The following is a 72089-nucleotide window of genomic DNA, read 5'->3' as shown; positions in this document are numbered from 1 at the left end:
ATACCAGCATGGAGCAGAAACACACTGAATGTCCTTTGGTATATTAGTGAGTATTTGACCTCTTTCCCTTAGGCCCCAATTTCTGAAATAGCATGGAAATGAATATCATTATGTCTTTCTACTTAACAAAGTCCTCTCTAATTCCCCTCACCATTGCTAAAATTACTTACCAACACTTCCAAATCACTCAACAGCCCCTAAATTATCTGGAGATAAAAGAAAAGGCACAGCCCATCAAGCTCCTGGTAACTACAGATGCTGAGTGCCATCATGAGCTTACTTTGAAACTGCCTGTCCTCTGCACCCAGGAGCTGGGGATCAGCAGACAGCTGATGCCAAAATAAAACCTCAAACATTTCCTCTTCCTTGAATTGACACATCTGCTTTGCTCTTGATTCTGATTACTTGGAATGGACTGCTGAAAGCTCCACACAGTCAGGTGGTTTCAATTCCTTTTCTAAGCAGTGTGTGTGGATGTTGAGTGCAACAGGGGGAAGCACTTTTTAGTCATAGTCTGCATTGCTGAGGGCTTTAGAGGTGTATCCAGAGCCATATTTGGACACAAATCTCTAGACTTAAACTGTGTGTAAGCTGCATGGTAAATGCATCCCAGGAAGTGATTTAGCATAGAAAATTGTATATTGAATAATTTTGCCTTTTCCAAAGACAGTGAGCTATCTACCACTATGGAAAGTTAGGGACAGTACTAAGAATCCTTGATGTGAGGATCTTCTGTCTCTGTGTGCACTGTTGTGGAGGTTGGCATTTCTCCAGGATTTCCCAGATGCAGCAATTGAAAATAAAAATTGTGCAAGATGTTGACAATAAAAAAGTGCATATATTTTGTTCAAGAGAGCTTCCTGTCAATTGCAACAAATCTTCAGACACTGTTTGAAGTTTGTGGTTCCCCAAATTTCAGTTTGGAAAGGCTAAAGTCCCCAGTCTGCCTGTAAATTACTCATTTCCTGAATGCCACACAAACTCAGCCCAGTAAAAGGTGATTTCTGTGTGCATGGCAAATGAAAGACGCAGGACACATTAAAGGTTAGAATCTGGAGCTCTTGTTACAGCTTGGCAGACATAATCATAAGATAATAGCATTGCATCTATACTAATCACAGATTATGATAGAGTTTTAGCTGGACCTCCTCATAGTGATAGGAGTGACAGTATAATCAAATGGCACACATGGAAATCCTTCAAGGGAATGATACTGACCTGGTCTTTTGACAGATGGAGAAAAGGAGGCACAGAACAGGTAAATTAATTGCCCCCAAAGCCTGAGGGGAGAATCAATTTCAGACAAACTCTTGAAAGTAAATTTGATCTCTTGTAACACATGTGAAGGCATTTCTAATGCTCCTGAGGAAAAGAGGAATGAACTTGTCTTTAACCTCTGTGCACAACACCTCACCTTTAAAAATGTGGGTGTCTTCATTATGACCAACAAAATGAAGGTAGCCCCTTGTGCTAGTCTGCAGTGGAGAGTGAGACACATGGACATGTTACAGACACTCATTTCTTGGCTTAGGCAACTATACTCTTTCACTTAGAAGAGTCAAGAGAAAAACACAGATTTGCTCTGCAGTGAGGAGAGTACAATTGCTGGAGACCTTGGGGTACGAAGGTTTTAAGGAAACAAAGGTACCTATAGTAAATCTATGTATGGATAGTCCTCTTTACTCACAAATATACAATATGAAATATCCTAAGAATATAAACCGAGAGTTTTTTGAAAATGCTGACTTGTTTTGTTTACCTGCTTTGTTTTTGCTAAATACCTTTACCATATGTGATATATATGTAAGACAAAGCCAGCTATTCCTGTTAAGAACACTGTGAAGAAGTATAAAGTTTTTTTTTTTCTTCCAACAGCACATCCTTGCAAGAAAGCAGCTTTAAGAGCATTACTGCTATTGGCAGGACAGATATCTTGCTTCCAAATTCCTACAGGGGTGTGACACTCAGCTGTGGCTGTTGTGAAAGGCAGTTGCAGTGCTGTTATCCAGCTGTGCAGACAGAAGCCCCCATTACCCACCCAGGCTTACCAATACAGTGCAGTGGCTTGATCAGAAAATGCTGATGGTGCTGCTTTACAACATGGAGACTGAGAGGCTCTCCAGAGAGCAGTTCTGCTTGCTCTGCAGTGTTGGCTTGTTGTAGGGCAGCTGCATCCAGCAGAGGCCAGGACTGCAGTGTCACTGGCATTCTACTGTGTCTCTGCGTCATTGCCCATTGCACTGTTTTAGAGGTACACATGGAAGAAGTGCAGCACCTGAGCAGAGGGCTCTGACAACTCTTCACGTTAGCCTCAGATTAGCATCAACTTGTGCCCCTGCTACACACTCAGATTCAGAATCCAGAGGGGCCTGAGACTGCCCTGCAGAGATGTTTGCTGTTCAGGCTGATCTCCATCTACTCTGACACAGTTTGCAAAGCTCTTAAACTTCAGAGGAAGTGGAGTGTGGTTTTTTTTTTATCAAGGGCTGGCTAAAGTGATGTTCTCATGCCTCAGCAGTTAGGGATACAGGCAAAATCTCTTCATTCTTTTTACTTTTGCATGTTCATTGTGGGGGTGCAAATGGACTCTAAGTGCTGCTGACAGCTATGTCAGCCTTTGGGCACACAGTCAACTTCACTGTGAACACCTCTTAGCCCAGTATAGGAGAAAGGCACAGTAGCCATTACCAAAAATGTCACTGATCTAGAATCTGCTCCAGTCAGTCAGTATTTTTCTATTAACTTCAGTGTACTTTGAAACAGGCTTAATGGAGGTGAATTCTTTTGTTTTGGGCAGCACTATGAGATTGTTCCTTTAGAAACTGCTTTATGAAAACCTCTACAGCTCATGTAGATATAGAGAGAATGTGGATACTTTCTCAAGTCCTGAAAGGAAGAAGCAGGTTTACAGGTTAACTGTAAATACTGTGTTTTCATAAATGACCAGAAGGAGCAAGTGTTGCACAAAAGTTCAGATCTGTTACCCACACATAGTGACTCTATAAAGACAGATCGGGAGATTCTGTAAGTTATTAATGCAAGTATTTTGCATATGTATAGAACTTACCCTATATATCTTTATTATAAAACAAATTTTATAATAAAAGATTTCATGGTCTCTGCTCAGGACCTCTGCCATCCCCCATATACTTCACATCAATGTTATTTCTAAAACTGTTGTACTTCGGGTTAGATTTAGCCATGTCCACTGTGATTTCTGGAACTCATGAATGATTACCATGCAGGCTAGAGTCAGTGTTTGAATTACACACAGGACTTTAAGAAAAGACTGGATGGTCTCACTTAGGGTCATGGACTAGTTTACAAGGTGGTGTTAGGTCATAGGCTGGACTTGATGATCTAAAAAGCTCTTTTCCAGTCTAGTTGATTCTGTGATCCTGTGATTCCTAATTCTAATCTAAGATCTGTCAATACTTCTGTAACTTTGATTACATTCTTTGCCATGAATTTTTGCCCTAGTTTAACTAAAACTTTTCTACATCCTTCCTCCATGTAAAAACCCATACATTTGAAAATGTTATCACACACACCCAGAGTATTCAAGTGGTCATCAAATTTTAAGTATTGTTGAAAGTGTTTGTTGTTGAAAGTGAATATCTTTGTCACAATGACCCTTTGAAATACCAAATGTTAGGCCTTTCCTGTGGAACAAAATCATAAAAAAGACACAAAATAATCAACAGTATACAAAAAAATCTAACATTTAAAGTTTTATTTATTAAAATCTTTATGAGACCTGATTTACAAAAGATGGTAAAGATAGAGGGTTGGTTTGCAATTAAAAAAAAAATCTTGTATTGATGGCAATTAAAATTAATATACTGGAAAAAATGGAAAAAATAATTTTCTGCTGGATACTTCTCTGCTCCATTGAATATTGCTATATTGCTTTGAGCACTGCATTATACCTTAACATGTTGTGCTGATAGCAATGGGGTAATTTTATTACCTTAATAATACAACAGCAGTTAGCTAACACTGCACTATTTAGTTCATATAAGGAAGAAAAATATTAATTTGTTTTAAATAAGGGACTGTCTTTAATAAGTCACTAACTGCATCCCAAAAGACAGATAGAGACCTGTGCAATGCTAAGTAAAGGAGTGAAGCAAAATTAAAAATACTGTGGGAATCCACCTTTCACTTAGGTGAGAATAATACCCATTTTTCCTTTAACACCAACTGCTATAACAGCTCAGGAAGTGCTGGCACTGTTCTGGCTGAATTTTGTACACACCGTGGTGAAGAACAGGCAGAGATGAGACTGGGAGAAGAAGAGGGAACTGTGGAATGGTGAGGAGAGGGCTTTGGAAGAGGCAGTGGGATGTGGAAAGCTGGAAAGGCAGCTGTGGCTGCCTGTACATGGTTCTTTTCATAAAGAGTCAGTTTAATTTTAGTACCCTGGGATTTCCTCAAGTTGCAAACCAACAGACGGCGTGTGAAACACAGAAACACCATTCTGTAACTGTTTTAAAACATCAAGCTTTATAACATAGAAGTGCTACTTTTGCTCCACAGAGGCCTTTTCTTAGCTGGAAAAAGTGAATCAAGGAAGTGTCTGTCATGCAGTTTATACCAAAATTATGCTTTGGAAAATAAATATATCTGTAATAATGTGTTCTTCAACTGACTCTTTGCCTATCATTTTTTACTTCATAAAGAGAAACAGGTTATTTTCACTTGCTTATTTGAAGAAAATGGTAGTCAAGGATGGTTATTTCTTGAATGTTCATCTCAAGAGATGGATAGGAAAACAGCAATCGCCTGACAGCCAGTGGAATGTCAAAACACAGAGCCATAAAAAGCTATATTTCTGTGTTTTTTCCTGTGAGTGTTAATTGTTCTTGTTGATGGTTATGTGCTTTTGAAAGAAAATAACAAATTGTTACTAGTGAAAATAACTAAAAAAAGAGAAAGTCAAAGGATAGCAAAGGGATTTTTCTGTTCCCAACAGAGGAAATTTTCTGACCTTGTGGAAAAGGCAAGGAAGGAAAGGGGATGTAATGGTCTGTACTGGAACAAATGTTACAATGTGCACCCACCCTTCTGATTATGTCTTTAAAAACTGGCTGGCACAGCCTTTGTAAAACGTGAATCCGACCATGCAGGAGCTGCGTAAGTGCGTCATGTTGGCTACCTTGGATTGAGCAAGGAAAATACTTCTCTCAAATTCAGGAAGGACAAAGCCTTAAGTGCCTTCTATATCTGCAATTTCAAGCACACTGTCCATGCACATAGTTTCCTGTTGTGTTGTCACTGCACAAAAAAGAGCCTAAAATTTATAAATTTATTTATTGACTTTATCGTGATGGTGTTTGGGGTGGGTTTGTTTGCTTATTTTGTTTGCTTTGGTTTCTTATTTTCCTAGCATCACACAGTATATCACAGTTTCACAACATTGTATGTCTTGTAAGACTGGGCATAACCCATTCTTCTTTTGTGGTACTACTTAGGATTTTATTCTTAGAAATAGAAATTTGAGAAATTTGAGAAATGACATTTATGTTTGGCTTCTAGCAGGTCTAGTCAAGTAGGCTTGGAAACGTGGAACAGGAAAATGTCAGAGACCCCAGAGCATTGCACAGAGGGGCTGGGATGGGATTTAAGTTAGCAGGATAAACTGAAGACCCAGGGAAAATACCTAAATTATTGATCTGAAAGAAAATCTAAAGGCTGCTTGGTATCTGTTCAACAGTTCTATTCTGGAAGTAGTGAATGCTGTAGATCTGTTTGGGAGCATATGCATATACAGTATTTTTTACAACCTGCCCCAGAAGGGGTGAGCAGGCCAGATACTTGATAATAAATCCCTTGGGGAGTGTTAGGCTGAAATGAATGACCAATGTTTATAAATATATATATCTGTAGGGTTTATTTTAGAACAATTTGGTTGCAATGGAAAGCACTATGTAGGCATTTTGGTTATTATATATAATAATAATAACCCCCCATAGAAATAACACTTAAGAAAATATATAAGGGAAAAGAAAGAAAGGGTAAGAGTAAAAAGGTATATTGTTACCATCTGTGCATCCAGCAGCAAGACTTGGTTGCAGTTTTGATGAGTGATGGTGGCAATCCTGATCCATTGGGGACGGGGAAAGCCCACGACACAAAGTTGAATGGGTTAGCATATTCTCAGGTTTGTGTGAATGCCCAGGTACCTCCTCTTGGGGTGAGGAGTTTTACACTGTATGATGTAACACTGTGGATCATGGAGCACTTGGGGGTCTTTGATGGTTTATGACCCCTTCTAAGACAATACAGCTTCCTCTCATCATTGTAGCTGAGTGAATAATGGCCATTGTGTAAATGCCCCTGTACTTCCCCAGAGAGGAGTTTTCATGTCTGAGCCAATTATCCAAGAGAGAACATTGGCATGATAAAAAGCACTATCTCACCTTGCAGGATCTGCTTGTTATTGGCCTCTTCCTTTAATTGGCTCAAACTCCAGCTTGTAGCCTCTGTGGTGGATGTGCACCCCCTCTGCACATGGGTGGTTTCTTTGCCCAAGGCCAGCAGAGCACTCTGTGGCTTTTGCAAATGGCCAATAGTTTTGAGTCATTACTGTTAACATTCCAGTCTCTCACCTCACATATTACTAACATGAAGGAAATAAGAGGGCAACAAATATCAGAGACATTAAGTTTTAAGTCTTTTTTTAGTGAGAAAAATAATTTATTCTGGGAGTTATGTCTAATGCTAGCTAGGATTCAGAGTGTGTCAATAAACTGCATTTCACTGTTTCAAATCAGTTACGCATTTTACCTTATGTTTTATTTTCTTTGGTATCTGTCCTTTGCCAGCAGACAATCAAATAGGAAGAGGAATCAAAACAGAGTCTGCTAAGATAATGTGCTGTGTCCCTGAGGGCATGCCTTCTCTAAGATAATAGTCTCCTTAAAACAAGGCACTGAGTGTGTTGATTCCTCCTATAAGATTAACTTTTGCATCTAAGGCTGAGGGACATGTATGATTTACTAATCAGATTTCAGTTGATAGGAAATGTGTGTTCTTTGGACTTTATTGTACCTGATGAGTGGCAAAAAAGCCTAACATTATATTCATGCCTTTCCTTGTCACTTAGATTTATGAAAGCATCTTCAAAATACATGTTGTCTTGGCAGGTCAACATTTAATGTCAAGGCACCTCCATGCTTTTTTGGCATAGTGCTAATCAGAAAACAAAGAAGTTGGGTCCTTTTCCAGTAAGTATGTCTCAGACTCTTGAAACAGGAATTTGATTTAAAATAGATCTTTCTGTAGACCTCTTGAGCAATATCAAGATCCCATCTTGAACATGGGCTACCAAGAGATAATTATTTTAGAAGCTGCCTTCAGCAGGATTGCAAATGTCAGCAGCTTTTTGACAAATTAGTATACTTTCAATACCTCAGAGAAAAGGAAGAAGTTAATTTTATAAATCTGGTGTCCCTGATGTAGAAATGGATGTATGGATGCCTTTGTTCTTCAGAGAACTTTGCTTTCAGATCTGTAAAATTCAATGGGCTGATCCTCAATAAATATCAGTGATCTTAAAAACTACTTATTTAATTGGGGAAGGCTGATCAAGGAAGCTTTCCTACCCTGTTGAAACTGAAGCAGAGCTGAGACTACTAACTCCAAAATACTGTGACAGGACTTTTGTTAGTGATCTTAGTGTTGTGTTGGCAACTTGGCTAATACATAAATGCTGACACACAGTAATAAAGTTCATAATTTTCAAATGTGTTATTCTTGAAGAGTTTAAAACCACTTTCATTAATGAAAGTATAACAACACTCTTGTGCTTAAGAAGATAAATGTGAGGCATAAACACTTTCCTATATAAGCTTGGTAAGAATTGGATATTTTGAACAGAAAATGTTTATTTTTTCAAGTTGGTGTACTAAATTCAAGAAACCTTCAAGCAGACTTTTTTCACAAAGTCAGAAAAGAGAAAGTTTTCCTGTCTTCCTCCCCTTCTTTTCTGATTCAGATATTTTCGTGACTTAGGTAAGTGTTCATGGTCAGTGAATTAAAAACTGATGCAAACTTTTCGAAGTTGTTTCAAATTTTTCGTGAATGTCAATGAATGTTTTAAAAAACATTAGTTTCAATATATGGCTTCCAAATCCAGGAAAAGTTTATGTGTGAGATTTGATGAAAGTTAGGAGCTACTCTGTATTTAGAAAACAGCCATACCATTGCAAGTGAGCTGTGTTATTCTGAACATTTTAAAAAGCTTAAAGAAACTTAAATCCTATTGTTACTCATGGCTAAAAAATCTCACAACTGTTTTGACTGGAATAGAGAATCTGGCCTATTCCATGGACATCTACCACTGGAATCAGCTACAATGAGCTTATTCCTGTGAGAATTCAGAGGCACTACTTGCTAAACGGGGGTAAAAGATGCACATGCTGTGAGTACTCTGCTTTTCACACTCAGCACCTTTAAATGCATAAAGGTATTGACATAGTTCTCATGCAAGAGAAAAAGCTATCTCAGAATAAACTCTATTTCAAAACACACCTGCAATTAGAAACATATAAAAAAAAATCATTTCCTGAGGATTTTAATTTAACATCGCACAATGATTGTTCCTTTCTATATTAATTTCAGTAACCTTCTCAGACTAGGTAGTAACAAGGAAATAATGAGGGAAACATCTACTATTTAAGAATGCAATGAAATAAATTAAACTGAAAACTTCCTTCAATTTTGATAACTACCAGCAGTTTTGCTTATTACCACTTTTCTATTGATTTGATTGTTACCCTTCCTTCTTTGTGAGTAGATGTTAGAAGAGACACTGGTTTATACAGATGGAGAAGATTGTTTTCCCTAGGTTCTCTGCACTCTCCATACTGCCATATCCAATATTTCAGGCACTCCTTCAACAGATTTAAGGCCCTCTTGATGGAGAGTATGACCTTAGTGTATGTTGCATATTTAATAAATGGGTCCAGAAGATGACTGTGCTTTCTTTAAATTGTTCCTGAATTCTTGTTTCTAAGTAAAACTCTCTTCTCTCTTCCTCAGTTTTACTTAGATGCTTTAAATTTTAATTACTGCACTGATGCTAAATGGAAGTGTGGCTGTTTCCTTGTCCCTCTTTTCCAGGTATTCGGAAACAACTTAAGCCATCATCAGAACCTGTAGCTGCAATATAGAAATAAGAGCATCCATTATCACTTCTTGGCACAAAAAATGTCATTAGGAAATTATAGTCAGACCAAATTTACAATATTTTCAAATTCAAAATGGATAATCATACTCTTTGACACTTACAGAATATTAGTCTATGCAGACAAATTCTACCTTATAGTAGCCCTCTTTAGGCTATGTATTTGAACTTTTCTAAATAATTAAATACATAAATACAGAAATCAGGGTTTAATTCCAATCTATCCTTTGCAATATTTTCTTCACAAAGCAGTGTGCACCTGAGTCCCAGCAATACTGTGGAAATTGATAAAAATGTGTGAAAGAGGCTTTGTAGCAATAATCAAAGGTATCACCTGATATAAAATGGTCTTGTTTTAATTAAACTTTCTGACTAATACCTTCTGGTCAGTACTTCTGAATATTTCTCAATAAAGAATGGCCTTTCCATTATTCTAGTTTAAATAAACATGCTGATTCACTAAAATTTGAACTTTTTGAAAAGGGCTGGATATTTTCCCCATGAAACTTGAGACCACTATATCTAAATATAAGAAAGCAAAATTAAGGATCAGTGGGATGGTCTTGGTGAAACTTACTGGGCCACATAGAGAACAGCATGATTTATTCCTTTGGTAGACCAAATGAGCACATAATGTGGACGGGATGATTAATCATTGATGGGAGGCATGGCAACATTTCTCTCTCTCTAGATAGTCAAGATGGGTAAAAGATGAGCCTGAAAATATATTTTTTGTAAATTTTATCTAATATCACAATCATCACATGAAATGTCATGTCACAGGAACATAAAGGAGACATTCTGTCTTTTGGAAGATAGGTGATTTTTGAAGGACTGCTTCAACTCCCTCTCTCTGACTTCTTGAAATATATAATGCTATAATACTGTGGCTTGAGATGAACATAAAATGAGAATTTCTTGATTAAACATTTATGCTGCCCATTGAATATTTCAAGGGAAGAACATAAGAAAAATCCAGGGAGCTATAACATACTTCATAATTAACATTTCACTTCTCACTATCCCAGCGTCAAAAATGTTTGCCTAGATTCTCTGACTGAAGCCAACACTCAGATCGCTTTCTCTACATGGCCTACTTAGTCCCATTGCTGTAGGATGAATTTGGAGAGTCAGAGCTTCTCAGCTGCTGGGCATGTGGTGTCCTTGCCTGCAGAGGTGAGAGTGGTGGGTGCCACTGAGGAATCCCTCGTGGCCTGTCCAGGCAGCACAAGGGCTGCCACAGGGAGCGACGGTGCTCATTAAGCAGGTAGGAGCCAGCCAATTGCCAAGTGGTGCACATGGTGTAGCTGTGATCCTACCCTCTCTATGCCTCAGACACTAGCCTCAAAACTACGCACTAAGGCCCTTTATTTGCTCTGGACTTGAAAGATTAAAACCAGATTCCTGTCTTGAAGGTAAAGGAGGACTTCATACCTTTATGCCAGGTTTTTCATACCTGTCATCTGGCAGCCTCATAACTCAAACCTTGCCAATAAGGAGGAAAGTTAGGTTTCAGTATTTCTTCAGCATGTTCTCTCCAGTTGAAGCTGAGTTACCACAAAGGATGGAAGGATGATGGGAGAATGGAGAGAATTAGCAAGTGGTAACATAATTCTACAGCTTGTTTTGATAACTTGGCTTTTAAAGGTGTGTGGTCAGATTCTCCTTCAGCTCTTACATTATCAGTAATCATTTTTTTTAGATGAATATTGGAATAAGAATTTAACTCAGATTTCAAACTGACACTGTGTTTAGGCTAAATCTGAAATAACTCTTGATCTGTAATTCAGCAACAGAACAGGTAAGAACAGAGGTTGACTTCTGTGACTGGACAAGAGTGTGCTTTTGACACACATACTCTGTATGTGTGTACAGGAAACTTTGTCATGTGAAACTAGAGGCAAAACTAAACATCTGTAATCTCCTTGTTTAGGCAGAGTTATACAGTTCAGGAGGGCATTTGCCGATTATGGTGGAGAAGAAATAAGCTTTGTAGAAGGAAACACATGAGACATTTGAAAATATTCTCTCCCCTTTCATTACTTCCATTGTTAGCTCCTGGAACCATAAGTCAGGCTTTGTAGAAGGACTCAAACCTTAGACTTTGTATAAGCTGAAAGTTATTCCTGCTGGGAAAGATGCTGGGGCTTAAATTCTGGGAGCCCTTTTAAGTTCCTTGTGTATGTCACCTGGAAACACCACCTTGTTTTTTTGTGAACCTTTCACCTGACTGAGGCAAAAATCAGAATTTGGGACATTGCATTCAGGTATTCTGGTGTATGCACACACGCTCTGCATATATGCAGTATATGACAACAATACTTTGAGGGGAAAAGATCTCTTATTCAATATAACAAAATACTTAGGAAATAAGTGAGCAAAATTAAATGGCGAAGTTTCTCATAAATCCTTGAATTCTCTGAGTCATACCAAAGCTTTAAATACAATATATTTGAATCTGCTTTTTCTTGGACTACATGAGGAGAACAAACATCTTCTAACACTCCTGTGTGATCTATCAGGAGTTGGGAAAAAGACAGGCATTTAAAGATGGCCATACCTCCAACAGTGCAGTTGAGCAGAAAGCTGCATCTTTACCCCATAACTGTGTTCCTGGGCTGTGACAGCAACCAACTGCTATATCAGGCCTTCCCCCCAAGGAAAAGGTGTGATGTAAAATTATTCCTGCTTGCTACTACAAAGCTTAAACAGTGCTAGGCCTTTGCTGTCCTTCTGAGAAAGCCATAGTTCATCAGCAAGATATAATCTTTAGTAAATTAGAAAAAAATTATTTTAAGTCTTAAGTCTAAAATTCCATTGAAGTGCAATTCATAATGAGTGTAGTAATTACTATTTGACCAAGGGCTTCTGAGTCACAAAATAATGTTATTTTTAGTCCTCTCTAATTACTATGTCAAAGGACATGTAAAAGCACATAAAAAGTAATTATAAATATTCTTTCTGAATGTGCAACTTATAAGTAACTCCAAAATTTCTCAAAAATTTCACTTTTGATTAACCATGTTAGAAAGTTCTTGATTATTTAAAAATTTATGAAATTCTGTCATGTTAACAATGTTATTTCTTACTTTTGCTACAAAATAAAGGATGGATCAAGACAGAAGACAGTACAACTTTCATTGGAAGTGAGATTGCAAAAGCAAGATTTGCAAACAGTCAAAAATTAACACTGAAGAGTACAAACATGTATCCTGGCATTTAGGATACAAAATTCAATCCAATTTTTTCTTTGCCAGCAGCCAGTGAGTGATTACATAATCCTAGTAAAACAAACTGGGGCATGAGAAAACTCTGATGTCAGTACTAACATCCTTTGTGTCTGGGTAGTGCCACAGACACAGAGACAAAACAATTAAACTGTTCTTGTGTCTTTAACCTTTGTCCACTGGTGTGTGATACTGGGAATGGTCAATGCTAAACGAACAGCATGCATCTCAAAGCCAGCAAGAGGCATTCCATTTAGAGCAGTATTTAGACTGTACATTTAAAATTTAAATGTAATAAGGAGATAGAAATTTAACCAACCTATTCTGTGCAATCTGTGCATGAAGAATTTTTTCTTGGCAAGACAAGTAGAACATGTACGAGACGTGAAGCTGCATAACACTGGGCTGGTTTGAGCTCCTGTGTGGGCAAAACAGCACAATTGCAAAGTGAGTTCACCTGAACAATTTCATAAGAAATAGTAAACCCATACAATTCTGGAGTATGTGGTAAGTTCTGCCCTCACCGACTGAAGCAAACTAATGCACAACAATGCAAAAAGGCACGCAATTAGAAAAAAAATTAAGTGAGTAAAAGTGAACAGAAGAACATTTGGCATAAATGTGAGGACAAAAGTGATTCAAAAGAAATCACTTTTGAATATTTCAAAATATTTCTGATACCATATTGAAACTGGAACTGCTGGAATTTTTTGGCTACTCTTTCTATATATTTTTTTTTTTTTTTTTTTCCTTCTTCACTTGATGAACATCTTGACAAATGTATTTTATTTGGGAATTACCCTGTTTATCAAGCAGGCTTACTGCAGACCTGGCAGAATGAGGGATAAAATACTTGGCCATGAACTTGTGAAGGTGAGCTATACCATGTTCAGCTGGACATTAGACAAAACAGAGCACACAGAGTTTGCTTTTTTAAACAGTGAGGATAAAGCTGAGGTTGCCTATGCACCTGTTTGGCAAACCAATGACAGGGTGCCCATCAAAGTGGGAGATGCTTGTGAGCACACACAGCGTAAAGTCCTCTTTTGCCTCAAGACAGTATAAAGAGAAGATAGGAAGATAGTTACACAAAATTCTTAGTTGTGGTGTGCTTTTTTTTTTTTTTTTTTTTTTTTTTTGGTTGTTGTTGTTGTTGTTGCCAGCAAAGATGCTCTCCAGCTGCTTTGTTGCATTTAGCAGTACCTCTCCCACTTGCTGAGGGAGCCCCGATCTGCCTGTTGGTGGGTACTTGCACCCTTCTTGTATTAACTTGATAAAGCAACCTAGCGGGGAAATCATGAGCTTCAAAACGCATCCAGTTGGATAAGATGATGAAACTAAACAAAACCCTTTTATGAAATGTATCTTTTGATATATTGACAGCTTGCACTGTTTCTGCCTGTATTGTACCCAGACTGATCTGCCTATCAATATTAGAAGGAAAACAGTGGTTCGCTATAATTTTCATACTGCAATGAAAGCTGCAATTGTCACGTTGATGTACCAAACATTTATAAAGGAGATAGACAGCTAGGAAGTGGGTTTAAAACCTTTTGGGCTGCTGCACAGTTTTGAAAAAACACCAGCAGAACTCTTTAAATTTTCCGAGAAAGAGAAATTTATATAAATTCTGGGCTTCATCTGGAATCCCAGAGGAAAGAATTACCCCCCCACCTAGAAAGATTCCTATCAGGATCGAACAAAAGAAATGGGATTACTGGGTGGATGAGAGCTGCGCTCTGCCATTCCAGCCGCGGATGAAAAAGCGCTCCGCCGCAAGTGCAAGCTATGGAAACGCTTTTTGTTCTGGTATGAGCAGTTCATACAAGGCAGATGTGGTAATCAAAGAAGCAAACAACACAGTGCTACAACATCCGCAGACACTGGATTAGCCCACTTGTACTTTTCTTTCTTGTCTTTTCTCGGGTTTTCTCCTATTATTTCAGAATAGAGAAACGTTCTCTGTTTGCAGTGGGGGTGGCTGTTTTTTTTAATAATACCCCTGCTGCGGCGCTGGGCACAGAAGCAAAAGAGATTCCTGGCGAGTTTGTTTCCCAGGCTCGTTACAAACATGTAACTTCAGGCCAGCTCAGCCGGTGGCTGGCGGGGCTGGGACGGGCGCATCCCCTCAGCGCGCCCCGCGCCGCCCCGGGCCGGCCCCGCCCGCCGCTATAAACTGGCGGCGCGGAGGCTCCGCCGGCTCTCCGCTCCCAGCCATGACTCCCGAGCGGCCCTCGCCGGCGTTCGCCGAGGCCGGGCAGCAGAGTGGGCTGCAGGTGTGGCGCGTTGAACGGCTGGAGCTGGTGCCGGTGCCCCCGAGCCGCCACGGAGACTTCTTCGTTGGGGACGCGTACCTGGTGCTGTGCACGGAGCGCCGCGGGACCAACGTCGCGTACCGCCTGCACTACTGGCTCGGTAGGAGCGGGGGAGAGCCCGCCTGCTGCCGAGGGGCTTGCCGGCCTCCAGGGCATCGGGGACGGGGTTTTCCCCACCCTTCTCAGTAAGGCTGCGTGTGCGAGGCTTCCGAGAGGGGTACTCGAGGTGGAGGCAGCAGTGGGGCTGCCACCAAGGATCAGGGCGGTGCCAAGCGTCATCCCTTCCGATGCTGAGGGGCTAAGTGGTGGGACGGTGGGGTGCGGCAGAAAGGGGAGAGCTTGCTCACTTTGTGGTGTTGGTTGGGAAAAGTACTGAGGCGTTAAAGTCAGATCTTGGCTGTGCCCGACAGAGGTTCTGGAGTGAAATCCTTCCTTCACTCACAGGAAGAGTTTTCTTGCCTGTTTTCGTCTGGATGAAAATGTCCTTTTGGCCATCTCCTTGTAGTGTTGCCCTGGTTAGTGTCGGGGTGTGCCTTTTTCAGCTAGATTAATTTTGCTTTCTTTTGGTACAGAGATCATGTGCAAAGACACTAGGTTTTCTTTAAAACCTCGTTAATATCCGTCTGACAGCCTACTGGTTGGAACCAGGCTGATATCTTTTGCCTTCCACCTTGACTAGCCCACTTTACATCAGATTTGAAGCTTGACATAAGGTTGTGTTTTACGTGACTTCCTCATCTCCTGGAGGTTTCATGTGACTTCCCCATCTGGACACAGTCATCCTGCCACAGCGATTGCTGTTTAGCTGCCTGAAACTTACTACCTTTTTCTTGTTTCACCAAGTTTGTGTTTGTAGGCAATCATCTCAATGAACGCATATAAAGATAGGTGTATTAACATTAATATGCTTGAGTTGCTGAAGTTTCCATGGTATTTTTGCATGCATTGAAAAATAATTGCAGACAAAGCTGGGATTGTTTCTGCATAAATGTTTGAGCGTTGAGTTTTGCATGTCTTCGGAGTTTTCCAGCTGGCAAGCAGGATAGAGCCTGCCTCTGGTAAGAGTATAATCATCGATGGCAGTGTGAATGAATTTCTGGAAGAGAAATTTTCTGTCAGCAATGTTGCTAATTAGTAGCAGTGTTTGGCTGTGTAGACCTTTGTTAATGAACCAGAACTACTTGTGTCTTAGTGAAGGTCTAGTAGACCCATCACAAGGAGTAAGGACTGTTTGCAGCTCTTGGGAAGGAAAGGTAGAACAGTGACTGACATTTGCAGCAATTAAGACTTCGTTGCTGGTGGCTGAAGAGCTTCAGTTGTACACATTGATACACATGTGCTGATGTGGTGCTATCTAGATAGCCTAAATGGTTTCAGGAGACCTGGGCACACACTGTTGTGCAGCTGGCAAGGTGGCAGCTGGGAGGCTCACTGCTGGCAAATCCCTTTGGGCTTGTGAGATACTTCAGCAGCACGGTGCAAAAATCTCAAACACTGCTACACATTTAATAGCAACAGGAGAGCAGGACTTCATACGAGGTGTATTGGGAGGGCCAGTCACACTCAGGGCAAAACCATAGAATAATTCTGGTATTTTTAACTGATTCACACTGCTGTTATGTATGCCCGACTTTTCTCTTGTTAGCAAAGGCTGTATAACCTGTGGGCCAGAAAGATCACAATAGGGTCTTTCTGAAGACTTCCCATTAGTGTCTCTGGATAGCTGAAGCAGTCACTATCACTCAGGCTTTAGGATGTAAAAAAAGAATTCTTGTGATGGGGGAAACACTGCGGACTTCCGTCTTAGGTACTTACAAGGACCTTGCCATTTGGTGACACAGTCCTCCTCCTGCTTGTCATCTGTGGTGTGTTATTGTGGCAGCCCCATAAAGGGACTGTGAGTGTGAATGGATTCTAACCAGAAAAAAAGACTCCCAACCTCAAATTTTCCTATTACATAGTGGCAAAGGTGCTCCTAATTCCTTGTTTAGGTTCCCCCCAAGGGTTAAAAGAAAGTCTAGACCGTGGGGGGATGGTCTGTGATGTCAGTGTGCTGACAGTCTTCAGCTGTGACTGGCATCTTATGATTAAAGTGACCCCACAGTTGTTCTGCCATGCTGAAGCTTCCTATGGGAAAGCCACTGTTTCACCAAGTATCTCACATACACTGAGATACTGCTGAAGTTGGATAATTTCTGAGCAAGCTCACCTGGGTGTATCAACATTGTTGGCATGGCCAAGCAATCGATGTGGATCTGTTTTGCTGCAGCTGTATCCACTTTTAACGTTGCTCAGATGTCCTGACTCAGTTGTCTCTACTGGCACTTGAGAGATGCCTTAGTAGCTGTACTAATCCTGAGGGACCTGTCTGGACTTGAAACTATCATTAATGGAAACAGCATGCACTGTGCCAGTATGAAACTACTTGTGTGAGTGAGACTGGCTATACCCCACTTCATATCTTTAATCAAATCATGCGTGGTGGTTTTTAACTGCTTTTTAACCCTTGTTCCCAGTGATGAACTCATGAAATCTGTCCATGTGAACCAGGACCTGTTTGGTAAAAACCTGGGGTTTTTTTCCTTTATACTCTGGCTTATTTTTAGCTGTTTGTACCTTAAGACTGTAAGGTAAATGTGGTTTTCGTATAAACTTGAGTAACTTATGCTTGGACTGGTGTTCACTTGATTTTTATTTTTTTTAATGGCGTTTCACTGAGTATTTTATTGCATAACAGCTATGAGACCAAGTCTGATAGTAGCTCTTATCTCTGACTCTGTTCAGAAACCATTTTTCTTTAACCCTGAACCCTGGTATGCAATTGCAGGTAATAATTTAGAAGGATCTAGCCTTAATGGATATGATTGCCACTATTTAGAAAAAGAAACAAAGCATCCCTGAAACCTCCAAAACTCTAAACCAACTTTAAGGCGGTAGCCAGGTCTGTAAAATCATGCTGGAACATAGCAAGTTCTTTCATGGAGTGTTTGAGAACCAAGTGGAAGAGCTTACCTTTCCCATTCCTTCTGGAGTTACTGAGAAGCCTGTTTTTTCTGACTTGATTCTATTTGTGCTTTACTTGAAACAATTAAAACTGCTGACAATGTTCCTCAAAAGTGTCTGGGCACACATTAAAATCTTTGGTTTAATATACAGCCCGTTTTCATCATGTGTGAGTATCAGCACGCTAGGTCAAGAGGCTGTTTTGCCACAGTCTTGGGAATAGGCTAATCTCTATAAGGTACAAAACAAAGTGTGACCTCAGGAAGCAAGTACCTGAGCCCCAAAGCTGCTTCTCTTTCTCCCAAGATGTACCAGGCAAAATATCTTGCTTGATTATAGTGTCAAGAGGACTGCTTTTGAATTATTTTGGCTTTATGGCTTGGTGACTTGTTCTTAGGAAAAAAAAATGTTTTACTATCCAGATAGTCCATTCACGTGACCTTTCTTTCTTTGAACTTCTGCTAAAAGTCCAAAAATCATTACAGCTGACACTTGCCATGCTAAACTAAATTATTCTTTTGTTTGGAGATTCTAAGAGAAGATGAACTTCACTATTTTTCACTCTTTTTTCCTTATGAATGTAGTTCTACAAGTAGTCAAGAAATGGTCTGGAAGATCGTGTTATTTGATGATGAACAAGATTGGGATTCGGTGCTTTGTTTCCACATAAACATGCCCAATTGTCGAAAAAATAATTTCTCCAGCTGAATTCAAAATTGTATTAATGCTTTATTGACACACTTCCTCTTATTTCAGGGAAAGACTGCACCCAGGATGAAAGCACAGCTGCAGCTATCTTTGCTGTTCAAATGGATGACTATCTAGGAGGAAAGCCCGTGCAGAGTAGAGAAATCCAAGGATATGAGTCTACTGAGTTTGTGGGTTACTTCAAAGGAGGAATTAAATACAGGGTAAAGAGTCTGTCCAAATACATTCTGAAATTGTATGTAATATTTTTCCCTACACAAAAATCAAATGTTTTTCTTTGTAAATGGAGATTTTAAAAATATTTTATTCATGCTTTGTGGGTTTAGATTTGAGCTACCCATCTTAAACTGTAGGAGTCCCAGAAAGCAGCAGGTTGATTGTCAGTGCCTCTTCTGACATGTGAAAACCTTTCCTAATTTTTTTTCCCCAAAATAAAACTGTCCTGAAATTTCATACTTGTGTGTCTTAAGAGAGTTCACAGTAGGGACTCTCTGTGTCTGGGAGGTGTTAAATCTCACAGAAATAATTTCTGTCTTGCAGACCAAATATTTTTATTCAAATACAGAACCCAGTGTGCTCAAGTAGTTAGAAACATGGATACCGAGTGGAAAAGATCAGAACTTCACTTGGATCTAAAATCGTTTTTTACGCTAAATTACACTTTTGCAGTCCTACTGCAGGTTTTTTTTCTGAAGTAGATAAAACAATCACTGAGATTTTTTTGAAAAATTTTAGCTTTTGGAATGGTGTAACGTCAGTGTCCTTGTGTCACTTCCAGAAGCTGAATAGCAACTCTTTTTTTTTTTTTTTTTTTTTTTTTTTTTTTTTTTTTTTTTTTTTTTTTTTTTTTTTTTCTTGTGTGTGTGTTATTTCAAGAACCACTCTGTTCCAACACAAGGTCTGGGTCTCCCAGAGGAATGGAGAATGCTGCCTCACAAAGGCAGACCTCCAAGCCAGTTTACAGCATTATGCTTATATTTACACTCACAAACTGTAAATCAAGTTTGCTCTCACTCCCCCTAGTTTAGTGTTCTTTGCCAGGTTGACTCTTAAGTGGCAAATATTCCTTTCATAAAATTACAGAGCTGCTGTGGAATTATCCATCCATCTACATGTAACCAGGGCTAAAACCACCTGGACCTCTGAGATTCAAGTTTGGAAAACTTCAAAAAGACCTGCATATTTTTCTGCTTTTCCTCAGTCCTTGACTTCTCTCCTAACAATGGGGTTCAGTATTATCTCATCCTCTGAAGGAGGCTGGAGAGTGCTGTAAATTCTGTGCTTTCATTTTTGCTGTTTATCTGAAAACTCCTTGAAGGAGGGTAACATCTGCTCCCTTGGCTAGAGGTTCACACCTGAGAGTTGAGCAGCAGTGGTGTCTGTCTGGTCTGTGAGCAGCACACTTAAACAGTACATTACTTTGTCTTGTTTTTCACTACATAAACCATTTTTTTCCACTGCTGGCTCCTCATCTGTACCAAAACAGCAACAAAAAAGTAACTTTGCAGAAATTAAGCTGAAATAAAGCTGGATGTTTTGTTTTATCCAGGCAGGTGGTGTTGCCTCCGGATTCAATCATGTTGTTACTAATGATCTGAGTGCTCAGAGGCTGCTGCATATCAAGGGCCGGAGAGTTGTAAGAGCCACAGAAGTCCCCCTGGCTTGGACCAGCTTCAACAAAGGAGATTGTTTCATTATTGACCTTGGAAATGTAAGTATTTTCTAGATTAAAACACTGAAAAGTAAGACCCGCATCCATTCCAATGTTTGAGTCATCCCATAAAATGCAAAACTGATTTTGTCACTCATATGAACCAGCAGAAAGAATCTGCTTTAGAACATTAGTTTTAGTGTCACATCACTTTACAGGTTTCAAACTGCCCTAAATATTTCCTGAAGTGTGCACAGATTATCCTTCAAGAAACACTTCTCTTTCCCATTCAAGGCATTAGGGTTTTTCACTACTGTTGTTTGAACAGTCCATTCTAAGTCCAGTTAGACTTTGGTGCTCTCTACCAGATGAATGGGATCAGTGTCAGTGTTCAGAGCAGAACACAGATTCAACCATTCTCTTAAGAGCATTTCTTCATAGCTATCAAACTTTGATAGTGACAGTTGACCCTAAAGAAATAGCTGAAAAAGTGATTATAAAACTACTCAAATATTTCAAGAGATCACTTGAGAAGAAATCCAGTGCTTCAAGGCTTTCTGCTGAAAACAAGTAGACATAGCACAGAAGGATATTGACACATAAGATAATTCTGCTTTCCTCAGATGGCTTAAAGTGTAGTGCTGTCACTTCAGAATACATACGAAGACTTTCTGATACTCAGAGTAGCAGCTGGGATGTAGTCCACACTAGATGCTAGTTACCAATTTGAAATTTTTCCCATGCCTGATATGCTCACATGTATAAAATGGAAAGCATGTGAAAGGAAATAGTTTATCTGCAGTTGATTTTAACTGTAGTGTTTCACAAGGAGGTGGTCAGCTGCTGCAAGATCTGAGTTCCCCTGACCTATTGAAAAATGGACTCTTCTGAATTCATGGTGTGCATTTGGTGTTCTCTCTGAAAGTGTCCCCTAGCATAACAGTTGAAGATAATCAATATAGGTTCTTGATGCCAATATGTCTGATTTTTATTATGCTTCACAGCCTTCAGATGGAACACAAAATAGTGTTTTTTGAATATGATCCTATTCCTCTTATGTCAATGTGGTTTAATCATCTAGAACAGCCTGGTGATCAATATCCAAAGTAATCTCTCAATGTCACTTTGCATAGAAGACCCAAATCATCTATTCCCTTCCAGAGCTAACCCATGGGAGATGGAAAGTTTGGAACCAAACATCGCTAGAAAATGCTGCTTTTGCAGTCAGGCTGTAATGGAGCTTGAGTTTTCTGGAGTTAACCTCCCATGGATGTGTTGTGGATCTGGGTGTACTCCATGAATTCAGCTTGGTCTGATGCTTATTGTGCTGCAGTGACCCAGATGACCTTGAGTAATTACTCAGGCCACACCACAGGCATGGCAGTGACATTGATGAAATGCACTGTGGGTGTGTTGCAGTGTTACATGTGTAGCTTGGGGCACCTCCCTTTTGGTGAGAGGAGAGTGCTGTCACTAAGCAATTTAAATGTAGTATGGCTTTAGAGTCTTTATCTGATCCTGAATGTACATGCCTTTTACTTTTTTTAGTGTAATGTCACCAGTTTCTGATTCACTGTTTGACAAGGCAGAGGTCAAGCAGCAGTGCAACACTGTGCCTTTGCAGGAAAAAAGATTAGATGTGAACAATATTGAGTTGTTTTTGGGATTTTTTTTTTGCCATTCTATGAGAAATGTCAGTCAAATCACATGACTTAAAACAGTTCTTGGTCTTATCATGTTGGTTGTGTAAGAGAGATGGGTTTTTCTAGATGTTCTGACAAGTTAAGGAAAAAAGTGTTTTAGCATCTAGATAGTCATAGGTTATTGCATAAACCAGACCATCCTTGTGGGAGTTGAAAATGTGTGACATAGTTCAGGATGAAGATGTACAAGTCTAGTGAAGTACCTCTAAATAAAGAGGTGTGATAGAAAATACAATGTCAGTGGAGAAACCTTGCTCAAGTTTTGTAAGAATTATATTTCAAGCTGAAATAACTATACTTCAGATTGAAATTTTTCATGACTAGAGGCCCACTGTAAATGGGCAAGGCTTTATGAGTCTTTATAGGGGCTCTTAATTGAATTTAAGTTTTCTTTGAAAAATGAAAAATTTTGGCTAAAGTAAATTCCTTTACTTAACAATTGAAATAAAATCAATCTTAAATAGGGTTGCTTTTGAGTCTTGGTATTTATTGAAGACCACTGCAGACTCATTGTCTGAGAATAATGGGTGGTAATTGCATAAAATAATGAGCTTATGGTCAGTACTTTTAATATCAAATTATTGTAGTGTGTCAAGTAAGATGAATTTCCAAGCTTTACTTTCCCCAGTCTCTTAGCTAACCAGAAGATGGTCTCTATGGCACTGAAAAATTGCTTGTGCTGTTCATTTCCTGTTGTATTTTATCAAGCCATTTATCTAATATAATAAAAAATCATTTCAGTTTTTCATTGATTACTTCAGTATTAAACGCATGGTTTGAACAGATAAGGGAAAATTATGAAAGATAATAATGAGTAGGAATAAAATCATTACATATCACTAGGATTTCCTTTACAGGGATAATGCTTTAGGAAAAAGTGTGTGTGGGCATTTTAAGCTAGGTTCACATATTTACAGTTCAAGTTCTGATATTTATCTCATACCTAGATCATTGAATAGTTTTGGTTGGAAGGAACCTTTAAAGGTCATCTAGATCAACTCTCCCTGCAATGAGCAGGGACATTTTCAACAATCTGAGGTTGCTTTAAGCCCTGTTCAACCTGACCTTAAATGAAGGTTATTCTATCTTGATCCAGCCTTCTAAGTTATTGGAGTCAAACCTTGGCTGCAAAGAAGATCAAAAAATAGTGTTGTATCTAACTGCCTGTCTCCTGCCCCCTCTTCCTAAAAGTGGTCAGGATCCCATGGGGCTGTGTCCCGTGTGCACAACCCACAGAGCACCTTGGCTGATTTGTTACTAAGCCACATTTACAGCACTTCAAATACTGTGCCCAGGTCTCAACTTGCCTCCTTTGAACAACTCTCTTGGCTGGAAGAGAAAATAGCTGCAGAAAGCAGAGAAAGCATTGTCAGTGCTATGAGGGGAATTGTTGTCTGTGGGAAATGTGTGAAGACCTTTTAGTCAAGCAGTCTTCTGTAACACCATGAACTGAGTGCTGTGACTGTACTGATCTTCCAGGAGAGTGCTGGGATGCCAAACCCTAATTTAAGCTGGGGTGTTTTTCCTACGTGGGATTTCCACGACAGCTCTTTGGTGAACCTGGGAATCTCTCTGCAAGGGAGCCTTTGGGTAGGCAAGACAAGTGCAGGGCAGTTGCTGAGAAGGCTAGAGTATGGAGCACATCTTACTTTGTCAGGTGCTGCTTAGTGCATCTTGTCTGGGCATAGCTCTGCTCAAGGCCTCCCAAGAGCTGTTATTTTCTGCCACACAACCACAGAATATGCTAAGTTGGAAGGGATCAGCAAGGATCGGAAAGTCAAACTTTTAGCCCCACACAGGACAGCCCCAAGAGTCACACTCTGTGCCTGAGAACATTGTCCAGATTCCTCTTGAGCTCTGTTAGGCTTGGTGCTGTGACCATGTCCCTGAGGAGCCCAGATCAGTGCCCAACCACCATCTGGATGAGGAACCTCTTTCTAATGTCCAACCTAAACTCCTCTGACACAACTTCAGACCATTCCCTCAGGTCCTGTCACTGGACACCAGAGAGGAGATCAGTGTCTGCCCCTCCTCTTCCCCTCAAGAGAAAATTGTAGACTGCACTGAGGTCTTCCTCAGTCTCCTGCTCTCCAGGCTGAACAGACCAAGTAACCTCAGCTGATCCTCATACAGCTTCCCCTCAAGGCCCTCCCAAATCCTGTCCTTAACTGTTGCTGGTATCCCACCTGAGAGGCACCAGGGTGGGTTTGACAGTTCTTGGTGGCCTTAAACTGCCTGGCCTCACCCTGTGCTCACTTTTACTTCCAGATGCAGCTTTCTCTGTTTCACCCTATCTTCCAGCCACCTCCCCTTAGACACAATCCTTTTCTTTCTTTCATCACCAAGACAATTCTCAAAACAGCAAAGAGCAGGAGGACATGGAAAATGATCACAGAAGGCAAGGGAAAAGATGAATCACTGTGCCATTTAGTGAATAACATACATACAGTTTTTAAAGCTTTTTTAGTATTTGTCTAGATGCATATGTAGATATACTGTATATGTGTATATTTATGATAAAATGTGTTAAATATTTTAATATCTTTTGTCAATTTTCCTTGTTTAAAGTGGGAAGGAAACTTGTCAATGTTGTGAAATTAACCCTGTGTACATTGGTGTATGCTGGTTATTTATGAAATTGCAATGTTGAGATATGTCAGTAATTACCAAAACATGGAGCAGAAATAATGGGAGTAACAATGAAATAAAGCAACATGAATTGATCAACTGATTTTATTAATGCTTCCCAACTCAGTTTATGAAGCCCTGCTGTATGAAGGCTCTCTGAAGTCGTATCTTTAGTTACCAGCAAAAATATTCTCTGTGCATGTGTTTGGATAGAGCTTTGTGAAATGTAAGACTTGACTCTCTTTGTTTAATTGATTAATCTCTTGATGGGGGACAGCAGCAGTGCCATGAGCTAGGTTGACTGCAAAGGGCAGGCAAAGAGCTGTGCACTGCTCAGCCTTCTCGAAGAAGTTAAGAGACAGTTGTTAAAATAAGGGGGTGAAGGACAATGTGTGATATCTACCACTGAGGTTTGAGCTTGGGCCTGAAGTTCTGTGCGTGGAATATCACCCTTCTCCCAAAGAGTGCAGATGGGTGAGATGATAACTATAGCTCAAGCTAAATGGAGATAGAAGTTGTTTGTTCTTCCTATTCCTATAGTGGTGCTTATAAACTGATTTATAAGCAGCCAAAAGGTTGCTGGTTTGAAATGTAAGAACCTACAATATTCTTAGAAACAAGTTGTACTATCTAGCAATTGATGTACGTATTTCTCAAGGGATTCATAATCCAAATGAAAATTATGAAGTTAGAACTCGAAAGTATGAGACTAAACAGAGTTGTTGTCATCATGTGTCTGTCAGTATGTTCGTATGGGAACACCGACGTAGTAAGCATGTCAGAAGAAGAAAAATTGCTGCCTTGCAACAAAGACACTAGAAGAAATACATCAGGCAAAAAGACTGGCTTTTTATGACAGCTGCTTTTCATAACAACTGTTAACTTGGTCTAGATTAAATTATGTTTACAAAAAGAAAAGTAACTTCTGCTTTTTAAAGAGCAACATAACAGATACTTGCTTTATGATTATGACCACAGGGTATGATTCAGCCTCACATTGCAAGCTTAAGCACAGTTTTCTTGGTGACTTCTGTAATCTTCTTCCCTCACTATTTCTTTTAGGTGGCTGTGCTTCTCTTTCATTGGATGAAGCAGTTCACAACACGCATATTAATTGCTTTAATAAAGTCACTGTTGAGGTATGAACAGGACTGGAAGAGCATATTCTTGCGTTTTGCAGTTCATCACTGTACCTAGTTGCTTTCCCTGGTTCTAACAACTGACTCATGTTGTTTTTCCATTCACATGTTTCTCCTACAACTAACCTCTTCTCCAATTTCCCCCAGCTGAGAGTTAAACTATTGCTCATGCTGCAGCAGGGAGCTGCCAGACAAGTAGCTGAGTTTGAAGAACTAAAGTGCTTAGGCTCTTTATTAACTTTATAGACCTACTAACAGCATAAAAATGTTGTTCTGTCCACATAATGTGTATCTTGGTAAGCAAGCATCTTAATTTTTCTGTAATTCTATGAACCAGTTACTCCAACAATGTAAATGCCAGCATTCTGGAAGTTGTTATAGTCTCAAAGTCATCAGGTGGAGGAAAAAAAAATTAAGTCCTTTTGCCTCTCACTTCAGTTAAAGTATTCGGAGTATGGATTTTTATTGATACTCTGTAGACTGGAAAGTTTCTCGTCAGCCCCCACTTGTGCACAGAAAAGTAGCTGAACCAGAGATCGCTGTTTAAGCTTCAGGTGGAGTGGACACACATGTATCCACAAAGATTCGGTTAAGTTAGTTTTCTTCCTGATGTTGTAGGAAATCCAGATGTTTTGCTGCTTGAACTGCTATTGTTTAGAATTAAGATTATCCTGGTATTGACCCCTTAATCCACTGTGGTATAGCAAGAGCTGTTCCTAGTACATACTAGCAAAACAGGTGTGAGAGGAAAAATGAATGTTCTAAGTGCATGACTCCGCTGTATCTGACTTATTTTTAGTCTGAAAGTTTGTTCTGTTTGAGTCAAATGAGAGACTCCCAAAGACTGGTTACAAAGACACTATTGTAATTTTACTAGGGCCAGGCTCATGGTGGCCTCAGAGGTATTTTGGCTGAATGAATTTGGAGTTTGTTTTGGATTATCAAAACTCGACAACTTTCAATGGTTCACTGTATTATAGATTCCACAAAGTTAGATTTTATGGTTATGTGAAATGAGAGGGTTTTTTCCCTGCCTGCATCAAGAATTCAACAGTCAAGAAAGGAAAAGAAAGTGAATAAGGAGAAAAATTCAGAAGTCTATATTAATCTAGTTGAATCCAAACATTATATTAATCTAGTTGAATCCAAACATTCTTCTTAATACATATTGTCAATTCCTTTAAAACCCCTGGATGTCAATGAACTGACAAAAGACACTGGGTTCCAGTTAGTTTTGTTCAGTTATTTTCCCCACCGTGTGGACTTTGTTTTCTTGATTTAGCACTTTTATGTACTTAAAAAACAAACAAACAAAAAAATAAAAATAAAAACACCAATAAACAAACGAAAAAACCCCCACCAAGCATAAAAACTCCATACTCTTGTTTTACGGCGCTCTGTTTTATTTCCAAAAACTTGGTGTTTGAAATATAAATACCAGTGTAATATGCTGTTTTACAAATACTTAGAATTAAAGGCATTAGAAGTATTTCTGTTGTTTGCAGCTCATATATAAACTTTTTGTCAAAATTTATTTCTATTTTGTATTGACCTTTCTTCATTAAGCATATTTAGTTTAATTACAGGACTAGATGTTTAACAAGCTGAAAGGATCTCATGCCTTATCAGAGCAGCTGTTCACTAATGACCGTGAAGAGTCTCAGCTGAGTGCCTGCCCATTATTTTGATAGTAGCATGATAAGATGTGTATAAAGCTTTGCCAATATTCATGTATGTTCCATCTGTCTCTAGCATGGCTGTTTTGTTTTTTTCCCACTTCTTTCAGGAGGTGAGTGCTAGGAGTGCTGGCTGTTCTGGGGACTCCTACATCACAGCTCTTCTCCTCCTGACTCACCTGTCCTTACAAGCCTCATCAGCCTTTCTTCTAGCTGCTGTGAAACCACTGCAGGGGCCTTCTGGGATGTGCTTCTTTGCCCAGGCTCTGATCTGCTTCTGAACAGCAGCAGCTGAATCAAAGGGAAGAGAGGAATTAAAGCAATCATAACTTTACAAATATTCTTTTCTTTCTTTCAGCCCTTTAGCTTGAGTTGTGGGGGTAAAGAGAATGTAGCATGGTGTTTCACAGGAATGAGCAGATTTAGCTGAAGAGTTTTCTTGTGTTGAGTGCCTCTGCATTAGTGCTGTACCTCTGCTGCACCAAATGTGGTTTAGAGGAATGGAAGACAGCATCCTGACTGAGAGACACTGAGTTAGTATGAGTTGCATCATGACAGCATGGAAAAGTCCACACCACACATTTTACCTGTTTCTCAGCTAAGAGTGGTGTATATATATTAAAATTGAGGTGCTATTACATTCTGAGAGCAGGTTCTGGGGTATATGTGGGCAAAGGTGGACAGGTTTAAGCTGTATCAGGGCCTCGAAACAAAGAATAGAGGCATACCAGCTTCTGATGCTTGGCTTAAATTCTTTCCTTAATGAAAGTTTAAAGTTTATTTCAATATTTTAAGGTTAATGAGACTTAAACATTCCACTGTTACTTTCTACCTAAATATAAGTTTCACTACAAACTTGTTTTAAATTAGAGTTTTGAAACCTATTTAATTTAGCTTTTTAGTATCTCTTTGTGTAAGAGAATGCAAATCAGCAATTAGAGTAGAGGCCTGGAAATTAGTAGATATTTCAGTAGACATATAGGTTTGAAATACTTGCATGTTTAGGGCATGTTTAACTAGAGAAAAACAACTTCATGTATTTAAGCGTCTTGGCTTTTCTTGTCATTGTCCTGGCTAAGATCCACAGAAATGACCACAAAAGATCCAGAAAAGATGTTTTCATTTGCCTCCAGACTAAGGAGGCTGCCAGTTGACTACAGAGGTGGCTATGTGTTGGAAGGGGAAAATTGTTTTTTATGTCACTTCTGAAATAAGTGATTTTTTTATTTGTTTTTCCTTCTCTTGCTCTGCTTGGGACTGGAGCAGGAAGCAGGAGGTGGTGTACTTTCACAGTCCCCTGCCTTACAGGGAAAAGTGCCAAGGTGCGCTTGCTCAGGGTTACACATGAGCCATGCATAATCATCTTGATGCACAACTTCTGTATAGAAGCTAAATGTTGGGTCATTTTTAATGTGCTGTAGAAATCTCATGTGACTTGCACAAGGTCAGTGTGAAGGCCAGAAGCTATGAGGAGTCAGAGCAGTGAATTCTGACATGCTAGGGGTAGAAGACTAAACTGTGTCTCCAAAATGTGCAGTTGAGGGGAGAGCTCGTTCTGACCACAGTGTGCATGGCACAGACCCAGCCTGCCCTCCTAACCTCACTCAGGAGCTCTAGTGTGGCCATTGTTATTCATGTTAACATTTTTCATTATAAAATTTCATTATAAAGTTATTCATTATAACTTGCCCTCAGCTGTTAATTGTGCCACTGTGATCTGACAACTATATTGATATCATCAGACATTAATATAGGGTATCTCTCTCAGAATTCTGTTTAAAAGGTTTAAAAAAATAAATACTGCTAGTGCAAACTTCTGAAAATAAACTGGGTTTGGCACAGGAATTACTGATGAATGAAGCTCTTTTATTTTGAGGGGAGTGAACACTTGAAGTCTGTTTTCATTTTAATGGAAACATTTTTTGTCAACCTGCCAATTCCAAATAAAGTTAGCAAAACAAGCCTTAAAATAGTGAAGATGTAGTACAGCTAGGAAATTGTGAAAGTAGTGAGTGAGCTAAAGCTAAATATCATATTTTGCCCATACTTGAGCACTTTATATAGCTAAAAAAATAAATACATGAATAATGAAATTACCCAAAAGCTCAATGATTTGTTGTGTATAGTTAGATAACTAATTGACTGTATTTCAGGTAAATTTAAGTATTAGCCTTCTCAAGAAGTGGCTTTAACTTGTAAAACTCTCTCTCTGGTCTTAAAATGTTGAAAAACTGCATCTGCCTAGAGGCTGAAATCGATAAGTTATATCAGGAAGGCAAACTTGTAGATATTCTGCTTGTCTACTGTGAGGCCTCAAAATTAGATACATTGAAAATGAGATGCTTTTAGTTCAGAAGAGAAAATTAATTAAATCCAAGCTCCTGAAGGCTTCTAGCTCTGAATGCTTAAGATATTTTAGTGGCCATAGTAAATACATTACAATATTGTATATTTTGGGACATTTTCATGACTTGTGGGTGTTCTCATCCTTCTATTTGATTATACAGTAAAGGAAGTTTAACTTTCAGGCTTTCAATAAAGAATAGTGCTCTAGTGCTAAAAAGAAGCAGATTCTTATTTCTCTAGCTTTTAAAATCAGTATTTTTCAAATAACCATATAAGATGGATCTTGTGACTCTCCAGATCAAGAATGTTTTCAGACACTGTTTATTGATTTAGGTGGTGGTTTATGCAGTAGGAGAAAACCTGGAACATGGACTCCATAAGGAAAATAATGAAACCTGCAAATTTAAAAATCTGAAATCCATTACTGTAGATTTTTAAAAGTCCTTTGCCTTCCTCAGGCTCATTTGAAGCCTAGAGCCTGAGGAATGTAGGAGAGTTCAGTTTCTTCAGTCACTTTCTGACTGAAGGCAGACAGGGAGAATAAACCATGAATGTGGAGTAACCTGGGTGCAGTGGGGCCTTTAGGAGACGCTAAGAAAATTAATTTATTGTGCAAGAAGTAAAGGTCTTTTTAATTTGCAGTGGCAGTTTGTCTCACAATATCCTTTGTGGTCAGTATAGCAAAAATATTCATTTTGTAGATGTAACTGGTTGTTTGGGGTTCCATCTCCAGTTGCCAAAACACCAAGGGAAGGCCACTGTGTACAACTGGAGCTGCACCTCTAACCTTTCTGAATGAGCAATCTCCACCAATTGCCACATCAACTCTGAGATCAAGAGCTGCCTTACCTCTTTCCCTAGTTCTCTATTATATGATTTCTTACTCTTCTGTATTGCATCTACAGACTATGGGAAATAAAGGATTCCTGCTTATTGCTGCAGTATCTCTAGTGCCTCCTGGTTTCTCATGCAATTGCAAATAAGCTCAATTAGTAGGATGTAGGCCAAGATGAGAATTATGCTAAGGAGTCTGTGTTGTGGAAAGTCTCTATGAAGTTGGTAGAAAAGGGCTGAAGCAGTGCCTGGCAATAACAAATGTATTAAAAAATCTGCTCAGACAGGAACATTTTACTTTCTGCACATTCAGTTCTTTAGAAAATTATTTCCCTAAGTAAGAACAGACATTTTGTTTTCCTGGGGAAATGTGGGAAGTTGGATTTAAGATAAGGTTCAGATCTAACACCAGCTATGTCTCCAGGTTCTGGATACTTGGTAAACTGACGGTATTTAAACCAGAACTTAGAAGCAATTTATTTATTTAAGCCTACAGTCAAGTTGTTAAAGGCAAGCTGAAAACCTCACAGCTTTCAGCATAACATCTGCAAGTTGAAAGGGATACAGTTCTGTGAAGTTCTGTGGTGTAATCCTGAATGGAATGTAGGAGACATGTAATCCTGACAAAGCTTAAAACTATGTCTTTGAAGAGATGCATTTGAAGGGGGAAAGGGAAGTTGGAAAGGAACAGTGAGATCACTGAGATCTCCTTGTGGGGCTCTTTTTTTTTGTGTCCAGACTGGTGAAAAGTAACTGTTGGAAGTTACTAGCGCTGTTTTGCATGCAGATCCCATCAATATTAGCTGTCTTCTAAAAATTTGCATCTGCTAGTACTGAGAAACTGTGCTTCATCCCTCACTTGTCTCAAACCAGCCTTTTGAGAAATGTTAAAGACCAACAGTGGTCAGCAGAAATAACTTGTTTTGCTTTTTTATGAAACAGATTTTCATCTCAAATCTAGGTTTTATACAGTTGTATATACAACATAAAACTAAACCCAAGTAATTTATTCAGTGAGGCCTCTGATTAAAATTTGCATTGCAGATGAACACAAGCCAGTTGAACCTTTTAAAAACCTTTATTGCTGTACTGTTTGAGCTATTTGACAGAATCATGTGAAGAATCAAATTGCCTTCTTCCAGGAGAAGGTCGGGAAAACAACCAGCCAAGATGAGTAATTTCCTTGGACTGGCTCCTTCCAGCCCAGTCTCTAGCATCCCTGCAGCTTATGTTATGCCTTTTTGTAGTAATTTTCATCAAGACAGAAATCTAAATTCTTTATTCTGAAATATTTCACATTCTGGATGAATAATGGGAGTTGCCAAAACTGGGGATCCTTGGTCTGTGTGGCTAATCAGGTGACCTGTCTTAGGCTGGTTCCAGTGTCTCCCTTTCCTGAGAGGTGCCCTGGGAACATGTTGCATTCTGTAAAAGGTCGGCTAGTAAAAACTAGATTGAAAGATCTAACTGTACTTTAGAAACACATGCAGTTACAGGATCTTCCTTGAGATTTTGAAATTAATTTGTTTCTTGACACAGGTAAGTACCAGCACTGCTGAAGTACCATACAAGAGGAGCTGACATGTATAAAATTTGCAGTAGCAAATTTAGGAGTTTCTGGTTCTTTAATTAGCTGAAGCTCTATATATAGCTGAAGCTCTACATGTAATTGGGATAAAACTCAGCCAAATCAAAACTCAGACTATTCTGAGCTCAAGGGATCTCTTAATATGTGGAAGCTAAATTATATTATGTAAATGTCTTGCATATTACAGCATCACATGATGCAGAATGAAATAGGTTGGAAAAGACCTCTGAGATCACTGAGTTCAACCTTTGACTGAACACCACTTTGTCAACCAGACACTGAGCGCCACATCCAGTGTTTTCTCTAACACCTTCAGGGGTGTGACTCCACCGCCTCCCTGGGCAGCCCATTCCAGTGTTGGTTCACCCTTTCTGTGAAGAAATTTCTCCTAATATCTGACCTAAATCTCTCCTGGTGCAGTTTTAGATTATGTCATGGATACTGCAAATATCTACGTGATTGAGCAACTCTCTTCTAGAAAGTACTTCTGAAAGATGTAGATTCACTGATGTTCCGGTGGTTTAGATCCAGTATTAATTATTAATAAAATTCATTTCTTAATTTTGCTGTGTTGAATCCTATTGGTAATGTGTGTGTGTTCTTTTTGTTATTTCAGGAAATCTATCAGTGGTGTGGCTCATCATGCAATAAATACGAGCGGCTGAAGGCTACACAGGTTGCTGTTGGCATTCGGGACAATGAACGAAATGGAAGGTCTAAATTAATTACTGTGGAAGAAGGGAGTGAGCCAGACAGGCTCATAGAGGTATTGTAATGTGTTGACTTGTTGCTGGCAGAGCTGCGAATAAAAGTTTCTGCACCTCAGGAAATAAATCAGATTGGGCTGATGCTAGGAAGACAGACAAAGGATACAGTAGGCCAGTTTAGACCTTTTCCTCCCATCCTTATCCAGGCAGTGTTAAGTTAATTGGGCATTACAGTCTGAGATAATTAATCATCTGAGAATACTTTTACAAGAACAAATATTTGCTTTATTGAATTAGCTGTACAGTGACTGAATTAACAGCACGGCTCATGCTGAAGCACGCTATCAGCTCTGTGTGAGGAAGGAGCATCCATCTGGGACACCACCAAAGAAAGAAAGACACAGAATTACTGTGCGTAGAAAGTAAAAAAAATGTAGCAAATTGCATATTGATGCAGACAGCCAAGCACATTGCTTTACATACTTCTGCTTCTATTTCAAGATCGTATGCATCCAAGCCTCTAGTAACCCCAGTGAGCCCCTTCCTCGTATGTTTAGAAAGTTTAACCATTTACTTAAAATCCCCAGATTTCAGATGTCATAACTGAGCTGATCAAAGTAGCATGGAAAAAAATTTCCCACTTTATGAATTTTTCAGATATCAAAAAATTAACAAACGCTCAGGAGTTGTTGCAGGCTGCATACTAACAAAACCATTGGCACTTGCCATTTGTGTCCTAAATGAATCTTCTTCCATTCATTCTCTAAAAAGAAGGAAGAGGGAAGCAGGGTCACAAAGCAGTCCTTCAACAATATTATATGTACAGCTAGGATATTGTCTTGTACTCCAGATTAAGTTCAGGAAGTAAAGCTAATGGTGCATGCAGAAATGCAATTATTTTTTGTGGTGCTTTCATTCAGTGTGGTCATGTGTGGCCTAACTAGTTACTGCCTGAGCAGAAGAACAGGTGCTGAGCCACTGGCCCGTGGCCATGCTGGCAGTGGGGACCCTTTGGGTGGACTGTCCCTGTGCTTGCAAAGACCTTTTTTCCTGTGGGTGCAAGTACAGATGTGGCTGTGTTCAGAAGTAGGGGAGGTGGCACCCAGTGTACCCGAGATTTTTCAAGAGGGAAAAAACCCAAGCAGACAATGTGGTTTTTTACTTCCTTATATGAGCTTTCCACACTGGCTCTGATGTGACACATGTTTTACATGTATGACTCTTTAGAAAAGAGCACAGATTGACAATTACAGAGCACCCTCCTGCTCCTGATTTCAGTCACAACATTGGGTTGCATCCTGCTGCAGCTGTGGCTGGGTGGCCCTGGGACTCTGCCCCTGGCCACAGCTGCTGCTGCCAAGCCCATCCTGGGGTTACCACTGGAGGCCCTCAACAGAGCTTCTGATACACTCATGTGTGACTTTTGAGCAGTGATCAGAGCAGCTCCCTTTGCTCCTCTTATCTGGCACAGGTGCAGGTAAGTTGGACTTAATGTTCTACTCCAGTGAGGACATGGGCCAGCTGCAGGCTGCCTCCCTGCTATCCCCCTCCACAGGCTCTGAGGGGAAGGGATATGCTGCCCTTGCCCCTGCATCTCTTTCAGACTTTCATTTGTGTGCAACTGTTGTTTTGTAGCAACCTTGACACATGATTAAGAGCAGGAAAATGCCAAGGTTGCATTTTGATCCTGTAGCGCATAATTATTGTATCAGGGAATAAATTATTTCTTCACTTGCACAGCAGTGTATGAAGAAGTTTCTGCTTTTTTTTTGAGAATTCTGAATATAGAGGGAACAGATAGGGGTAGTTCAATGCAATTAGATTAATTGCTTTTATTGCTGCCACTGTGATGAGCTCACTTTGAATGAACGTGTCTGCAGTCAGGGTTTATCTTCTAGTCTGCATCATGCTAGCCTTGCTTATGTAAGTGCTGCTTCCATAACAGGGTCTGCAGCTCAGTGATGGCTGTCCCAGTCTGCTCTGAAATGTGCTACTAATAAGTCAGGAGGGTAGTTAACCTCACAGACATATAAAATTTATTAATCCTTATTCCTGCTCAAATTGTTTCTAGTTCCTGGTACTCTTTGTTTGGATTTCTCTTTGCTTCCACAGAATTGTCTCTTAACTTGCTATTACACTCTCCCAGGCTAACTGGTGTTGAGCTGACATGGTGTTTGTTTCGTCCCTCCACATCAGGAAGGGTGGATTTTTGGCATCTCCAGATTTTTTAGAAAAAGGTTGATTTATTTTCTAGGGAAAATAATTACATACTTTAAATATTCATTTTGTCATCCAGTATGCCACTGAAATTAGAAAGAGATTTCCTAAAATTATATCCTCTGACAAATGTCAGGAATGATTCCCCTTCTTGTGAGCTAGAAATCTGCTTCCATATCAGCGGCCAAACTTGCTCTTGCAGTGCCAGGAGGAGCTTCAGGGAGGGGCTGATATACCTACCATGAGTACCAGCAGAAAGAGCCAAAACTGATCTTATTCCTTCTCCACGAGCTCAGAGTTATGAGTCCCTACCAGAAAAGCAAGACTTCTGTGCCTGCACCCCACCATGGAGGCAAGACACAGGCTGGCTGAGCTAACCCTGCCACACTTGTGTCCTGCTGTAGGATTAGCAGAGGCAGCAGTGCTGTGGTGGGGTGGTGTTTCCCAGCCAGACCACTGTCCTGCTGGGAGCTGTGGTGCTGTGGGTGAGGTGAACTTGTGTGATAAAGGCAGTTACCTGCTCTCAGCTGCCATTTTTAGCAAAGGGAACGGGCTGCACTGTGCTTGAATTTGCCTGTGTGAGAGAGCTGTCTGGAGCTGCTGTGGGACTGGATGAATTGCTGTGGCAGACCAGCAAGACTCAGCTCGCTCGCCCTGGGAAAGGAGAATTTCTAGAAGCTGGGTATGTGAGTAGTTTTTACAGCAGCAAGGCCTTTTTCATCTGCCACGACAGATGAAAAACTTCCCACTTGGGAACACACAGTGACCACCCTGTGCTTGCACTCTGGAAACACAGCGTGTCTGGAAAGCTCAGATTTGCAGCAGGTGCACAGATGCTTCAGGGATCAGTGGAACTCTGACTGTGAAGACAAGGCAGAAGCTTTCTGTGCTTCTGTGCACATCAAAGATATTTATATACCTGGCTTCACATCCATGTTTGCACTTTAGGTGAGGAAGAGACTGGCAGATTTAAAGAAGCAGTGCTGTATAGGGTTGCTACCTTGGAAAATTAAAAGAGAAACAGACCACCTTGGACAAATTGCTGCTGTTGCTGTGACTGGTCACCAGTCTCAACAGAACATTAAAAAAATCACCAGATGCCAGCTCTGCTCTGTTTTTTGCATGGAAACAGCTGAATAGTTAGCCATTCTGCTGAAGCTTACACCTGAATGTTGGAATTGTGATAGAGGAAATTTTTGACCTTCATGGGACCAATCCAAAACATATTTTAGCAATGCTTGACTCCGTTTGGTAGCTGCAGAGTGACCATGTTAGGATTAGTCCTATGCTTTTTTTCTTTTCTAAGGAGGAAGACTAAATATATTATTTGAAAGATAACCTAAGACCAAAATCCTCTAGCATCTGTTGCTAGCTGTATCTGCCCCCTTGGGCCCACTGTGCTAACACTGATGCTCATCCTTCTCACTGCTGGCAGTGGTAAGCAGAGATCTCATAACACTGCTTTTAGTTGCCCAAGAGATCACTGAGGACTGAGAACAGCCAAAGTAATAGGCAGGCTCAGGACAGGCAATTTTCTTACTCTAGCTGGAATCTCTGCTCTAATTTTGAAGAGAGGATAAAATTGGAGAAACAAGGAATCAGAAATTACAGTATTTATACAGTAGTGAAGATTTCTAGTCAGCTAGCAAGCTGAAGGTGCTTGCAGTAATGCAGGAAGCATAGAAATATTCAGTTCTGAGTCACTCGGGAAAGATGCAAAGCATCCAAGACTCCACTCATTGTGCAGCAATCCCTTAATCTAGTTTTGTAAATCCAGAGATGAAGTAGAAGGGAGGAGAAAGTCTTAGTATATTTGTTTTCTTCTATTTATGTAATTTGAAGTATTAGACACCCTAAAATGTGTTTTATGTTGATAGTACTTTCTATCTACAAAGACTCATCTCCCTGTTATTTCAAGTGCGTCAGCAGCTCTGTCAGTCTGTAGGGTATGAGAGCAAATGAAAAAGTAGGATAGACTGAGTTTTACCTAAACTAAGTGTTAAGCCTGTGTTTGCCCCTCTACTTAATCATGTCATGTTCAGCTGAAACTTTTCAAGATGCTTCTGTTTTCTCTGAACCTGTCTGATTCATAGAACTGCTTTATTGTTCCCCTACAAATTACCCCCTTAAAACTGCAACTCTTGGTATTATATGATTGCTGTGAGTTTTACTGCTGAAACTTCTTGTGGTTTTGTAAAGGTTTTTGATTTTCATGATTGAAGACAATGAAACCTGAGAAATGTGACAGCTGAGATCCAGAACCACAAAAAAATGAATCATCTTGTTTGTATGCATCTTTGGAATCACTCCTCTGCATTTAAACATAAAGCTCCACCACTTCTATTTGCTCAGCATTTGCAGTTGTCACATGCCTGTTTTCGTGAGTGTTATAGAGCCCTTACAACAGGGGAGTCCAAACCTCTCATAAAATACTTGTGTAAAGATTCAGCTAGTGTAAATATCGAGCAACAGGGGGAACCTCTTCCTCCTTGCTGGTAAAGCAGCCTTTCTCCTTTCTCCCAGCTTTTCCTTTAAAGCCTTTAAGCAATGCTTAATCATGAGAATTCCTGAATGCCATTGTATTCAGTGACTGACGATTGTTTTTGCCTATGATGTGAATAAGTGAGTGGTCTGATCATATTACATACAGCCAGTCACACCTTTCTACCTTGGTAGCTGGAAAGGGACTGGCAGCACTGTGCAGTGCTAATTCTGCTCTGTGGATAAAGTCGCCAGAGCACAGACAATAAAGAGATTCCATTGCAAATGCGAGTTGCAGGGGTTCTACACTCTAGAGACCCAAATAATGAAAATATGTTAAAAACATGAAGTTCCAGTAATCCTTAAACTAACTGGATAGATGTCTGCCCATATGGATAGAAGAGCAGGATCACTCCTTCCTTTCTTATTAAATTCAAGCCCTTAAACATTATTTTTTACAAACCAAAGATAATTTCCAAGGACAGCATGGAGCACAGTGAGGTAGCTGGGAAAAAGCGAGACTTGCCATGACGTGTAAGTGGGTGTGAGAGTGCGAGGACACGTTGCTCTGAAGGAGCTGTGCAGGTTCTTGCAGTCCCTGGCCCTGTCACATGGATCATTGCATAAGACAGGAAGAGCAGCACGTGTCCCACTGGCGAAGGCGCCGCTTTGGTACCTGCTCCTTTCCCAGAGCCAGCAAGAGCAGGATCTGTCAGCACAACTCTGCAAAAGCAAAAACTGCTCTTGCTACTCTCAACATTTGCATTTCTTCTTGTTCCCTTGCTTTTGGTTGTATTATGAACTCAAGTCATGCTAAAGGGAGGTCTGTTTGTTTTGTATACAGAGGAGTGGAGGAACAGTGGGAGTGAGGGTGATGTAAGAGGAGGAAGAGGTCTAACTCCTTAGCATAATATTCTATTCTAACTTTTTGTGGACTACAACCTCCTGGCGATTGTTAGGGATTAAGCAATTGTTTAATCATGTAGCTTGTACACAGTTTTATTCAAATGCTGCATTTTCGTAAGCTCTGAATTGCATGTAACTGTCAGGGTCCAGCCTGACCTGTTCACCACCAAAAAAAAATGCCCAATATGAAAAGTAATGAAGTCCTATCTATGGCTTTGGAAATATGTAAAGCAATGTCTTTTATTGTCTAAATTGAGACAGCTGGAAAAAATAGACATTATTCCAAGGAATTTTGTGAAATAAATACTGGAAATGAATTTCAGTCCCAGGGTAGAAGCAGTTTTGAACAGTCATGTACAAAGGAGAATGAATGCATTGAGAGAGGAATGCACAATGGAAGTTGTACCAGTGCAAAGACGCTGTAACATAAGGACACAGATAAGTCAACTACATTTTCATGAGAAAGCAGAGACTTAAGAAAGCTAATGCACAGAAAATAGCAGAACTACTAGCTGTAGTTTCTCTTAGTAATTGCATTGGCTACTCAAATGGACAGACAGCTTTCTCAGGCTGCTTTGAAAGTATGGGTCAAATTTACCCCTCAGGAAGAGGAAAATGCTTCTTCACTGGAGTGATTTTGGGTATATGCAGGTGCCAGCAAGAATTTGGGTCCTGTCATTTTGAGCAGTAAGAGTTTGTTGGATACAACTCAGTCCAGGGGAATAAACCTACGGGGTAAAAATCCTACACATGACTGTGCACCTTTCACAGCAACACCTGTTCAGTCTGAGGAGTGGCAGTTTACCAAACATTCCAATGTTTAATTAAGCTTTATGATGGGCTGTGCATGTGGGTACAAAGTGCAAACCCCTTGCCCTTCAGGGTGCCAGTTTCAAGCTGTCAAAACCAGGAGACCTGTTTTCTTTACAGCAATGGAGCCTATCTCCTTCATTAAGGAAAGTCACTTTTCTTGATGCAAATTTACATTTAAATGACTGAATTACACAACTCATACTCAGGCAAAACTTGCATGGCCTGGATTCCAGTACAGCTTAGCTGCTTTGTACCAGATGAGCATTTGGCCCAGCGTTTTCCCCAGACCCAGGAAGAAGATCAAGAGGGGTTTGGCCAGAGAATGGCAGAGGCTAGTAAGGAGGAATCTTCCTAAACCTTGGGAGTTACCCAAAATATTCTTCAGTCAGTCTTGGCTGCCTGAAGCTAGGGACTTAAATGACAGGGAACTGAACAGGAGCTGCAGGTGGCAAACACATCTGAAAGCCAGGCTTCTAATTAAGTCTCTAAATATGAATTTCAATGCCTGCATTAGAAATTTAATTTCAGAAAAGAAAATGTTCAGGTGTATCATACTGCATGGCATGAGCTAAATTCTTTATGAGCAGCTCTACTAGCAGGTGGTTGAAAACCTAATTTCTTATGCTAGGAAAGTTGCTTCTAAACTAGGTATTCTAGTGAATTTCTAAAATCCTAATGATTTTCTGGAAGTGCTTTGGTTCAAATTATAACATGTCTCTTTTGCATTCTTGTGAGTGAGAAAACCACTCATCTTTGTTATGTTTTCTTCTTTAGTGCTGTAGTGCTTGCAGGGCTACCACATGAGCCAATTATAATCTTATAATTACATGTTAGAATATGAATAGAGTTTGTAATAGCTTTTTTTTTTTTCCTTTCTGTGGTATACTATCGAGAAATCTATTGGTGAAAAATACTATAATTTTCAGTTTTTAAATGAGCATAATTAAGAGAAGACCAAAGACAAGAGATGTTAGCGCTCATCTCACAGGGTTTGTTAGCTCTTATTTCAAGGTACTTTCTTGCAACAGGGGAATTTCATGGGGAAGACCTGGAAGGGTAGATCTTCTTTGCTGTATGAAAAGCTGTGAGATAATATCTTCCTGGAATCCTGCATCTCCCTAACAGAAATGTATCTTGAAGGGATTCTTTTTTCCTTTTTTTTTTTTTTTTTCCTGCAGGTTTGTCTCCTTCCAGCCCCTCGCAGAGCAACTGGCATCTGTGTGCAAAGTTGGCTTTGAATTTTCCTTAGTGAAAGTTCTGTAGTGAAGAAGGGCTCAGAGAGGAAAAACTTTGTAGATTGTTTTGTTGGGTTTTTTTAAAAGGACTCCACATTTACACAGATTGCTGTTCCCTGTCCAGGCCATGTAAAACTGGGTAAGAGTTCTCTCATATTTGGGCCAGAGTGAAGCATGGTTATATGGAAGAAAGCATCCCATGTGTTGGGGGATACGTTCGGTATTTTCACCACCACAGTGTGTGATGCTGAAGAAATCTGTAAATATAATTACTGCAGGTACTGCAGAGCAGGCTGTTAGGGCCAGGTCTTCTGCTTGCGCAACTGCTCATGACTTTGATAATGTCTGACTTTACCTTTAAAAATAATTTTTTAAAAAAAGGCAGGTAAATTAAGATTAATTTAAATACTGCAGTAATGAGTGCTACAGCTTCTAACTCTGAAGAACTGTAAATCATAGCTGAACATTTTGACTCCTTTACACAAAATTTTAGGACAGGTAGGAACTTAAAGACATAAATCAGTTAGTGAAGGGCACCTAAACTAGCAGGAGGAAATTATTCTCAAAGAGCTAAGCAGGATATATCTAGACAACCAGGTGAAAGGAACATTCTTCTCTCTCTGTGCTAATAAATATTTAATTTATTTCAAGCATCAGCAGGAGTCATTAGAGAATATCTGTCAAAATACTCTCTGAGTTGTTTTCTTAGAGTCCAATCTATGCTCTGTCTGATTGCAGAATTTGGTGTCATGCCAGAGAGCACCCCCTGGCATATCTGGTCTGTTTGCTCCATGGGACTGGAAATGCTGAGCTTGTGGATACAGTCAGCATTGCACTGCAAAAATATTCCAATGCCTGGAGTAGCTTTTTCCACCTTCCCCTCTGGTGGTCTAAGTGATGAAACACCTTGCTGCAGCTCCTCTGCTCACCCTGATGCTGCTGTGTATCACAGCTGCCTGCTGCTCTTTCAGCTGCTGTGCATCCCCTGGGAACGCTGATTTTCTAGCAGGCTCTCTGGCTGCCAGTCGTGGGCTGCTGCCTCCAGCTCAAGCTTTATGGAGTGTTTGCCACGCTCCTCTTTTCACTCCCGTATTGGTGTAGTCTGGCCACAGCCTTGGGACCAGCTGCAAAACTGGAGGCACTTAAGGAATGAAAAGCTGAGAGTGTTGTGGATTTTATCAGATAAATATTCTTTACGTCTGAGGCTCCCTGTTGGCATTAGTTACTGATTTATTTCATTACTGTCCAACACATAAGCATGCATTGTCACGCAGCACATAAGATATTTTATCCACAAGGCCTTCAAACAGAGATCTGCAAAGCTGCAAAGGCTTCAGTGTGTGCCTCAATTTATGTTCCAATAAAGCAGAAAAAATGGGCATCTCAAGTACACGTGCAAGTCCCTGCAGGCTTTCGGTCCCATATTTCATACTGCTGGTATCAGAGGATGATGTTAACAAAGGAGTGAGATTAAAAATTTAGGTAGAATTACTATAAATGCGAAAAAGATGCGGAAGTGATTGATTAGTTCATTTTTAATTATGCTGCAGGTAGACAGGTGCTGAGCAGCTCAATTCTCCCACGTTCATTCAGCAGCAGTAATGGTTAGAAAATGACTGCTGCATTTTATAGTTACTGCCATTCACCCTCCTGATTTCTTTAGCACAGGATCGCTGGTTATCTTGGAAGCATCCAGAAGCCAGATATTTGAAGATAATGTAGGCTGGGGATTTCATCATTTCATGCACACCCAGTCTCCAAGTAAATAACTAGCTTAGATACTGCCAGCTGTGCCATCCCAGCAGGACAGAAAGCTGCCTGTTTTACCTCAAAGCCAAACTATCAAAAAAAATCAAATTTGTACTCCCAAGACTGATCTAGACACCTTTTCGTGAACATGTTATCCATGGCCAATTTCACAGAACAGAAAATTAATATTACAATATTTTTATCATGTGAGTAAAGGCTTTATATTCAAATTATCCCAGACAGATATGCAAAGTTGCAAATATTTTATTAAAAGCTGCCAAACCCCAGTGTCCTATTTTTAGGCAGTTAAGCACAGAGCTTTAAAAAAATTATGATTTGCATTTGAAATTCCTGAGACAACAGAAACTGGCTAAAAATGTAGGCCATAATTTATGCATCAAAAGTGCCATGAGCAGCTGATGTGTTTTGCTCTTTTGTAGCAATCTGAATTCATACAGCCCAGATTTAGACCTTAATGCCAGAAAGTCCTTTTGATAAATTACATGGTAAACAACCCAAAATTAACAGCTTGCCAGAACTATTTGTTAACATAAACTATCATTTTGTCCACTTCTCAGTGCATCACGGCTGTTTCCATCTTATTTTCAGTCTGTGTTCAGGAGGGTAGGAGGTCGTCTGCTCAAGGTGAGCACGTAATGAGATCTGTTGTTGCTGGAATTGCTAGTGAGAGGCCACTTCAGGCAGAAACCCTATAAAGCAGTTCAGTGAAGGATAAGTTTGTCCCACTGGGAGTGTAATTTTTTTGTAAGACAATGAACGTTTATACAATTTGATGGGAAGAGTTGCAGGTTACAATAACCAGTAAAATAAGTGTATTTGGTTTTTCATAATCTGACAAATGTCAAAAGTCATTTTTGTCTGGCCTAGAATATCCTCAGCAGTGGCTGTGCTCTGTCAGAGGAACAGTAACCCCAAACAATTGGAAGTTAAACTGTGGCTAGTTACTTTAGCAGCGAAGCCCTAAAGCCACTTTGCCTGATGATCCTCTGTGCTGGTACCCAGGGTCAGCCTGGTGGTTACTAGCCTGCATCATGTTCATCCCTTCCTTTCTCTGATGGATTTTTTTCCTGCTCAAGTACATACTTAAGAGAATATGTATTTCAGAGGGATGTTCCTTGTAATATTCTTCTCTGCTTTGAAGGTTAATGAAAATTAAGCCGTTATCTACCAGTGGTTTCGTACTGTTTCTGTTGTTCAGACCGGTAGTCCTGCACAGTGGCTTTATTCTCTGTCACAACCTACATGTGTACCTTGAATTTCTGGAGCAGGATATACTTGCTTGTGTCAAAGCATACAGGAAAACAAATGATGAGCTACTACCCTGACTGTTTTCCAAAAGTATTAAGTAATAAAATGTTAGGTCATTTAGACGGCTTTAAGCTATGTAAATTTCTTGCTTTTTTTTTCTGTTGCTCTTAGCATATGAAGATGGGAGTTTGAGTGGTTTTGAGATCTGATATTCAGGGTCACGGCCACAACAAACAGTTCTATTTCAGACCCAGAAACCTAACCCAAAGGGTGTATATGGAGAAGAAAATCAAACACAGTGCTAGTGTACACAAGTTAAACTGCATAGAACTGGTTTTCTCTCTTACTTAATCTTCACTTCACATGCTGTTCAGGTATTGTTTTCCTTGGTGGATTTTCAGCCTCACTGAACTCCTTAAACTTCTTGCTCCCATTAAATCAATAATCAACTATTTTATCATGCAGAGCTGGCTTTTCCAGTTATGAAGAAAATATTTGCCAAATTTCTTTTAATGACTTTATTTTAAATTATTTACCTCATCACATTCCTTTAGATTGAAACCTTTTTGTCTGAGATTTCTTCTATTCTTTTTTAAGGGTGGAGTTTCACTTCTGAGAAAAAGCATTAGCTCAGTATTTTGCACTTATCTGAGGGAGCGCAGATATTTACAGAGAAGAGCTTGTGCACATGCAAATATGAAACAGGTTTTGCAGGCAAGATAAGCTATGTCGCATTTACCGCAAGAGGAACTGATGTTCTGTTGGTTTGCATAATGATCTTCTTGTACTAACCTGCCAACGCAAAAGTCTAACAAAACTTAAAAGCCCGAAAATTTTAAGATTAATGCAGACTGACTTCCTGTTGTATGCCTTCAGACAAGACCTAAAGGTATGGAGTTAATGAATACTACTGCTAAAACAATGCTAAGCCCAAAGAATGAGGAAGGTGGGGCATGGATTGCTTTCAGGGCCCCTAATTACTCTTTATATTGCTCTTACTGTAGTAGTGAATAATGATAATATGATAAACATAATAATGATGATGATGATTTAAAAAGCGGTTTCAAGGCCTGTGTGTGCACCTGTGCATTTATGAGATGGAAGTTTGGAAGTTTGCTAGCACAGTTGGACATCTGAGGAAAACTGTGGCTAGGTTGCCTTGTGTACCCAAGAGAGCGTTGCTGTTTCCAGGTGTGTAGGGCGGATTTGTGGGTCTGAGTTCTTGGCACGTTTGTACGTTGGGGTCTCCCACTCAGAGCCAGCTGAGGGCTGCCAGCACGCTGGGTCATGTGGTGTCAAGACCCAGAGGAGCAGCCTGAGTGTGCAGAGAGGCTTACATGAGTGCAGTTCGGTGTGTATAGCTACCACAGGGTTTGTGTGAAACTGGAGTGGATGTAGGTAAGTATCAGAAGACCTGGTGTCCTTCTAATGGTCTGTTGGTATAAATTATCTTATTGGGGTACTTGCTGCAAAGCTTTGGGAGCGTGTGACTGCAGTCTCAGCTGGAGTGATTTGTTTTCTTTTTGATCCATCACATGAGAATTATCTGTAAAAAGGGAGGTGCCCCAGAGAGCTACAGCTCAGCCAGCAGGTGCTTATGTAATGATACAACCTAATTTCAGCAAAGCAATTAGCTGTTGTTTAAGTACTGTTGTAATCTTACTGATAAAGCTATTAATTGTCATAACATGCAGACATAGCATGGGAGACTGCCTTAGGAGGAATAAAAACAACTTCACTGGAAGGCATTTCTATGGAAGAGAACATTATTTCAGCAATATTTCATGCTTTGTGCTTAAGCAGGGGATTTTTCCTTCCACGATCTGTCTCATCTTCCAGTCTGCAAGTCAATCTGGCAACAAATGCACGTTGGAAACTGCATAAACTGTTCTTAGCAATACACATGTGTACTGACTTTATATATTTCATCTAATAGCACTTCATATATTGAGTATATATTTGTATGTATGTATGCTACATGTCTTCACAATTGATGCCTTCACAGGTCTTAGGTCATTTAACCTTGTATCATCTTTTGGTTTTGATACCAACATGTGCAGGTACCACTAGTGATTCAGCTCAAGGCATTTTCTGACAGCTGTGTTGGCTGCACAGCCCTCCTCACAAGTCCTAGGTTTTCCTACTTGGTGGGAAGAGAAGCACATCGTGTCCTTAACAAGGGTCACCACAATGCCAGGGTCTACAAGAAAGTGTGACTTAAAATGCAGGAGAAGGGGACACTCTCAAGGTCCTTCTCCATTTGTTTTTGGCTTCTTCTGAGAAAAAGAGTTGGAGAAATGAATAATTTGTATTTTCTGTTTGCCTGTGCTGAAGCACAGGGCTAGAGAAGATAGGCAGTGGAGCTGTCTTTGGCCAGAGATGCCGCTGTGCAAGCTGCTGTTTAATGAGTTGGGAGGGGTTTCCCTGGAACCAGAATGTCTCATACCTATAACTGCAGCTGCCCAAAGGGGTTTCTAATCCCTCTCCCTGTGTTAGTACCCATGAACTGAGATTTCCTAACACCAACTTGTTGAGTCTGACAATAATTCTCTATCTACTTCAGAAAAACATTTTTGCGTTTGGTTTTAAGATAGCAACAGGTCAGGCCAGCAGTCTAACCTGTTCTGGGCCCAAATTTAAAGCCCAGTTTTCAAATTACAGAGTCTGCTTACTTGAATTGCCACCAGACTGCAGCACCTAGACCTTGCTTAAATAGGCTGCTTCTGTCAAGATGCTTTCACAAACACCAACAGGCACTATTTGCTTTAAAATATTCGGAATGACACTTGCAGAGTTAAAAGAAAAAAAAGGGGATTTTATATCAACGTGCATGACTTACAAAGTTGCTATGTATAGCAAGGGAAAACTGACTTTAACTGTGTCAGAAGTCAAAATTTTTATGGGTTTTTTTAGGGTCCTTTGTTTGTTTGTTTTGGAGGTTGATTGGGGATTTTTGGTTTTGTTTTTTTTTTTTTTTTTCTTTTACTGTAAATGCCTAATTAAGCAGAGCACTAGTGAGTACAAACTGCTGAGAGTTTCATTAACAGAACTCTTTCACCCTCTTATTGGTTACTGAAAGTCAAATGTTATAAAACCCTGAAACTTGTTTAGTGTCTGTTCAGGTAAAGATGTTATTTGGCAATTTTGTGACCCTGGAATTACAAAGACAGGTAGGAATAGTAACATTTTTAGAAACCTGGTGCCAATAAACTGCATATGCCCACTGTTCTAGCTGTTCACCAGCACGGTGGCACTCCACCGTATGGAACTCCAAGTATGGAACCATACTTGGCCTATTGAGTAGTAAATCTGCAGCCATCCAGTGCAAATTCAGGAAATGCTGACTGGTAGCTACTGAGGAGCTATGGGTAACATCTTTCTTAAACAGGGCATTGCTTTCTTGTCTTCAATGAGTTGCAGATAAAATTTTCTAGCTTAAACTGCATCATACTTGAAAAGGCTATTTCAATTTTATCTTATTTTACTGACTTTACCAGGTAAGAAAACTCCACAATGGCAGATTTCTATTAAATATTTATTCTGTATTGCTTTTTTTCCCAAATTGTTTGCAGCTGTATACTTTGTTGGGCTTCCCTTTTATGAAATATTTTCAAGGCTTTTGCCTATGACTCCACGTTATATTGCACAGCATGTTATACAGATAATGCACAAGTCCACAGGGAGGCTGGGACTGCCCTTGTACATTATGTTAATATTTATTCTCTCAAACATATCAATTGCTGCTCTCACTCTGTGACATAATTTCATAAGAATCCATAACATTCTGTGTGTAACTTTTGGATCCGTCCACATACATGAGTCATTAAGGAAAGATCATCAAGAAAGGGTAACTAGGACTTAATAATGACTACCTGACCTAACATATTTTTGGTGAACCTCTGTAAATTTCTTGTAGTGATAGTTATTATAATATCGCCCATGGCGTAAAACTACCACAATGTTAAAATTGAAATTCTAGTGGTAGAACAAGAAAATGTTTTTCTCACACCACAAATTATTTTCAAAATCCTAGCTAAATTTTCACCTTAGAATGGGATTAAGAATCTGCAACTCTTAAGATTAATGAACTAATAATCTGATATTTTATATTGTTAATTACTTTATAATTTCAACTAATATATTTCATTCTGTCAGTTTAATTGTTAAAACATTTTAAGAGTAATGTCATGCCAAAAATTGTAAGATGTTCTTGACAATAGTTCAGAAGTTACTGGAAGAAAAAAAGAAGATGGACAGGTAAACACACACATAGAATAAGGTCACATACACCTTTATATGCATATTTTGTAGTATGTAGATAACCAGCAAATCGACCTGTGGAAAAGACATCATGAAAGGTATAAAGTTGTGGGAGATCTGATGCAGTTTTTAAAAATTATCTGTATGTTTGTGTCAGCTATGAGTTCTGTTTTGGATTGCTTTATATCTAAAGATGATCCCAATTATTCGATTGCTGTGACAATACATTAGTGTACAGATGCTTATGCTAAAGCACCTGCTCTCCCTGCATTGAATTTGTTATTCTCTTACACAGGTTTTAGGGAACAAGCCAGAGCTTCCTGAGTGTGATGATGATGATGATGAGCTGGCTGATATCACAAACAGGAAAAGTGCTAAACTGTATATGGTAAGTTATTTATTTATTTACTTATAATTAGGTATGCTCAACAGTAGTCATGCTTTTATTCATTCCTGCCTCATATATGGAGTTCTGGCTTCATTTACAGAACTGCTCTTATTTCAGTTTATTTGCAGCCAATGAACAATTTTCTCAAAGGATGTCAATCAAGATAGTCCAGGTAATTAGAGGGGGAAAAAATGGATTGCGTTTCTGTTTACTCAGGAAACAAGTTAAACGTGGCCTACGAACTACTGCAGGTCAAAGGAGAGTTAATTGCTCTTAAGTCATCCTGTCTTAATTTTAACAGGGATACTTCTAGTAGTCATATATGACTTAGTTATTCTTAGCAGAGTTTAAAAGATGAACAGTTACATTATATTTAATATATTTACAACTTTATTCCTTTCCCCATCATCACGTAACAAGGAGGATTTGGCTAACAAGTGGCAACACTCTGACAGTATGGAGTGCTACTGGATCCCCATGCGTGTGACCCTGTAGGTGCCATCTACAATAACGTGGAAGCTGTGAGGTGTGAGAGGAGTCACTCCCTCTGCAGCTCCTGCACCACACAGACCACGGGACAGAGCCACCTCTCTTCTCCCCCTGCCTCTTACATGATTTTTCCACTACCCGTAGGTGTACGTGGGGTTTACAAGGAGCCTGTATGAGGTGATCATTGTTACAAAGCCACTTGCAGTCATAGTTGTCTATGTGTTGTGTTTAGTTCACATTAATCATTCCTTTCATGCCAAAGATCTGGTGCCTGTTTCTCTTCACAGCAGGGGTTTAAGGGAACAAAAATGGAAAACAAAAGAAGAAGGCCTGCATATATGATCAGGACCATTGAAGTAAAACATAACTAGAGAAGGGAAAGTAAATTTTTGAATTCTAAAAACTCTGAAATTTCTGTGGATATCTGATAAATTAGTGTAAGTACACAGATCCTGCTGACAGAGCTCTGTTAGCTAGATGTGAATGTGTTGCAGTATAACAGTGAGTGTCAAAGGCAGGAGACAGGTATATGGTGAGCCCTCAAAGTAGGTATAATGGTTGGGTTTTATTTGTTGTGTGCAGTGGTAATTTCCCCTTTGTACTTCTGTAATATAAAATGCAAGATAAAATGGTGTTTAAAATTAATATTTAATTATGAAAGGAAATAAAGACTGATAGAAAAGTAATTACAATAGCAATAATCTATTTTCACTAGTAATAACTGGTCTTTTCAGCTATATAGGAGTGATTTTTAAAAGGTTTTAAAAGTCTACATGAACTTACAGTAGTGGTAGAGGTTATAAAGCAGACTCTACAACAGGTCTTATATTAGAGTTTCCAGTTAAAGAACAGCAGATTATAAATGTAGGCATTTCATCTGTTAGTGTCAGTGTAGGGCTATTTTATTATGGTTCCAAATGCTATTGTTCAGCATGTACATGTACCTTTGGCTTCAGTGTGAGTTGCTTGGCAGCAGGGACTATACCAGTGGAAGAGAAACAGATTTCTTCTAAGTTGCAAGACAAGGATCCAACAAACTCCCTAAAATTAACACGACATCTCCCTCTATTGGATGTAAAATGAAATGAAACAAAATATAATAATCATTAGCCTACTTTACTTCCCAGCAGTACACAAATTTCATATAGCCAGTTATATATAGGAGTGGTATCTGATTTTTATACTAATTTCAGGAGCAGAAATTAATTTGTTGATAAAAGCCTGAGTTGATCTAAATTTGAAATTACTGTTTTCTTAGGTGTCAGATGCAAGTGGATCCATGAAGGTGTCCGTGGTAGCAGAGGAAAACCCCTTCTCTATGGCTATGCTTTTGTCTGAGGAGTGCTTCATTTTGGACAATGGTGCTGCCAGGAAGATCTTTGTGTGGAAAGGTAACAGGTCACTTGTATGACAAATGCAGATGCTACACAGAGATACTTAAGGAGCTGACACAACACCCTTGGGACACTAGCAAGAATTTAACACTGGCTGGACACTGCACCCTGTACACAGCTCTGGACACAGTCTGTGGACAAGGATCAGTCACTTGTGCAAGGACCTCAACACTGAATCTTGTCTAAGGACCCTGTTTTTGAGATACCTGTAAGCTTGGGTGATTAAATGCTTATCTAAATGGCAAGTACAAAGCAAACATAAATAATCCTATGACTTCTGTATATTGTCATCAAATCCCTATCTCCTGGGACAAAATCTGGACACTGAACATTCCATTTGGGTAGGCATCTCCACAGAGGTGTGAAAGTGAAAGGTGCGTGTCCAGGGCATAAACTAAAAGCATAAGCTTGCAAATAGTTTGATGTCTCTTTTTTTCTAGGAAATATTTCTCTGAGATATCATCAGTTGGCAATTGCTTTGTCTGATTGCTTCCCTGGAGAAGAATATTACTACTGTGGAATTAGGTCTTGACGCCTTGTAGCTGGATTGCTGTAGTGCTGCCATTAAATCCAGTGCTGAGGATCTCCTTTTTTGGTCTGAGGCAGCTTATTAATTATTCTCTGGCATTTTTATTTTGTTTTACCACGTACAATACCAAATAATTACTTAATGCATTTATAAAGTCTCTCAAGTCAGCCCGGGAAGCATTTTAAGCATTTTGCTTGAAACCTTTATTTGCAGTTAGGGAAATGTCCCTTAAAAGAAAACATCTGGGGAGCATTGTGCTCAGATGGCCTATGTTCTGTCTGACCCCCTGATTCCCAATTGTCGCTCTATATGACAGCTCCTAGAAGTACCAAGCCGAAACAGGGTCAGGCATAAAATAAATAAAATACGACTTAGGTTCTTTGACTGTGGCCCTGTGTGCTTCTTTGTATCCTTATTTTGCTACTGCCAGTAAAAATAATGTGTGGGAAACCCCCATTAGACTGTGAGTCTTACCCTTGCACGGGAGACTGCAGCGATCACCTCTGCTGGAAATCTTCAGGCCACTAAGCTGAAAAGTGTGAATTACTTCGGTAATGGTCTCATTCAAAATGGGATACAAATGAACAACTCACAAATGAGCACCTGATTAGACTGTGAGGTCTTTGGAATGTACTCCCTGCAGCCTGCTGGGACACAGCCGCTGAAGAGTGTCAATCCCACAGAGACTTGCAGGGATATCTAACACTGAGCAAGGTTGAACAAGGAGCAGTGGATAGGGAAATAGATAAATTGCAAAGCCCAGCCAGACAAAGCAGGAGTTTCTTTTACTCTTTTGCATTGCCTGAAGAAGTGGAGGTAGTTCAGCTATAATTGACCATATTGCAGCCCAGCAAGGAAGAGTCAGAGAAAAGACCCAGGGTACCTTGAGCCAAGCAGGTATTATTAACCAGTTTTTATTTTTGCAGAAACACAGAGTAAAACAAAATGCGCCCTTTTTCACTTTCTTACTTTTATTCTTCGTTCTTTTGTTCTTTCTTTCTTTTCGTTCTTTTGTTCTTTCATTCTTTCTTTCTTTCTTTCTTTCTGTTGTTTTTTTCCCTTTTAGTTAGTTGTTTCAAAGCTACTGAAGCACTGTTTGGGCTATTCAACTTCATGTGAATCTTCTTGCTCATGCTATGTCCAGCATTTGTGTTTGTTCAAGACTGAGGGAAGAGCAGTGTCAAAGAGAACCTGGCTCGAGGACTACTTGTTTTTGAAGGTTCTGTGAGCTTATTGCCCTTTCCCATGTACTGTTATCCTTCTGTTTTAATCAGGCAAAAATGCTAACCCTCAAGAGAGAAAAGCTGCCATGAAGAATGCTGAACAATTCATACAGCAGATGAATTACCCTGCCAACACACAGGTGCGAGCTATTTATGGAGGTGATACCGGGAGAGCTTGAGCTCTGTTAAAGACATTGTTTTTAAGTCAGCAGAAAAAATATTTTTAAGGGCTTATAAGCGCAATATTTCACATACAATCTAGAAAAGTTTCTGTTTGAGTAACTGTGTCAGTTTTCCTACTGTTTCATGTGTCTTCCTTCATTTCAGATTCAAGTCCTTCCCGAAGGAGGCGAAACACCAATGTTCAAACAGTTTTTCAAAGACTGGAAGGATAAAGATCAAAGCGATGGCTTTGGCAAAGTATATGTCACAGAGAGAGTGGCTAAAATTGAGCAGATTGAATTTGATGCTACCAAGTTACATGAGTCTCCACAAATGGCTGCCCAGCATAACATGGTAGATGATGGTTCAGGGAAAGTAGAGGTAATTTTCATGTTACAATAAATTTTATCTTATTTAACTGATGTATTCTGCTGCTTGTAATGGGCTAAACTGCTACTCTGTGTTTTAATTTTTATATTGTTGTTTAGATTAGCACTATATTAGTGGAAGTGTTACTTTCTAACATCACAAAAGGTGCTTTGAAGTAGAAGGTGAACATCAGCTGTATGCTGGGTTGTGTTCTTTTGGTGCTTAGGAAAGATGTACCTGTCGTCAAGAGAAATCTAACACCAGAAACATTACCCCTTCTACACAATACCTTGTAAATACTTACTTTAAATATGATTCTTAATCTAAAGGAAAAACTTCAAGCACATGTCATCTTGGAATGGGAAGACTTGCTGTTGGAATCAGAAATATGTTCTGTGTCTTTATGTAGGTAGCCAGTCTGGTTTCTAAAGGAGCCTTCTTTGTCCCTAGTGTGTCATTCAGGCAGCCTGGATTTGGAGAGAAAAAGATGACTGTACAGTCTTTCTAGAGCTTTCCATATTCCACTTCAGGACTATCTTTGGATTACACAGGGCACTGTATCAACATGGCCTGTGGAATGCAAATTGCATGGTGGGCTTCTGGAAGAAAAAGAAGGGATGAATGCCTACAGTCTCATCAGTGTATTTTCTAGGTTTCTGACCTCACACTTGGGATGGTCCATAGGCTTGAGCAGCCAATTGTTAGCTGAACTGGGCTGTAGTGAATGAAATAGGAAGAAATCTGCCTAACGCCACATTATCTGACTGCAGCGTGCCTCTCCAAAATGATATGTTAGTTTTAGGATGGATCATAATGTTGTGCCATGTCATATTGTCACCTTAAGGTGTTAAGAATGTTCAGTATAACATTGTGAAGTGCTTGTGTGGCAATAAAGCATCAAGACAGAGTATTGCAGTCCCTTGTTGATGGTCATCATTAATTCAGTGGGTACAGGGTGTATTTACCTACTTCATGAAGAATCCTCTATTCAATAACACTTGGGAACAGAAGGACACTCAAGGGATAAGATAGTAAAATACATTGTGAAGAGTCTCAGGATGAAGTTCAACAATCTCCAGTGATTTCCCTGTTTCCCCAGATCTGGCGTGTGGAAAGCAGTGGCCGAGTTCCTGTGGGACCTGAGACATATGGACAGTTCTATGGGGGTGACTGTTACATTATCCTCTACACTTACCCTAGAGGGCAGATCATCTATACATGGTATGTTTGGTTGCCTTTGCACAGACCTGCAGTATGTGGATATTATTTAATGTTGACTTCATGCCCTTTTGAGTAGAACATATATAAATGTAAGATTGTTCACTGTGAGTTCGTCCTACAGCACAAGCTCTGGATTACTCTGAAGATAAATTTAACTATTGTCTTTCTCCGTGTCTTCCTCAGGCAAGGAGCCCATGCTACAAAAGATGAACTGACTGCATCTGCATTTCTGACTGTTCAGCTGGATCAGTCATTAAATGATCAGGCTGTGCAGGTTAGTGTCTTTTGGATAATATCCAGCAGAGATCGTGATATATGCAAATTTTGATGAGAATTGAAAGGAGGAGCTAGCATTTAAAGAATGGAAATGCCAATTTCTCAGGTATGTATCAAGCCAAGCACCATGGGATCCTGTTAAAGTTGCCAGGGATTGCCCATTTGAATCATTCTTTCTGTGTGCAGTTGTCCAAAAGAACACAGATATGGCAGAACCTAAAACTGCCTTTTCTTTCCTTTGATTTCCACTGTTTTAAAATTAGGTTTCAGTCCTGCCAAGATTTATAGACCCTGTGCATAGCCAGTGGAGATTGAATGATAAGACTGTCCCAGAGAACTCACTCCAAACAGGAGTGTCACAAGTCAACAGCCCTGTGGGAGCTCCCCTGTCTCCTTTTGATTATGGAGGAAGTTGTAGTATTTAGCGCAGACATGACACTGACTTTTGGAGGGCCAAAACTGGGAGAACTGAAAACCAGATGAAAGAAGAGGAAAGCCTGCTGGAATTGTGCAATGGGGTCTGACTTTTCCTTGCCTCAGTGAGGAACATGACTGGGGTTTTCCCATCCCATAGTGCTTGCAGCTCCATGAAAGCAGGACACACATCCTCACGTGCAGAAGTGGGGTGTGCAAAACAAGGCACAGGACACTGGCAACTAAAGGATGCGAGTAGATAAGCTAGTCCTTAGCTTGACTGGGTGTGCTCTCCTTATATCACTGCTGAGAAGTGGTGGGTAGGTGAAGACCTGAGAGGTCTCTTTTCACAGAAAAGCTTGAACTGTAAGATGACGAGGGACAAGCACAGATTTTCTAGGCAGCAGGAGATAATTGTGTGATTCCCATTTCTTAATAGCAAAAGCAAAAGGCTTCCCCCACCCGCCAAGGTACAGTTAATTCAGATGGCAGCCCATACTTTTAGCCACTAATCAGTTATGATTTCTGATTGAAATTATTAAGGAAGGATTAGAACACATTTAGATAATTACTGCTTGAAATATTCCTAACATGTGCTCTATATTTGGACCATGTCCAGCACAATATAGTCTTTCCTGATACCCAATGCTAATCTTAAAGTAATAACAATATTACTGCTGCAGTAGTAGGATGCTTAAAAAAGTCTTTTTATTAAAGCTGAAGGAGATCCTTTTCACTGCAGTAGACATGATACTTAAAAGTACTTTCAGCCTGCAATGAGTTCAGGAATATATGTGTACATATCCATATGCGTATATATATGCTCATATGTGCATTTCTATGCAAACAGAATATATTACCTGTGCCTAATGTCTCTATAAGCATTATTTGAAAGCTTTAAGTGTGCTATTTTGTGTGGTCACTAGATGGCACGACAGTACAAATGACTATTAAAACGTTGGGCTTGCAAGAGTATGCTTCACTGTGCTGTTTGAGTGATTTGGGGTTGGTTTGTTTGTTTGTTTGTTTGTTTGTTTTGTGGTTTGAGGGTTTTTTCCCCATTTGTAAAATCCTGCTGCAGTTTGTCCCTTGCAAGTATATGTGTCCTAGGTTATCCTTACATGACAACTGTAGCAGTCTATCTACCTGTGAAATAAGTAAAGTTATATGTGTCCTCTGGGTATCCCAGCTCGCAGCTGCCCCAGGCCTCACTGAGGGCTCTCCACTTCTCCTGCTCTGCAGCTTACACAGCATGTCTCATTCCCTTTTTTACCCTTTCTGGGAATGAAAGGCCTCTACCTTGGCCAATGGTACTGTTACAAAGGAAAATTAAATGGTTGCATATAAATAACTTTTACCGTACATTAACCTAAAAGTAGTCATTTTTCATAGTGCAATGTGGTATTTTGGGATGGCAGTAGCATCTTTTACATCTGTAATGGAAGTTCATTTTCATCATCCATGTTATCCTCTGAATGAGAAATTTATGCTACTCCTTTTCATCCTCTTGCAAATAAAACACATATAGAAATAATGAATAAAATGAACAGCCATTCTCTTCTGCTTAAATACAGGGCACCTAAGCTTCCAAGACAGTTTTTCAGGAGGATTAAGTCATTCTGTAAAACACTGTGAGATGACAGTTCTTTTGAAAATCAGTGATTTTTTATTTTTTTTTTTACAGTAGATAGCAGCCATTTTAATCAGCTAAATACTGTGTTAGAAGTTTGAATCTTGTCTTTGTGTCACCGTGATTGACAAAAAAAATCTCACAAATGCTCTAACTCTGTATGTCTGGAACTATATTTTTAGATCCTTTCAGCTTGCCACTTCTCGTTTTTGCTAACATACTTAGCATTGTTGGCTAAGATCCCCTAAGCTATTCAGCAAAGACCAGAAATAACCGCTTGTGTCCTTTTGTTTCTTTTATTGCATTTCTTTACATATGTACAGATCCGAGTCAGTCAAGGCAAAGAGCCTGCACATTTACTGAGCTTGTTCAAAAACAAACCACTTATAGTCTACAAGAATGGGACATCCAGGAAGGAAGGTCAGAAACCTGCTCCACCGACACGACTCTTCCAAATCCGCAGGAACCTGGCAGCCATTACTAGGATTGCGGAGGTAAGGTCACCTGCTAAGTAAACCAGCCATTCCCGGTGGGAAATGATGGAGCTGCCATGAGCTCCTCTGACTAATCTTGTTGGGCAGACAGTCATATGTGGTAGGAACACAGAACCTGAAATCCAGTCCACTGCTCTATTTAACGAACCTGTCCAATAAACCAAAGAGAACATGCTGTAGCTGGCTGGAATCAGTCTACATCCTTCAAAAGGAACTGTAAGAATAAACACAGTGAACAGTCAGTTGACAAAGAATAGATAAGAAGTCAGTAACCCTATGAGATGGTCTTTCCTACTGCAAACAGTCTTAAGTTTTGCCCTGCAAGTCAGTTCCCTGTCTTAAATCCTTCTCTAATTTGTATTAATATAAAACTAGGGAAGAACTGAAGACCAAAAGCATAGCAGATTAACATGTCTACACGTTTTATATAAACATGCAAAATAGTAATTGCATTATTTGAAGATTTGAAGAATAAAACAATTTCTTTTCTAATCTAGGTTGATGTTGATGCGGTGTCACTAAACTCTAATGACGTCTTTGTTCTGAAATTGCCAAACAACTCTGGCTACACGTGGGTAGGGAAAGGAGCAAGTAAAGAAGAGGAACAAGGCGCTCAGTATATTGCCAATGTTCTCAAATGCCAAACTACTAAGATTCATGAAGGCCAGGAACCAGGTTTGTATGCGGCCACATGGCTGCTAATAGAGAGCTGAGAATACACAGCACTGCATGGAGATAGTATGTGTAGATTGGATATTTGGAAAAAATTTTTTACTGTGAGGGTGGTGAGGCACTACAGCAGGTTGCCCGGAGAAGTGATGGATGTCTCATCCCTGGAAGTGTTTGAGGAGGGGTTGGATGGATCTCTGTGCAACCTGGTGTACTGAAAGGTGTCCCTGCCCTTGGCAGGGGCATTAGAACTAGATGATCTTTAAGGTCCCCTCCAACACAGGCCATTCTATAATTCTATGATTCTTTCTAGGTATGTAACTGATATTGGTATTTTGACAAACTGCAGAAGGTACTGTAAGAATCCAGATTCATTTTTGAGACAGCAAAGAGATTGTTTGGGGATTTCTGAAACACCATCTAACAAGCTAAACCATCAAATGTTTAGTCAGCTGGTGAATAAATTATATGTTATGTATTTTAGAGGAATTCTGGAAAGCACTTGGAGGCAAAAAAACTTACCAGACTTCATCACAACTCTTGACAAAGGCTGAAGATCATCCCCCTCGCTTGTATGGTTGTTCTAATAAAACAGGCAGATTTATTGTGAGTATATGATGAATACTTTCTGTTTAATTATATAGTTTCTAGTATATTTTGCCTTGAAAATCAGTGGTCATTAAATGAATTTAGGGATCTGGCTTAGTTAGCCAGGCTTGGCAAGAACTAGAGAGGGGACATTTGATGCTTTAAACTATCCTAATGAGATGGATGCACAGAACCATTAATATTGCAGAAGTCTGCATCCAGAGCCTGCTCCAGCCTGGAAAGAGAGGCTTGCAGATGCAAAAAGATGAGGCATTTGCCCAGTCAAAAGCAATTTAATTCTTGCAGAGCATCACCAGATTGCTATCAATTTGCTGAGAAAGAACAGTTCAGTGGCTTGCCCCTTACGTGTTTGACAGTGATGGCGAGGAAAAGAAATGCTGCTTGCCAAAAATCCCTAGCAGTCTGAAATTTTCCGTAGAGATTTAAGATGTGTAATTATGCCTTTAAGGTATTGGCTTGTGCTCAAGGAAGTAGGAAGACCTGCTTCCATGGCAGAAATACCCAGAGCTATGCACTGGGTATTAAGTCTGTGATTCAGGCTTAATTACTTACCATATTCTGGGAGGGCAATGCTGTGTCACCAGTTGGCAAGGACACACTCATTTTTAGGCAGGGGACATAGCTGGCAGTCTCCTTAAGGCACAGCCTAGTCATTTGGAGGGGGATAAAACAAATAGGATCCTTTAATAAGTACTTTAAAATCTTATGAGCTTAGGAAAGTGTATTCCTCTAACAAGCTTTTAAAGTACTCCTGGGAAATACAGTAATAGGAACCAACCTTTCTGCAGTAGTCTGCTGGGATCTATGGACTTACTTTTTACTTTAAATTCCCTACAAATTCTGTAAAATCCCCTCTTTCCTGTAGCTTTTCTCTAATAACTGAATCACCACCATTAGAGGTCCCAGAAGAGGCAGATGAGACTACTGTGACCTTCTGGCCACTATAACACAGGGTGGGGAAAAGGAATATCTTTTTCACCATCTGCTTATTGTCCATTTAGCACTTCTGCATGACCACACATAGCCAAACCCTTGACAATCCTTTAAAAGTAGCAGCCATTAGCTACATTATTATCTCTCCTCATACAGAATAATATTAAACTGCCTTTCAATCTTCCTGCATGTCCTTGGAAGAAGCAAGCAGTCTGCCTTTTCTTTGGGGACTAATCCTCAGTGGCTTAGTCAACTGTAATGTCCCGTTGTCGAGTGATTGGGAAGCTTGATTGGGTGTGTATTTCATCTCTGAGCTCACCCACTGTAAACCAAAGCAGTTACTTTTCCTAATTAATGAAAGTAAACTGCATGAATGTATAAGCTGACACCAGCTTGGTTGGTTCAAGGTTCAGATTTCCCTGTCTCCTTCTTCTGGCAGACCTCAGTCCCAACTTAACAGCAGTCAACAAGTGTAATATAGATCTTTGCCTCTCCTGAGTATATCTTACCAAATCTGAGAGCTGATTTTATAGGACATGCCATTATTTGTTTCATTTCAGAGAAACACTCTAAATGCATTCATCAAGTCAGTTTAGGATTTGATCCTTTAGGAGCCAAAAGAATTGCACATCAGCCTCTGCACTTAACATTATAAAAATAGGTTAGGTCTTTGCAAATTTGTTTTTAATGATTTATCAAGACATACAAGAAAATGCCCTCAAAACATATTATCCTTTCTAGATTGAAGAGGTCCCAGGAGAATTCACTCAGGACGATTTGGCTGAAGATGATGTCATGTTGCTGGATGCTTGGGAGCAGGTTAGCTGTGTACTTGACCAGTGCTTTTTGTGATAACAAGGATAATTTATTCTTAATCACTTAGTTCGTATGATGGGAGGAACAAATATCTTGACAGAATGGAAGCAGATTTGTTTTCTTTAAATTATACCAAAAGGAGCTATACTTTTTGAGCTATATGATGTGCTCATGTTCACACATGCAATTGAATTTCTAAGCATAATGTGAGACCATGGTAGACACTTACTTAAACCAATGGAGGCTGCAAGAGTACAAACCCCAGCAGTGTTCTGGAAAGATTCTCAATAGTGTTATTGACTTTATCACAAAAATTTATTAATTAAAAAAAAATTATTGCATTAAATGTGTTTAGAATCCACTAAATCCTTGTAACAGGAGCCACCTACAAAGAAGTCCTAGTAGAGAAAGGGACCAGCACTAGATAGACCCTTACATATTTTTTTTCATACTAGAAAGTTAATGGAGGGTGACAGAAATAACCTCCATCATTGCCTAGTTCACTGAAAACTGAAAATGTGGAGAGCTTTTTGAATGACAGGCAAACTCACTGCAGATTTAGAGAACATATCTGTTTCTCACAGTATATTCTCTCTACTCTTCCTCTCATCTTGGAGGGAAAGAGAAGGCCCACACCCTATTTGTCTTCTTCGGCCTAACCCTGAAGGAACAAAAGGCTGAGGTTTTTGGAGTAATAAGGAATGGTTCATGTGAAAAGGAATGGTGGGGAGTGATGGGGAAGAGCTGGACGGAACATATGTTGGGACATAACAACTCAGATAAGAAGTCTTGGAACTACATGTAGCTGGTTTCCAAGCAAATCCTGGAGAGAGAGAAAAAAAAAGGGGTTGGGGGATTGCAGATCAAGGCTCTGGTTGTTGGATTTTTCAGCTGGCTATCTAGCAGTCGCCCAGGGTAGCACATGTCACAGGGCACAAATGTTGATGTGCACGCAGAGCTCAAACTAGAGACAGTATTACTACCTGCACCCAAAGAGCAATTTCCTTGTAAAAGTGTAAAAGATACCTATGAAAAAAGTAATTAGAGATCCTTTCATCAGAATGAATAAAGGTCTGGCCTTACAGTGTCATAGAGAGCAGTGAGATTTCAGAGGGCATAACTACACTTTCTCACAAGGGAGAAAGAAACATCAGTTGTGGTTTGTGAGAGCTCTGTATCTCTGCAGTCTTTTCATAGTGTATGCTCTTTCTCCTAGAGGAATCAATTATTTTGTACTTTACCAGCTGCACACAACCTTATAACTCCTTACAACAGCAGGGGAGTTACGTGTTTCCTCTATTAACAGGTTTTCATCTGGATTGGGAAGGACGCTAATGAAACTGAGCGACAGGAATCCGTTAAATCAGGTAAATCAAATCAATTTGGTAGATTTCTGCGTGAAGTAGCATCAATATTACCTAACAAAGAGGAAAATATGATGTAGAAGAAATCTAGTTATGTTTACAGTGTCTCAAAGTGTTACTGAGCTTATCAGGATTTAATACGGGAGATGATTATTTTCACCTTTAAATGAGCTTTAAAACTCTGTAAGTTTATGAAGGATAAAATTAATCAAGATAGCATTACTGGGCTGCAGAGCTTTTTAAATAATATGTAGGAGAGCCCTATGAAAAGTAACTGCACTGAAAAGAGAAGGAATTTAAAAGGAGGTCCCTATTGACCTGCCCCCTCAATAATATATATAGAGAAAGGATTGCCAGCAAGTCCTTACAGTGCCACCCAAGTTAAATTTGCAGGAATAAATTCCAGTTACAGAACAAACAGAACAAATCAAGACAACTTATGTGGCACTTACCTCCTTGAAAAATCACGTGTCATCCCTGGTGTGACTTAATATAGCTGAGCTATTCTGACAGAGTTCATGCTGAAAACTCTTGCATGTGTTTCCCTGGAGCAGCTAGGGTTACCTGGCTGTGTTTCCATATGGACTGAGTCATGGTGTCAAGGGAAACTACACTCGCTGGCTTTTTCATGGACAAAATGGGAACAAAACTTGTGCATCCTCACAGCACCAGCAAATGCCTTCTCCTGTTTAAGAGCCAAAACCCAGCTGTATGGCAACAAGCTGCTCAGAAAAGCCATCCCTATGTTTTAAATTCATGGAAAATTCCTTCACTGCCAGCTGGGAAAAATCAGCCTTTACCTGATCATCTCATTGCCTTTGAAATAATTGAATACTGTATTATAGCAGCCCTGTGTTCTTTCAGTGTGGCTTTTAATGTATATTTTATAACAAAGGAATGAACTAATATATTCCATGTTTTATTTCCTCTCTGTTTTTAGCCAAACGCTATATTGAAACAGATCCTTCTGGCAGAGATAAGGGAACCCCCATTGTAATTGTGAAGCAAGGGCATGAACCTCCCACATTCACAGGCTGGTTCCTGGCTTGGGACTCAAACAAATGGAAGAACTGATCTCTCCAAGGAGACTGCAGCTTCAAGCCAAAAAATGACCAGAGCCCAGCTACTCTCTAGTATTTTTAAGCATAAACTTATGCAACAATACGATGCATCTGTTGTTACATTTTCCTGAGCTTTGATGTATTTCTGTGAATAACCTAGAAATTCTTAGCACTGGAAAGGATAAATGATAATTGTAAACTAACCAAATTGCGTGAGTGGGGCTTTTTTAAATTGTAAATATAGAAAGTGCTACCAATCTTTAATCTTAAAAGAAAGAAATATATTTTCTTTTATCTACTGATTCTTTAAAGAGAAGCTGTGGATCAGTTTACTTTAATGTGCTAAAATGGACCAAATTCTGTCTTCACTTAAAAATCCAAACTACTGCCACAGGAATTCCTTTAGATTAAGGTCAAGATAATACTGTGCAGAATTTGGCCTGACAAAGGAGTAAAACTATCCATTCCAAGGAAAAGACTGCACCTGATTTAATTACTAGGCCCACGTGTTGCTACACTCATTGAAAATTTCAGATAATGTCTGATCCACAGTGGAAGTTGTGGCTCACGGCGGGGTGGAGGGAGGGCAAATAATGGATATTTGGAGAAAGCTGTGCTTAACATGTTTGTTTACTCTGTTAATATGTTTGTGTGTGGAGCTTTAGACTGAATACTGTCAGAATGTGAAATGGACAGAGGTTTTCTTGAGGGACTGTCTAGTGTATTGTAATGAATCCCTTTAGATTTGTCTCTGAACCAGCTCCAGCTCCACCAGGTCTGTTTAACTAAAGCTCTTAAACACATTGTAGTGCACTAGTGCTTTGAAGTGGAAGCAAAAGTAACAGCTTCAAAAATGCATACTCTGCCTTAACCAGATTGCTCTTAAGCCATACTTCACCTCAGTTGCCTTACTCAGCAGTACTTAGATCTTCTTCAGCATGCAAACTGTTCACCTTTGTCAGCTGCAGGATGTCCTTCTAATTTTCTGTGCAGGTGTTAGACAAATATCAAGCACATCAAAAGCAAGGAAACCCCTGCTTTCAGCAGCATTTCTGGGAATTTGGAATGTGAGTTTGCACCATAGAATATGGCCTTCTCTTTTCTCTCAGGTACACTTGAGCTTTTTTTTTATTCTGGTGAATTTAAAAGTACATTTTCAAAGTGACTTTTATTTGTAACTTAGCCAGAAAAAATCTGGGAAGTGGGAAAGCTTCTTCAAATCTTCACTACTGCTTTGATCACTTATCCAGTAATGCTTGTTTTAAACAACAATTTGTACAGCTGTAAATCATACTAATGTGGTTTTTTTATTGACAGCATTTCAGCAGTTTTATCATTCTTGTAAGTTAGGATGGAAAGTGAAATTTTAGATATATTTGTATTTCTTTAACATGCTTGGGATTTTGAATCAGGGTAATGCAAAAGAGTGAATGTCGTCTGAGCTCATAATATCAATGACAAAAGAATTGTGAAGCTAAGAAATTAATTATAGGAGTTAGCTTTAAACATTTGTTTAAATGTCTGCTAATATAGCTGGGCTGTATCTGAATGTAATTTCATTTAAAATAAAGTTACAAAAACCAGTATTCTATATGCCAAGCTGATCCTCCTCTCTTTGACATATTGTAGGGCAGTGCTTCCACTGGCGATTAGCAAGACTTCCTGAAAACCTAAGTAGGTGCCTTCCTTTTAAATGGACAGTGCAGTGAGAAGTTACTTGTTTTTACTTTGGTGCCATTGTGCCCAGTGGAAACTTAACTCTTCTCAACAACTTGACAGTTACAAACCTAAGTGAAGATCAAAGAATTGGGTGCTTATTAGGTTATTATGTTAATCTTTAAGAAAAAAACACCATTGTTGTAAATCGAATTCTCTGGTTTTATAATTCTTTTGCTTGCAAAAATAATTAAGTGCAGAAATAACTATTTTATAAAATAGGTTTATGTTTGTTTTTAAAGGATACATCTTGCTTTTTATTTGTGAGAGTAGATAAGATGTCCTTCTGCTGGAAAGAGCACAAAGACCTTTTCAATGCCTCAGCCACTGAGCAGCCTGTAATTATCTGATTGTTGTCTTCAACACATACATATGATTCTTCTCATTTTTAAAAAATAACAGTTATAGTAACTTCTGAACCAAGGATTCGACAAGATTTGTCCTTTTTGTACATAAACATCTTCCGGAACACTGAGGGCTCTGAACTGGCACAGTCTGCCAGCATATTCTCCACCGCTGTGAAAGCCTCTTTTCAATTCCTTCACATAAGACAGAGGAGCTTTTGTGGTCTCCTGGCCTGGGCTTTTGAGTTTGTAGTATATTGTTCTGGCATGTTGATTACTGATGTTGAGAAGAGTATTGAGAGCTCATAAGGGAACAGTGTTCTCCACTGGGCTTTAAGCACAACAGCTGCTAGCAACATTGTTCTTGGGTTTACTTGCCAGGGAGGAAGTTTATTTTTCATACATATATGTGCAGTACACACAAAGACATATTTCTTTCTCTCAAGAAGAAGAGAAGGAGGAAGGACAGACAGGATAGACTATGAGTGCTTGGAAATGTTAAAGATGAAGCTGTTTTCAAGAAAATATTTAAGCACCTAACTGTGAATACATATATCAAACCTATCTGCCTTGTTTTCATAATAGAAAAAAAATTTGCAGATCTGTGTACAGTCTAGAATAAGCTATGTCTTGCAGTAATAGTATGTTCACTCTACCTGTAATGGCAAAATTAGACCCTAATTTAGGAGTTTCATTATGCTACTACCAAACAGAAAGCATTAATGTTCTATTGGTTGCAAACACAGCATCATTTTTCATCTTTATTTCATTGCAACAGAAAGGTGTTAGGAATCCTTAGAACTAACAGGACATCATAGTACTACGTAACATTTATATTACGTAAAATACCATAATCTTATAGTATAACTACAGATTATGCACAGGACAGGAGTCAGCTTCTGGAATCACTGCTCTAAATATCCATTTTGACCATAGCACATAGTGCTATTTAGAATTAGATATGCTGTAAATGATTATGTTAAATGCAGCTATATCCAGTTGAATGGTTTGATTTCTTGCCAGTAATCATACAGAAAATGTTTTGCTCACTAGACTATAGCAGAAGATGCTCTCAGACATCTTTAGACATCTTTATAGGCTACAGGAACACTTCTTGTTATGAACTTTGTAATATTCTTGTAGTCTTCATTTTTACTGAATGTAAAAGAATTAAAAAAAAAAAAAAAAAAAAAAAAAAAAAGGCTATTATTTTCCATGGGCTGAAATTTGTCTTCAGAGTTGACTTCTCTATGGGAAAACTTCAGAAAAAACTTTCAAACTTTGCTTTAGGATACAGTTGCTTTAGCAGCATCTCACTGAAGTTCTGCCTTTATGGCTTAATTGAGACAAATGAAAGTATGTAAGCCAAAAAAAAAAATATTATCTAATAAAACCAGAGCTAGATAACACTTTGATGTGCTGACTCTACAAATCCTTGCATTTTCTTTTTTAAAGACAATAATTTTGTCTTTAGACAAATAAATAGTACAGTTTTCCTTCCTTACAGCTAGGAGATCTGTTGCTAAAATCAAAGAACTTCTGAAAACAAAATCAGATCTTTAATCTACCTCATGTCTTAAATGTAGTAGATTAAATTACATCCTCTCTTGATTGGCCTAAAGTTACTCTGACCTTCTCAGCCTATTAGCCCTATGCTAAAAATTAATTTACTACACCCTCTTCAAATACAGCTTCCAAGGTGCAAGGAGGAGAAGGGCTGAACAATGGGAACTGGGAGGCCCACCATGGCATAAAATTTAGATTTTTATTTTGGCCCTTCTCCCTCTGCTTGTCATTTTCCTCTTGACATTAAAGCATATTTGCATTGCAGGGGGGAAAATTTGCCCCTAAAGAGCATAATATGTAAGGATTTCTTCTTTCAGTAGTAGCAGACAAAGTTATTTCAGGGGAGCAAGGAGAAGGTGGAACAGTCAGGCTTCTACCTAAACACATCCACACTTGCACCCGGTGAGTGTTCTCTCCTCAAAGGGTTGTTATGAGTGTACTGAGAACCACAACACTGTACATTTTACCACCACATTTAATCAGTCAGCAGTGAAATTTGGGCCTCTGTGCACATTAAATGAAAGCATCAAGTGAAAGCATTGATTTTTATTGTTTGTTAGACTGCAGATCATTGCCTCAAAAATTAGCTGCATGGAGGCAAGCAGGGGAGATTGGAATAATCTTAACAGTATCCCACTGAAAAGCCCAGAGACACATGTTTTCTTTTGCAGCAACAATTGATTTGATTGTTTTAAAAAAGCCTCTTCACTGGTGCTAGAAGAGCACAGCTCTCCTTGCTGCTCTTCAACAGATATCACAGAGGTGACTCAGGGTGATTTACCTTGAAAACATCAAGACTGGATGCAATCAAGTGATTTTAGTATCATTTGCCCAACAGTTCACCATGCTTTGTGTTGTCTGATACCTTTGCTACAGAACAAGCAGCTACAGAAACAGTTGTGATTAAAACAGACCACTGACTGGAAGGCTACAAGTTTCCCTTGAGACTTAGATTTTCACAGAGGTGTCTCAGAAAGGTCACAGGTTTCACGTAGTGGGCCTTGCAGCACATCAGAGTCCCCATTTAACCAGCTGAGTGGGCTGCAGATATCTCTAATGGCACCAAAGACTGCTGTCCTTCCCAACACTAACCAGCTACTCTCCTTTACTTGGATAAGGAGTGGCAGTGAATGTCCTACCAGCAAGAACAGGCAAGAAGCCCGCTCTAATAATCCCCTACTCCCTTTCTAGAAAGGCCCAGGCAGCCTTCTGCTGCCAGACTCTGTCCCTTCCTAGCATTTGCAGATGCACTTCAGCATTCAAATAATCCCATCTGTGAATTCCCAAAACTCAAAGTGATTTTTTTTTTAAGATTGTGTGAGGAAAGGTGATGAAAACTTCTGATATTCAAAGCAGCAAACAGGGATTCTGGTACCTGTATTTCCTGTTGTCTATGGGAAGTGAGTCACTGGATTCCAGTACTGTTCTCTACCTATTAAATGAGCATTTCCTCAATCCTCTCCCTGTTTGTTTAAGCTGCTCTGTCTCTTACCATGTGTTTGTACAATGCTTGACCTAGTCAAGTCACTTCTCAACATTGTCATTTTGTATGTACTGCTCATAATCCAGACAGCTGCCCGGGTTATTGGTGCCAGGCTGCACAGACTTGCTTAGAGCAGGGTTAGATGAGAAGAGTGTGATGCCTCAGAGACCTGCTGAAGAATGGGTGCAGTTCCACCAGCTGTGGCATCAGGGCAGCAGAGGATGGGCAGAGGCCAGCTCAACTAAGAAGTAAAGCTTTTATGTTGTAACGTAATATAAGCTAAAATAGATTTCTCACCTTCACCTGTTCAGCCTTGACACTCCTTTAAAGCTGTAACTATGGCTATATCTGCATCAGGTCCAAAAAAGTTCCTCTCCAGATGGGGCGCAACTGCTCTGGGGATTATAAGTATAAAACAAAGAAAAGGCTCTGCTGTGTTTACAAAGAAATAGCAAGATCCTCAGGTGCTTCCTAACTTCAACTTGGAGAATGAAAAGATTTGCTTTTAAAAGGGATGGCATCTTGTCTGATTTCCCATGTCCTGAAACTTTTCTGCTGCTGTTGTTAAAGACGTGAGGCCTCTCTGAAGTACAGCTCATTTTGTTTCTGGCAATTGTTGTTTTGTGGTTGATTTAAGGACTGTGACTGTTGATAATGTATTGGATGTTTCTTTCATTATTACTGAATTACACTGGGTAACAGACATCCACTGACAAGGCTTCAATCCAGAGGCTGTGCATGAGGAGTCCTGTCCACAGTCAAGGGTATGAACTGAGAGAAACAAAAAGTGCTCACTTGCCTACAGATGGAGGGATGAAGATTACCTAATTTCTTGTTAATTTTGAAACTTTGGTTTTGCATTTAAATGTCTCCATTCTTCAACAACTGGCTGCTGGCTGCTGCTATTGGCTTCACACTAATTTCATCACTCTGGCCCAGTGAAAGCTTGGAGTTAGGGCCTCTGTGGTGACTGCTAATGGATATTGTTTTATCTCAACTCTGACTTAATCACAGGTCTGAAAAACAGAAACACATATATGTTTTATGTGCCAGATTTCTGTGCCTTCAATCAATCCTCAGCAAGGACTCAAAGATGAATGCTTTACAGGGAGTGCAGTGATGCTAACTTAAAACCCCTGGTAATCTACAGTTGTGCTGAGATGAAAGAGTGTTGCAGATGTTGGTGTCCCTAAGCAGAAGGGCAGGGCTCCAAGTGACCCTCAGCAGGCAGAATCGCTCAGATTTAGTAACTGCCTTTCACAGAATGACCTGTGGCTTCAGAGGCCTTCTATCAGTAAACCAGGAGGAAGGGATATAACCATTTGTCCTCTTTAAAGCTTTCTCATGCTTCCTCTGAAGATTCAGTTTGGGGCTGCATCTACTCATGTGCTGAAGGCATCATATATTTATTGTATATGATCTGAAATACAGAATCTTCAAAGCATGAAGATTCCTTAAATAGATTATTTCTGTTTAAAATATGCCCATGCTTATTTTTTCCTTACATAAGGAGGTATTATTTGTGGGATTTTTCTTTTCCAGCAGTAGAGAGGCCTTGACTAAAATAAACAAATTAGAAAAAAAATTGATTCTATTCATAGTATTCCACTGGTGCTTCTGCTCCCTAAAGTCCTGCCTGGACTCCAAATCTTCTATGATCAGTCGTGGGAGAGGTGAAGAGGAAGGCCTTCACAGAGATGAAAACTGCAGAGCTTACCCTTGCAGCACTTTAACAACAGCTCTTGCAGTACTGCCACCATTCACTGGAGTTCAGTAACACAACTAAAATCTCAGCTAAACAATCTGTTCCTCCACAAGTTGGTTTTTTTGTCCTCTTTACTTTGTTTAAAGCCTGCTAAGTGGTGTGGTGTGGCCATGAGAGCCAGAGAAGGTGAAACCTATATTCTGATAAAATGCTGTGATGTCAACAAAAGGCTTAAAAAAGTATGCATTTAAAAATTAGTATTTTGGCAGGGTTTTATGTGAGTTTACAATTCTAGTGGCAGCAGCTGTGCCAAATTCTCTGAAAGGCTTTCATTTTTCAATATTATGGAATCGGAATGTATGATGTGGTTTGTTTGAATCATATTCCCTGGGAGAGGAAAGCAAAAATGGATTTCACAGGGACAGGTTTTATAAGGTCTTCAAAGTGAGTTTACTGTTGTTTCTCTCCAAGAATTGAAATCTAGGATGTGAAAGAAAGCTTTCTGCCTAGCACCCCTGTGATTAGCTTTCAAATCAATTTTCAAGTGACTTAGCTTTTAATATTTAGCAATCAGTAGGCCTAATCTGGCATTCACTGAAGTATTTTGAGATTCAGTATTAACTCAAAAAGAAGACATTGTGAGCTGGTAAGATTTAAAAAATCTAGACTACAGCTGAGCAAGGAGATGAAATTACTCCTCCCCACCCACACAGTGTTTGTTTTCCCTGAAACCTTATTCTTTCATCGTCCTCTCTTTGGTTTGTTTCTTCTTCCCTTTTTCATCTAATCATAAATACAAACCTGGGAGCTCCCTAGGATAATGGTTGTTTTTCCTTTTGCTATAGCACACTGTAATAGACTCAGATTTCACATTTACACTCTTAAGTATTGTAACTGAGAAGAATAATACTTTTTTTTTTTTTTTTTTTTTTTTTTTTAATTTGGCTTAAGTTTTAGAAACTGCAACAAATATCCAGTACTTAAGTATAAGATGTCCATCATTTCTCAATGGAAGGGACTGAAACCATGCCATAGTTCAGGCTAGCTGGTGAAACTGTCCATGGCCCTGGGGGGAAAGAGCTCCTTTGCAGGCACTGAAACTCGGTAGTTCTTATCATTGGCAGCCAAACAACTCTGTTTGGGCTTGAAAAAAGTCCAATCTAGAATGCTTAGCTCTCATTCACATTCTGTTCACTGAAGTTTACTTTTCATATCAGAAATCAAAGCAAAAGACTATTTGCTTTTTCCATTCCCTCCTGGAAAGCTGATTTTTAACACCCTCTTGCTTTAAAAAAAAGTTTCATGTATTGGTCAAAATCCAAACATGCACAGGGACTGGACACAGTTTCCACACAGCTGGCAAAGCTGTAGGACCTGCTATATCCGGGTTTGCATGTGCTACACTTGGGAGGGCTGTTGTGTTGGAATAGAGGCAAACACAGGTAAGTCTTAGCTCAAAACTCTAGTGCCTGGGAAGTCTCCAATGAAAAGCCACTCAAAGCTATGACCTTCTTTGCAAGCAAAGAATTGGGTCATATATAATTCTGAGTGCAAATTTTTGTTTTATTTTGCTGTGCCATATTAAGTATTTCACTGTGCACTTCAGATGCCTGTTGACTAAAAAGAGAGGTTAAAGATCCAGCCAGTGGCTCAGTTTTTGAAATCTCACAAATGTCTCACAACTATAGAGCTAAAATGAAGTGCCTGGGAAAGACTGTTGGCAGGAAGCAAAGCAAGCACTGCAGAGAATGAGACCAGTGGACTGCTCAGATGCTCAGTAGGCTTTACCAGTCTTCTGTGGTTTTAAAGACCAAGTTAATTTATCTGTTAAAGCATGTATTTGGTTTTTTTCTTCAGGAACACTGTTAATCCATTAATTACCTTATTAAAGATATTATAACTACATTTGAGCTCAGTTATCTGACTAAAGTTAATAATAAATTCTTTCTTTGAAAAATAAAAATAACCCCCTCCCCTCTATCTAGGGAGCCAGCAAGTCTCTCTTTTCACTCACCTAAGAAAGAGATGCTTTCAGAAAGCCAGAGATTAGTTATATACCATACTATTTGTTCTGTATCTGACCAGGAGTTATAAGCAGCATTCACAAGCTCCTGTTATTAAAATACTGATAAATTACCAAACAGTTGTTGGAAAACATCAAACAAATTGTTTGTGGTCTATTTCATTGTCTCAGTGGGGACTTCTCTTAGCTGTTGCCTCTGAGCACCAGGTTCAAGGAACTGTGTGACATTATCACTGTACTACCTACATTATTATACACTAAAACAGACTTTATATTTTTCACAGCCCTCCTGGGAGCTTAGGCATATCTCCCATAAAGTTTTATTTCCATACAGTGTAATCTCTGTGAAATCTGTTTCTGTTGCTGCTGTGCCTTTTTAGGAGACATGAGCAACTGAATTTCCTCTTCAAGGTGTGCACTTAACTTGATTTACACAAAGTTATTACAGATCAACAGCCTGCTCGTTCTCACAGCGACCCCTGTATATTGGACGGGCATTACCTCTCAGTTGTTGCCAAAATGGTGGGAACACATCCAAGAGCCAGCTGTGCACACCACACAGGCACAGGCTCCCTGCTCCAGCCAGCCACAGGAACAGGCCAATCCCTGCAAATTAGTGGAGCTTCAGTGCTTTGTCTTTTGTGACTGTCTTTGAAATGCTCTCATGGCAGGTTTCAGTGCACTACATTTGTCATTTAAGCATTTCATTAACCATATGGTAACTCTGACTGTGCACTGAGTGCTGTGTGCTTCTTCCCGTCATGGCACTTCCTTTGGGATATATGCAGCACCTGAAGAACAAAGCATAGCTTTTAAATAAGTAACTGTTGCAAGAAGATGGATTGTTAGGAAATAACTGGTGTAAATGAATGTTTCGTCCTATAAACACTTAGTCAGAAGCTTCAGTCAGAACTTGTAACTTTTTTTTCCCACTACAGTAAATCAACTGAGATACAAATTTATTAAAGAAAACCCTTCTTTGTTCTGATGTCCAAGGTCTGTTTGTTTTTTCCTATCTATTACAATTCCAGCAAATGTCAGCACCTTTATACATGTTAAATAGATATACAATGTTTGTAAAGTTCTTTAGAAAAGAAAAATCTTTAACAGCAGTTTTTTCTTTCCCTCCTTGTTACTCTGTGTTAGCAATACCTCAAACAGCAGTACTTACACTACCAACATTTCCATTATTATTCTGGAGCTGGGAAAATACCTTCACATATTAAATCCATCTATACAGGGGCAAAAATAAAACATGCTGCTCTTACATTTGTAACTGTAGTACTTATAATCTGCTTGCAAAGTGCTCCCATCATATTAAAAGTATATATTTAAAAACTCTGCAACTCTTTTCAAAGGAAGCAATGTGAGAAGATGGCAGCTGATACTGAAATCTCAGCTTGGTAGAATTTTAAACTGCTTAGAATTACTCTGGCATAAAACAAACAAACAAACAAACAAACAACCACAAAAAAAACACCTCTAAAGTGCCCATGGATTTTCTGGGGGAAAAAATACTGGGGGAAAAAAAATACTGGAAGCCATTCTCTCATCTGGTAAGATTTT

General features: G+C 39.5%; 1 protein-coding gene and 1 long non-coding RNA gene across 2 annotated transcripts in view; both read left to right on the top strand.

Annotated features, from left to right (window-relative positions):
* The window catches only part of LOC120764114 (uncharacterized), a 10069-nt gene extending 6190 nt beyond the window's left edge, over window positions 1-3879 (top strand). The window contains exon 4 of the long non-coding RNA XR_005704186.2: window positions 1-3879. This exon is cut by the window's left edge and continues 682 nt beyond it. This is a non-coding gene — a long non-coding RNA (uncharacterized LOC120764114).
* Window positions 3880-14624: 10745 nt separating this feature from the next.
* Window positions 14625-63272, top strand: SCIN (scinderin). Its single transcript, XM_040070175.2, has 16 exons — window positions 14625-14832; window positions 18492-18646; window positions 19993-20154; window positions 32625-32774; window positions 47941-48033; window positions 49781-49913; window positions 51720-51808; window positions 51996-52211; window positions 53299-53420; window positions 53604-53694; window positions 56064-56234; window positions 56732-56909; window positions 57388-57509; window positions 59187-59264; window positions 60568-60628; window positions 61566-63272. The coding sequence occupies exons 1-16, from the start codon at window positions 14634-14636 to the stop codon at window positions 61697-61699; spliced, it is 2154 nt and encodes a 717-aa protein (XP_039926109.1). The 5' UTR covers window positions 14625-14633; the 3' UTR covers window positions 61700-63272.
* The last annotated feature ends 8817 nt before the right edge of the window (window positions 63273-72089 follow it).

Source organism: Hirundo rustica, chromosome 1 (genome assembly GCF_015227805.2).
Source record: "Hirundo rustica isolate bHirRus1 chromosome 1, bHirRus1.pri.v3, whole genome shotgun sequence".
Classification (NCBI taxonomy): domain Eukaryota; kingdom Metazoa; phylum Chordata; class Aves; order Passeriformes; family Hirundinidae; genus Hirundo; species Hirundo rustica.
Note: the sequence above shows the minus strand (reverse complement) of the source record. Positions and strands in the feature narration are given on the sequence as shown.

Coding starts and splice junctions, on each gene's coding strand:
- SCIN (XM_040070175.2), top strand. CDS start 14,634: ATGACTCCCGAGCGGCCCTCGCCGGCGTTCGCCGAGGCCGGGCAGCAG. Junction 20,155..32,624: donor TCATTATTGACCTTGGAAAT/GTAAGTATTTTC, acceptor TTGTTATTTCAG/GAAATCTATCAGTGGTGTGG. Junction 59,265..60,567: donor TGCTGGATGCTTGGGAGCAG/GTTAGCTGTGTA, acceptor CTCTATTAACAG/GTTTTCATCTGGATTGGGAA.